Genomic DNA, 72,089 nt, shown 5'->3' on the forward strand with positions numbered 1-72,089 from the left:
TTTTCAGTTTTTAGTTTGGTGATACTCGGGAAAAGATTTTCGCGCTTCATCCTCCATACCCGTTTAAAAAACGGTCTCTACTTATAAAGTTGAATTTTGAAAATTGGTTGTATAACGTTCGAGTTTTAACAATTTATTTTTCCGGTCCTAGTCATGCTTCTAGCTACGTTTAGCGTTATTTAAAGTATTGAAACATTAAAATTTAAATGTTGGTACCTGTTGCGGATGATAATTAGAGAGGAAATACTTGAAGAATATCAATCAATTTTGATAACTAGGGAGGAAATACTTGAAGAATATCAGTCATTTTTTAAGGCATTAGGGTTTAGAAATAAACACCAAAACAAGCCTTTATTGAAATATTTTTGTGGAAACATCCCAAAAATATATTAAATATATTTTCTAATTTTTGGTTTTTTAAAAAATGATTTTGAGTCCCAAAATTAAAAAAAATAATTTTGGATTTTGAAGGAGTGGAAGCAAACAGGCCTTAGGACCGGAGTCCTAAGGATGGGATTCGTTTTTATCGGTCGAGGTCAAAAGACTCTTGGTTTGGGTCAAGTAGTTGTTCGGTCGATGCTCGAGATCCTCGGTTGGGAAGCCGGGATTTCTCAGTCGAGGTGCTAAGGACTCTCAGTCATTGGGTGATCTTACTAGTCTAGGTGTAAAAACCTATCGGTCTTGGGCTAGCCTAAGACTAGGTTTCTCGGTCGAGGTGTATAAACCTCTCGGTCCGGAGCTAGCTCTAGGCTAAGTCCCTCGGTCTTGGGCTTGGAACTCTCGATCCTAGGGTTAGGAAGTCTTTATCCCGAGGTTAGGACTCTCGGTACTAGGGTTAGAGAGTCTCGATCCCCACTAGTAAAAAAATGATTTTTAAGGAGAGCACAAACCCTCGGAGAAAGAGCAAATGTTCTCCTAGATACACTTCACCGAGGGCGATAAATGCTCTCGTAACGTCTTGGTGATAAGACTGTCGGTGAAAGAAAAATAAATATATGCGAGAGCATTTGTAACTCTCGGAGATAAGTTATCAACGAGAGCAATGAAAGGCTCTAGGAGAAATGATAAATAATTTCTGTGAGCTTTAGAAAGGCTCTCGGTGAAATTTATTATATATTTAACCTCAAAACAGTATTATCACTCTCTCTACTTTCTTTATTTATATTTATCAAAACATTATCAAATATCTTATTTCTCTCTCTCTATACTTTCTTTATTCCTATTTATCAAGATGGAAGGTAAAATAGAAGAGGAAAGAAAAAATGTACTCTGTAAAATCTAGATGTGTGCACTACACCAAATTTCAGGAATTGAATAATTTCTTTGATCTTAATCAACATAAGAATGTGATATGCTTATGCTGCCGGTTTGTTTTTGCACAAGTATCAAATGAACACAAACTCCATACAAGGTTTTACAATTTGAAATATAAAAAATTCAAATTCAAATTCTAAATATGAATTAGAAGATGATTGGAACCATACCAAGGATTAAAGAATACTCATTGGACCTTAGAGAAGCAGCTGGGATGCTTAGATTCAAGCTTTAAGGTCTCAAACGGATTAGAAGATGATTGGAAGATGATTGGAACCATACCAAGGATTAAAGAATACTCATTGGACCTTAGAGAAGCAGTTGGGATGCTTAGATTCAAGCTTTAAGGTCTCAAACGGATTTTCGAAAAATCAATAAGCTTTGAGCTTCAATGGAGATTTTCTGAAATCTTCCAATTTGAAGGTGGAGATTGGATTCTCTACCTTCAGAATTACTTAGGGAAATTATTTATAACATTCCTAAGTCGGTTGAAGCCTCAAGTGGGTTGAATAAACCAAAAACCATTAATGGTGTTTTGGTTGTTCTTTAGTCAACTAGCCGGAGTATGCAATGAAGAGGCTTACCTTCGTAGGGGGAATGATCACCATCATAGGGTGATCAATTTGGGCTTTGAATCGACCAAAATGGTGGACTAACGGAGGAGTTCCATGTTGACTTGAAGATCGAAGGCGGTCGTTCATATCCTTCTGGTGTCGCGTTGGAGAAGATGATCACAGAAGGAAATGACGTCGTTTCGAGGCTAGGGTGCGTTCCGTCTTGACTCTATGTGTTAGGATCGGTGTTGAAAACAGAGACTAGGGTATGTCTATTATGAACAACTTATACACTTCAATTCGATTTTAACTCTGTTAGATGTTAAGATCTGTTTGTATTCTTCACAAACTCTTGAACAAGTTCAAGTGCGAAACCGTTTGTTGGATTTAAAACTTCAGATGAATAAATGTCAATAGCAGAAATTAGAGAACACAGGGAGTTTTATGGATATTCGAAGATAAAACTCAAACGTCACCCCTTCTTCCTCAACAGGAAGGATATTCACTTGAAGACGTTGATTTGTATAAAACACACTACACAAACCAGTCAGAAAGCACACATGATTTAACAACTACTTGCTTCTGAACTTCTAACTAACTCTCTGTTCAACTTACAACATTGAGATTTCACACAGAAAGAACAATATATTAATTGTAATCCCATAGTGTGTAATTTTGTGCTTGAGTTTGAGAGATTGGATAATTAAAGAGAGGGAGCTTAAGCAGTAGTATATGTGAAACAAAGCTTGTGGGTTAAGCAAGGACTCATTCAGTTAACCATTTTTTTTTTGTCCTTGAGCTTCTATTTATACTTGAAGAGCACCAACGGTCGAAACTTCTTTGACGACACGTGACCTCCCTTTGTTGGATGACCGCCAATAGTACAAAGGTACATTAGACCGAGCATTGAGATCGTGGCCGTACTAGACAGGTAGTGCACCGAATATACTCTAATATTGTCTTGTACTAGAGAGATATAACGCGGGCAATTTGAATATAGGAGTACGTGGTAGTTGTTCATTCGTTGTTGGAGCTGAGTGTCATACTGTTAAAAATGGTAACTGCAGATGAGCTGAGTTACGTAGTTAGATGCTCCTTCGGACGTCTAAAGGAGTTAGACCGCGTCTAACTGCGTTTTTCTTTATACCGCGTCTAACTGCGCTTCCTTTCAGTCCGTGTCTAAAGGAGTTAGACCGCGTCTAACTGCGCTTCCTTTCAGACCGTGTCTAAAGGAGTTAGACCGCATCTAACTGCGCTTCCCTTTAGACCGCGTCTAACTGCGCTTTCCTTTAGACCGCGTCTAAAGGAGTTATATCACGTCTAACTGCGTTTTCCTTTAGACCACGTCTAAAGGAGTTAGACCACGTCTAACTGTGCTTCTCCTTTTAGACCACATCTAAAAGAGTTAGACTACGTCTGTATAGGCAGTCTTCATTAGATCCGTACCTGCACAATGGAAAATAACCTAACTTAGTTTTGTTCAAATCATATAATCAAAATTATGTTATGCATATTCTTTTACGTTAATTAATTATTTTCTTTCTTAATTAATTTTCTTTTTTTTTTTGTTTAATTTAACTCAACACTATGGCGTTTGAGCGGTTCGTTAGCGTTCCAGCTAATGTTTGTTTAATGATCTGCTACAACCCGGACGCTCGTCTCCTCGACTACAATGGGCTACGTGGAGCATTCCTAGGCGCTAGATGAAAATCCAGCGCTGATCTGATGGTCCTGGCATGCGATGTAACCAATTTTTCTGGTTTCGGCCACACAGGATTACTAATATATATTTTTATTAAATCCTTAAGGGTTTATTTGAAATTGATTTTTCTTTCGCCCTTTTGTTTTTAATTTTGATCTTTTCAAATACAAAAATATTAAAATAAATATGGAAAATATTTTACCAATTTATTTTTTATTTTTATATTTGTAGAGTTTAAATAAATAATTTTTTCTAGATGAATGGATACAATAATTCATTCAAAATTATTTATTTTTTCCCTTAATTTTTCAAAAATTATTTTTAGATAGATGAGTACAACATTTATCTCAAATAATTTTATTTTTATTATTTTGACCATTTACTTTAATTAATTATGCTATAATTATTACACTAATTAACCTAATTAATTGTTTTAATTGGTTTTTGGCCATGAGGTTAATTATTTTGACTTTATTTATTCAAAAATAAGTTAAAATAATAATTTTAATATTATAACTGGGATGTAGATTTTTAGTGCTTACAAAACTCATCCCAAATTGTTTTTCAAGTCCACCCCAACTCGAATTCCTTGATCCGTCTCTACCCAAACCCCTATATATATATATATATATATGTATATATATATATAATATAATATAATATAATATACGACATGCAAGTGCAGGGCTGGGCTTAAGCCCACTATAGCCCTTGAGTGGATTCGTCTACACATGTATAGAATACAAAGAGTTTGAAGAAGATTTACGACATTTTAAGTATAAAGACTTTGTTGTAATGGGAATACGGGAGACGACGTAAGCAATAAAGAAGACACATATTTTAACGTGGTTCACCAAGATAAAATTTGGCTACATCCACTAGAAAAGAAAATAAGAAGAAAATATTATTAAGGAGAACAAAATAGAGATTACATCATGATAGTATAGAGTTATAATACAAGTTTATCTAATACTTAGTTCCCAAAACCCGAACTGATACAGAACTGGGAATGGAAATGATGTTCTGAAGACAAAAACTTCATATTTCTAAAGTGTCTAACTATTCCTTTAAATAAGCTTTAACTAAGTCAACACTAATATTTTAACAATGAATCTCGAAAATATTATTACAATAATTTCCTAGTTATACTAGCATAACAAAATATTTGATTTTTTTGTGATAATCTTATTTCCTTAAATCAATATTATACATCAAGAAGATATATTTTCCTTTATTCAATATTTTCTTTCCTTAAATCATCAATTCAAGACAATTCAATAAATCTCCACCTTTATTTAAATTCTCCCAAATGCCCCAAATACATTAATCAATGCCCATATATTCTATCTCATTTTTCTGATCTATAGTTTCCCTAAGATAACTTAACATATGCATTCCTTAATGTTGGATGACCCATATGCAATTGTCAATGTCGGATGACCCAGATGCATTTGTCGGTGCCAAAATGACCCAAATGCACTCGTCGGTGTCGGATGACCTAGACGCACTCACTGACGTCGGATGCCCCAAATGCACTTGTCGGTGTCGAATGACCCATATGCACTCGTGAGTGTCGAATGCCTAGATGCACTAGCCAATTCCAGATGGCCTAGATTCACCCGTCGATGTTAGATGACCCAGATGCATTCATCAATGAATGAGGTGGCCCATATGCATTAGTCAATGCTAAAGATGACCTAAACACATTAGTCAATGCTAAAAATGACCCAAATGCATTAGTCAATACCAAAGGTGGCTCAAACGCATTAGTCAATGTTAGAGGTTGCCCAAACGCATTAGTCAATGCCAGATGTGGCCCATATGCATGTTGAGTTATGGAGCCTACACTTATAATAAACTCTACATTGTTAATTAGAGTTTATTGGGTTTTCTTTTTTTTGGTTTTGGGCTTGGGCCTGACCAAAGTTATTTAGGTTTATTACCTGAATGTTTACCCTATAAATATGTGATTATTAAGGTTTACATTGTATAGACAGAATTCTAGAGAGATAAAGTGTAAGGCAAAAACTCTAGATTCCTTCTTCTTCTTCATAGTGAAATCTAGTGGTGGCTGAAGTGGGTGTAGCTCAATTTGAGTGAACCACTATAAATCTGTGTGTTTTTGTGTTCTTCTTTCTTGTGTTTTTTACAAATTGTTTCAAGCTAGTCGAATTTGGGAGATACAAATCCTAACAACTGGTATCAGAGCAGCTGGTCTAGATCTGAGCATTGGAAATAATGGCAAGTGAGAACAGTATAGGACATGGGATTGGAAGATTTGATGGGACAGATTATGCCTTCTGGAGAATGCAGATTGAAGATTATCTCTATGGAAAGAAGCTTCATGTTCCTTTGAGTGAGAAACCAGAGAAGATGGATGAAGCTGAATGGAAACTCCTTGATAGACCGGTTTTTGGAGTTGTCCGATTGACGCTAGCCAAGACAGTTGCTCACAATGTAGCAAAGGAGAAGACCACCATGGGTCTGATGAAAGCTCTTTCTGATATGTATGAGAAACCATCTGCTAACAACAAGGTACACTTAATGAAAAAACTATTTTACTTAAGAATGGTTGATGGTACTTCTGTCACTACTCATTTGATTGAATTCAATACTATTGTGAATCAATTGCTATCTGTTGAGATTGATTTTGGGGATGAAGTTAGTGCCCTGATTTTGTTAGCATCTCTACCAAATAGTTGGGAACCTATGAGGGCAACAATTAGTAATTCAGTTGGAAATGCTAAACTGAAATTTGTTGAAGTTATAGATCGTATTCTTGCTGAAGAGGTTCGTAAAATTGATTCTGGTGAAACATTCAAAGGTTCTGCTCTGAATGTGGAAAACAGGGGTGGAGGTAATGATAGAAATTTCAACCGAGGTAAGAGCAGATCTATGTCAAGGAGCAGGAGGAGTCAGTCCAAGTTTGGGCGGACATTTGAGTGCTGGAATTGTGGTAAACAGGGTCATTTAAAGAGGCACTGCAAAGCACCGAAAAAAATGGTGATGATAAAAATGATGCAGCCAACGTTGTTTCAGAATCTATCTCTGATGCGTTACTTCTGTCTGTTGATAGCCCGATAGATTCATGGGTTTTAGACTCAGGAGCGTCTTTCCACACCACTGCTCATAAAGAATTAATGGAGAATTATGTGGATGGAAACTGTGGGAAAGTATATCTTACAGATGGTGAGCCAATGAATATTGTTGGCATGGGGGACATCAAATTGAAGATGGCAAATGGTTCTGTTTAGAAGATTAATAAGGTGAGACACATTCCAGGTTTAATGCGCAATTTGATCTCTGTTACACAACTTGATGAAGAAGGTCACAATTTCAGTTGTGGAAATGGTGCATGGAAGGTGACTAAAGGAGCAATTGTTGTTGCTCGAGGTCACAAAACTGGAACGTTATACACGACTTCAACTTGCAGAGAAACAGTTGTTGCTGTAGTTGATGACTCGAAGAACAGTGATTGTGGCATTGCAGGTTGGGCCATATGAGCGAAAAAGGGATGAAAATTCTTTTAAAGAATGGACAGATTCCAGAACTGAAGTTTGTTGAACATCAGTTATGTGAAAATTGCATTCTTGGAAAACAAAAACGAGTGAGTTTCTTAAAAACTGGGAAGGAGCTCAAGAAAGAAAGACTAGAGTTGGTACACACTGATGTGTGGGGACCTGCACATGTTTCTTCTATTGGCGGATCATACTACTATGCGACTTTTATAGATGATTCAACAAGAAAAGTATGGGTTTACTTTATGAAGCACAAGTCTGAAATATTTGCTATTTTCAAGAAGTGGAAGGCTTTGGTTGAAAATGAAACAAATCAGAAAATTAAGTGCTTGAGATCCGACAACGGAGGTGAATATATCAATTCAGATTTCAAAGAGTATTGTGCTGAGAATGTGATCAATATGGTGAAGACTGTTCCCCGAACGCCTCAAGAGAATGGAGTAGCTGAAAGAATGAATCGAACGTTGAAAGAGCGTGCTAGAAGCATGAGATTGCATGCAGGGCTGCCTAAAACCTTCTGGGCAGAAGCTATTAATACTGCTGCCTATTTGATAAACAGGGGACCCTCTGTTCCTCTAAAATTCAGAATTCCTGAAGAAGCTTGGAGCAATAAAAAGGTAAACCTTTCTTATTTGAAAGTGTTTGGTTGTTTATCATATGTTCATATTAATGAATGTGATAGGAGCAAGCTTGATCCAAAGTCTAATAAATGTTTTTTCATTGGTTAATGTGATATCGAGTTTGGTTATCGTTTCTGGGATAATCAAAATCGGAAGATCATTCGTAGCAGAAATGTTATCTTCAATGAACAGGTTCTCTACAAAGATTGTGTTGGGAAGACATCAGATGGTGATTCCAAGTTAGAAGAGACTGGTACAGTCGATTTGAGAGAATTTTCAGCTGAATATATACCGGTTGTCGGAGAAGAACAATGTGTTGTTGAAGATGAAATCGTTGAGAACATGGCCTTAGAGGTAAATCAGCAAACACCGGTTATACAGTTGAGAAGATCATCAAGGAATCGAAAATCAGTTGAGTGGTGGTCTCCATCTCTAAACTATATCTTGTTGACAGATAGAGGTGAACCTGAATGCTATGAGGAAGCAATACAATCTGATGAATCGGTTAAGTGGGAGTCTACGATGAAAGATGAGATGGACTCTTTGATGATAAATCAGACTTGGGAGCAATACAATCTGATGAATCACTGAGTTACCAAAGGGAAAGAAAGCACTTCACAACAAATGGATCTTCAGGATTAAAGAAGAACATGATAAAACCATGAGGTACAAGGCAAGGTTGGTTGTGAAAGGATTTCAACAAAAAGAAGGTATCGACTATAATGAAATCTTCTCTCCAGTAGTTAAATTGATGACAATTAGAACTATTTTGAGTTTGGTTATGAAAGAATACCTTCATCTTCAACAAATGGATGTCAAAACTGCTTTTCTTCATGGTGATCTAGATGAATAAATTTATATGCGACAACCAGAAGGATTTGAAATCAAAGGAAAAGATGAGCTTGTGTGTAAGCTTCAGAAGAGTCTGTATGGTTTGAAACAGGCTCCAAGGCAATGGTACAAGAAGTTCGATAACTTCATGAAAAGTAACAATTTTTTGAGGTGTGAAGCTGATCATTGCTGCTATATCAAGAGGTTTGATAAATCGTACATTATTCTTCTTCTCTACGTTGATGACATGTTGATTGCTGGAGCAAGCTTGTATGAGATTAACAAGCTCAAGAAAGAGTTGTCTGAAAAGTTTGCAATGAAGGATTTGGGTGCTGCTAAACAAATCATTGGGATGAGAATTTTCAGGGATGAAAAAGTTCTCAAGCTTTCACAAGAAGAATATGTGAAGAAAGTTCTTAGTAGGTTTAACTTGTATGATGCAAAACCAGTTACTACCCCTTAGCTAGTCACTTCAGACTATCTAAAGATCAGTCGCCTTCAACAGATGAGGAGAAAAATTACATGGCCACTATTTCGTATGCCTCTACCATTGGTTGTATTATGTATGCGATGGTTTGTACAAGACTAGACATAGCACATGCAATGAGAGTTGTTAGCAGATTTATGAGCAACCCGAGTAGACAATATTGGGAAGCAGTAAAGTGGATACTACGATACTTAAGAGGAAGTACGGGTCTCGTTTTGTGTTTTCGAAAGTCTAATATGGGTTTGGAAGGATATGTTGATGCTGACAATGGTGGTGATGTTGATAGTAGGAAGAGCACAACATGGTACATTTATACTCTGGGAGGTACTGCAATCAGTTGAGTTTCAAAATTGCAGAATATTGTTGCTCTTTCTAGTTGTGAGGTAGAGTATGTTGCTGTGACAGAGGCTGCTAAGGAGATGATGTGGTTATAACCCTTTTTGCGAGAATTGGGTCAAGACTACGAGGGAAGTGTGTTGTGATGCGACAGTCAGACTGCCATTCATTTGGAAAAGAATCATGTTTATCATGGAAGGACGAAGCATATACAGGTTCGTTATCATTTCATCCGGCCAGCTTTAGAAGATGGAGTATTAGCTCTTGAGAAGATTCCAGGGAGTGAGAATCCAGCTGATATGTTGACGAAAGCTGTGACAAATGAGAAACTGAAGTTGTGTGCAACTTCAGTTGGTCTTCTTCGTTAAGACACCGAATGGAAAGCCACTACCGATTGAAAGATGATGAAGTGAGTCTCCAAGTGGGAGATTGTTGAGTTATGAAGCCTACACTTATAATAAACTCTACATTGTTAATTAGAGTTTATTGGGTTTTCTTTTTTTGGTTTTGGGCTTGGGCCTGACCAAAGTTATTTAGGTTTATTACCTGAATGTTTACCCTATAAATATGTGATTATTAAGGGTTTACATTGTGTAGACAAAATTTTAGAGAGATAAAGTGTGAGGCAAAAACTCGGTATTCCTTCTTCTTCTTCATAGTAAAATCTGGTGGTGGCTGAAGTGGATGTAGCTCAATTTGAGTGAACCACTATAAATCTTTGTGTTCTTGTGTTCTTCTTTCTTGTGTTTTTTACAGATTGTTTCAAGCTGGTCGGATTTGGGAGATACAAATCCTAACAATGCATTAGTCAATGCCAAAGATGACCTAGAGGCATTACTCAATGCTAGAAGTGACTTAGACACATTAGTCAATGTCAAAGGTGGCTCAGATGCATTAATTAATGCCAAAGATGGTCCAGATACATTCACCAACGTCAGATGTGGCCTAGATGCATTAATCAATGTGAGAGGTGACCTAGATTCATTATTCAATACCAGAGATGGTCTAGATACATTAGTCAATACTAGAGGTGGCCTTGATACATTAATCAATGCCAGATGTTTCCTAGATAGATCTATTGTCTCTTTTATAACTTAACAATTTCTTTGTTAATCCAAATATTCAAGTCTGCTCAAAAGACTTAAAGATCCGAAAGTCCCTCGAGCAAATAATTTCCTAAATCATTCCCATGTTTTTCATATTCTAAATCATCATAGAGATAGAGCAATTAGAAGTTCAAGTTCTTTATAAGAAATTCAAAACAACTTATTTTCCTCCCCAATTAGTACATCAACAACTTATCTTAAAATTTTGCTAAATAAGTAATTCATTATTTTAGTAGCTAATACTCATCTAATGGACATGCAAAAGACTGAAACTCAATCTAGAGATATTGATGTTGTTAGCGACAATTACATCGGGGCGGGTTTGCAGTTATAGTTGTAATCCAATCTTTCCTCTAATTACCGATGATTAAAGTCAGTCTGTGGAGCATCTTGAGGACTGATTGGTTTTCGACGGTGGATTGATCCCTGTAACGCTATCTGTCTACTTGGCTCTTGTTGTAGGCCGACACTTGGGCGTATTTTTTCTCCACGTTTTTTTGGGACTTTATTTAGGACCGTGTTAATAATATTTTGTTCTCTTTATTTGGATCCCTCCAACAAATCTCATTTATCGCGGGATTAGACTGTTCATTAACATCGACTTATCTGTCAGTCACGTCGTGTCAGTCACGTCGGGTCTGCCGCTTAGTTGAAAGCTATGAAACAAATTTAAGGTAGTTAAAACTCGGGGTATGAACTTTTATTTTATTTTATATTATACTAAGTTTTTTTTAAAAGTAATAATTTAATTATTATTTTTGTTTATCATTATTTATTTATTTTTAACATAATAAAATATTTTATGATAAAAATCTAAAATGTTGAATGATATTTCAAACTATTTATTTAATAAACATTTAAAATATCACAATAAAAGATATATATATATATATAATTAATAAAATATAACATAATATATATATATATATTTATTTATAAAATATCAAAACAAAATAAATTAATTTGTTTTAAATCATTTCTAAATATTTTTTATGTCATCTTAATGATTGTTAACCTTGTTGATGATTTTTTTCTTTTTTAAAATATCAAATAATTAGCTTACTTTAACTTTAGCTTGGTGTGCAAGTTAATTTGATACTAGAAATGGTCATATAAAAATCTCATTTAGTTTAAGGGTGAAATTCAAAACCAAATACTATTTATAAATTTAAAACTAATATATGAATTCTTTAAATTTAATGAACTATTTATAAATTTATTTTTGTCTATTTTAAAAAACAAGTAGACCATTGACTTGATAATATACTATAGCTTTCTCTCTTCTTTATCAGTCTTCCCATCAGTCTTCTCCAGTCTTCTCCATTGAAGCTTCACCAAATGGTAATGGAATATTTTCAGATCTAAAGGCCAAATGTCTACTAATCAACACGCCCATGTCATTTGGGACAAAGCAAAGAACGGATTAGAAAACTGGAAGCAACTATACGAGAAATGGGATCTTCGTTTTTTCATCATCATCAGTCTCTTTTTCCAGTTCTTTCTCATCGTCGCCGCCCCTCTACGACGGCGCTCAGCCAACCCTTACCTCGTATTCTTTATTTGGATCTTCTATCTCCTCGCCGACTATGTCGCCAATTACTCCCTCGGTCTTATTGCCAAGAGTCAAGTCCGGCGAGTTGATCCCACCGGACCTTTCCAAAACCCGGATCTCCTCGCGTTCTGGGCACCCTTTCTCCTCGTACACCTCGGAGGCCCCGACACCATTACTGCTTACGCTCTTCAGGATAACGAGCTCTGGCTCCGTCATCTGTTCAGTCTCCTTTTTCAAACAGGAATCGCCGCGTACGTTTTCATCCTCACTCTCGCAGCTAAAAACCGTCTATGGACTCCAACTCTACTAATGTTCCTCGCCGGATTCATAAAATACTCTGAACGCACGCAATCGCTTTACCTCGCTAGCGTCAGGCGTTTTCGTGAATCTTTGTTAACCGAGCCCGACCCTGGTCCGAATTACGCGAAACTCATGGATGAATACCACTCGAAGATGCAAGCTAACCTCCCCACTAAGATTGAGATGATTCCGGAGCCTCGTAAGGAAATTCATGTGAAAGTGGAAAAGGATCAACCTTTAGACGATCTTCAGATCGTCAGAAAGGCTAATGAGTTATTCATGACTTTCAAAGGGCTAATTGCAGATCTAATCTTCAGTTTTCGTGAGCGAAACCAGAGCCAAACCTACTTCCTTAACAGGACAGCCAGAGAAGCATTCACCATTGTTGAGGTAGAACTCAATCTGTTCTTTGATATTCTTTACACTAAAGCTGTCGTGATTCAACGCCCTACAGGGTACATTGTTCGTTTAGTCTCGTTTATTTCGATTGTAGCTTCCCTCTTGTTATTCTACTTCGAGTCCAAATTGAGTTTTCATTCTTTCGATGTTGGAGTGACCTACTTACTCCTAGGAGGTGGCATTTTTCTAGATGTTCTATCGTTCTTCATGCTGATTTTCTCTGATTGGACTGCGGTTGCTGTTACAAAAGCAGACAGACCCAATTGGTTCATGAAATGGATTAGGAAACTTCTCTTTGTCAATAGAAAGAGATGGCCAAACGATCTTGATGATTCACCTAACTGGTTTAATCGCTTTAAGGATGTCATGTTCCATAGAAGATGGTCTCAAACGATCCCTCAATATAACCTAATATACTATTGTTTAAACCAACGTTCAACGATTAAGGCCACATTCATCAGCCTTGTGGGACTAACCAACATTCTCGACGGGATAAAATACGTGAGAACGAAGCGATTCAACGCAAAATTGAGAGACTTCATCTTCCACTCGCTTAAAGAGAAATCCATCATGGCTGACGATCTCGAGACCTCCAAAGAAATATACTCGTCAAGAGGCGATTGGGCGCTCCGACTTAAGGATAAAAGTGAGCTTCTTAGTTTCATCAACAACGTGGACTACGATGAGAGTGTGGTGACGTGGCATATAGCGACGGATCTCTGCTATTATACCGAGAAAGATAAGAACGACGTTGAAAATCGCGAGAGATGTAAGTTGTTGTCGAATTACATGTTGTATCTCCTCATTAGGCAACCTTCGTTACTTTCTGCCTTGGCTGGTATCGGGGAAATAAGGTATAGAGATACGTGTGCGGAGGCGTTGAAATTCTTCGAAGGAAGAAAGTTGGACAAGAAGAAAGAGGAGAAGAAGAGTATAATAATGGTGGCGATTTTGTGGATGGGAAATATGGTTTTAGGTTTAATAAGAAAAATTTATGGTTGTTGTTGTTGTTGGGTAGAGAAGAATGAAGCCGACGACTCTCCTCCAAACCCGTATCATATAAAGGCGTGTGAAAGCATTCTTGCGGTGTATACGGAGGTTAAGCCTGTGACGGTTAAAGGTGATAGGAGTAAATCGGTTTTGTTTGATGCTTGTATATTGGCGAAGAAATTAAAGGAATCAGAAGATGATAAATGGAAAGTAATGAGCCAAGTTTGGGTGGAATTGTTGTCTTATGCTGCTTGTAATTGTAGGGCTTATACACATGCTGCTCAATTGAGTAAAGGTGGACACTTGATCACTTTGGTTTGGCTTTTGATGACTCATTTGGGTTTGGGGGATCAGTTTCAAATAAGTGAAGGTCATGCAAGGGCTAAACTCATTGTGGGTAAGTAAGTAGTAGTTTGAATTCATTTGTTGTCTTACTATGTTTGTTTGTTTGTTTGTCTTATGTACTTTATGTGTTCTAGTAATGTTGTGTTCTTGCATTTAGGTAAGCATGTTATTGATTATTAGTTGTATAATGTACATGACTTTGCTGCTTCTCATTTACTTATTATTCTTCTCATAATGTTTATGCTTCTAAAGAAAATGACAAAAGTTGAAATTGTCAAAATTATTGCCTCTTATTTTATCTAATATATAAAGAGATGTGGTTGAATGATACCAACTTATTCACACTTATTTTATAGTATTGAGGGTGCTTGGTGGGAGGTCTTGGAATGGCAAATGAAATTAGGTAGCTTGGTTTATGAGTGTGATTTCATAAGAATAGTTTGATTACTCCATACTCATTTCTCTATTTTAATTATAATTATATTATATATATATATATATATATATATATATATATATATATATATATTATCCATTCTTTTTATAATTAAAATAATAATAATTTTAATTTATTTATTAAGAAAAATTATTACAATTATTTAATGAAATTAGAGTTTCTTATCTAATCATGTACAAATGTTACATTTGTAGGACTTTGAAATTAGAGGTATTGAAATTCTTCAAAAGAAAGAAAGTTGGTGTATGAAAGACAAAAGAAGAAAAGTAAAATTAAAGTAGCAATTTTGTGGATTATTAAATAATTTCATATTTAGAACTTAAATTTAGGCTACTTTGGCAGATTGGAATGACTTTCAAATACCGTGTCAAATTACTAAATAACACAACTTTCAAGTTCAATTCAAATCTTAGTTCAAGTAATGGATATTCTGAAAACATTGCATGTTTTTATCTATACATTTCAAGCTATCGCACCGTCATTTATTTTCTTAGTTTGTACTTTGTTTCTAATATCCAACTTCATTTGATGCTGTTTTATTAAAATAAAGAAAAAGGAAAAAAATCATTTGGGTTCTGGAATAAAATTTTCATACATTAGCAAGGTATTTGCTGACCTAACCATGTTTGATTACTATGTCATACATTATTGAAAATCAATATAGGAAGAATATTGTTGTTGTGTTCTCTTGTTTTTAGGTTAAGCAAAACAAAAATTTGGTGTTCTAATTTATTTATTTATGTGTATCTCCAAGGTCATAAATTGGTAATATAAAATCGAATAGTATACTCAATCTCTGATGGAAATTTATTTTTTAATAACAAAATGTTATTTCTCCATCTTTATTTTTCATCTTCAGTACTCTTTGATTTCTTCAACATTCTATCTAATTTATAGTCGAATATGTTATGTTTTTTTATCTTCGGGTAATGGAGTACCATCGAAGATTGAGTATCCAACGAATCAAGAATGAAGATAAAAATATAGATACCTATCGGGGTCGGATAGTAAATTGACGAGTTCAAATATGAGTAATTCACTACCCGACATGTAGTAGGATATCCATTGACATTCCGGAAGAATGTAATTTACAATTCATGTTTCTTATACAAATAACTTAACTTAACATCCACCAGTTCCCTTGAATCATGGGGGAGAAATAACTAGTAAAAAAAATAGTACTTTTAACTAAGGATTTACTGTCACTAAATCATACTATTTATCGTCGGTAAAAGGACAACCCCTCGTTTGATCCTTGCCTCCACAAGAAACTCTGGTCTTCCTTTATACTGCAATAGTCACAACAACAAAAAGGGCTCATTAGTCTTTTTTTCCTTTTGAAAGGTAAATAACCTTTCTTGTTAGACCTAAATCATTCAAAACATATATCATCTAAAAAAGTATAATACATACTATTTACTCGAATTGTTATAATTAATCAAAAAGAAAAGAAAACACGAGCAAACAAGTAGGAAAGAACCTTGAACCTGAATTAAAAAATAGAAACAATCTAACCATTAAGCAACACTCTTAGTGAGAATTCCACAAGTATGTGCCGACCTAAAACCCTCATAATTTTTTACCACTATAAAAGGTTTTGTCTTTATATGCGAAAATCATTTTCTCAATTGGGTGATGATACGTTTATGCCTGCCTCTTTAACCGATAAAGAGAAGATAATGAATTAAGATCATTTCAATGAGGGTGTCATATATGATAAAAGCACTCCCTTGATGAACTCTCAATTTGTTATAGTATATCAGGGGCGTAGTTTTTCTTGACTCGCCAATATATACGGGTCTTGACTTTGGGTTTTCAAAATTCGGTTTACATTTATACTTACGAAGCCATATTTATCCACTTTCACTCTAGTTCCCCCGAGTGTGTATCAAACCACTTACACTTGAATAAAACAACTCGTTTGTGAGAAAAGTATTGTAATTCGATTATATCTGTTAAAACTCTGTAATATGACATAGTTTCAGACCCGTTGTACCCTTCAACAACCACCCCACTATTTTGAGTGGTCAAACCTTCGTCGTGTTTTTCTGTACAAAATTTGTATACGTTTACTTTACACCAAACATACATAGACGAGTACATACTTGGACCTTCTCCTAAGATCTTGAGGTCTCTTGATATGTCGTTAAATTCTGCAAATTGAGCGACCTATATATATACCCGAAATGTAGTCGTTAAAATAAATTTAAAGAGTCAGGATATATATGGTTTATAATTTACTCACTCTATGCTTGAAATATGCGGCAAACGTTTCTCCACGTGACTCGTTGTTATTGCAATATTGCATATAATCTCTACAAATAGATTGAATATTAAATATCATACTCTTTATTGCTAATTAATAACAACAACATAGAATCTTACATGTAAAAGGTTCTGCTTCGGGGCATTTTTTCAAAATGTATGAATGAGCTGTCACTCGATCGATATAATCCAAGTTGTATATTTTTTCGTTAGATAGGTCTTCCAACGATGAAAATATTGAAATGCCCGAGATTTCAGTTTGTGCATTTTCTTGCTCTTCTTCCTCCATATACCTGACACATAAACTAATACTCTCATTTACAAGATAGCTCTCGCTTATAGAGGCTTCGGGGTGGTTATTATTCCGCAAATATCTTTTCATTGTACCCATGTAATGTTCAAACGGATACATCCATCGATACTGAACAGGTCCCCCAAGAAAAACCTCAAATGACAAGTGAACCGGTAGATGCATCATGATGTCGAAGATTGACGGCGGAAAAATCATTTCAAATTTGCAAAGTGTCAATGTAATATCCATGTACAATTGTTCGAGGTCCGCTTAAATCAACTCTTTGAAGCACAACAACCGAAATAACCGAGACAAATTTACTAACGCATCATACACATTACCTGAAAGTAATCCACGGGTTGCTAAAGGAATAAGATATTCCAACAAAATGGACAATCATGACTCTTTAATCCTGAAATCTTTTTCTCTTCCAAATTTACACAACCGCCGATATTTGAGCAAAAATCATCAGGTAACTTGAGATCTTTCAAGAATTTACAAAGACGTTTTTTATTATCGGATGTCAAAGTGAAAGGCGCTTCTGGATAATGAACCACTCCTTCATCATTTATAAGATGTAACCATAATTTTATGCCTAAGAGTTGTAAGTTTTTACGGGCTTTAGGACCATCCTTAGTCTTCTCTTCACATTCATTATTATTCCCAACACGCTATCACAAATTTTTTTCTCAATATGCATCACATCTAAATTATGTCTCAATAATAGTGATTTCCAATAAGGCAAACGGAAGAAAATGCTCAATTTGTTCCAATTGTCTCCCCGCGTTTCATGATATATCTTGGTTTTCTTGCTTAGATTCGTACTAAGAATTATGTCTTTTAGGTCTCGTGCTTGCTCGTAACTTTCTTGCTCCGTTAACAATTGAGGGGGCTCTCTATAATCTGTTCGACCATTAAACGACTCTTTATCCCTTCTGTATTTGTGCTTTGGTGGAAGGAAGCGTCTATGACCCATGTAACATTGTTTGGAACCATGAACCAATCGAAGAGATACAGTGTCGTTGTTACAACAGGGACAAACGAATTTACCTTTCGTACTCCAACTTGATAAATTCGCGTAGGCGGGAAAGTCGGTAATTTTTTACTTTCGTAGTAAGAGTTTGGCAATTGAGCGTCAATCGGTAATATGTAGTCTTTAAGCAGACGCAGCAACATATCGAACGAAGAATTTGTCCATTGACATACATTCTTTATGTGAAGTAGTTTCAGTAGTGCTGATGATTTCGTTATTCGAACACCTTCATACAATGGCCGTTTGCAATCATCAAGCAATTTATAAAATTTATGCATATCTTCGATTGTTTCATGGTTGTTCGGGACATCATTAACGTTGGAGAACATATCATTTATAAAATCATGCATATAACGTTCTTCATTGACCTCTTCATTAACTGTATTATTCATCTCCGGTCTCTCATCGTTGAATTCCGGTACGGCATCCTCCGACTGATCATCGTCATCATCATCATCATCGAAGTCATCGACATCTTCATCAATATCGTCGTTAACCACTTGAGTAGTACGTCTCTTTTCTCCATGACAATACTAGTACTCATAATGAACATTTATTCCATAAATGATGAGGTGAGTCTTCACTTTGTCTATTTCTAGAAACGGTGTGTTCAAGCATTTCACGCAAGGACATTTCACTGTTTGTCGGTTTGTACTCCTAACAGCAAACTCGAGGAATTTTTCAACACCTTCCTCGTAATCTGGATGATCTCGACGTAAGGTCATCCAACTTTTATCGGATACTTCCATATTTCTAATAAAATGGAAAACAACCCGTATTATTATTTACATAAATTAGGCTTCCATTTATACATACATCTAACCAAATATCCATTAATCTAACCAATTTTATACACTAATCAAACTTAATCAAACATAAATCAATTTATCAAACCATAAATCTAACCTAAAATCAAATCTAATCCAACACTATTTCAATCATACATAATTCAAACAATTCAATTCATACCCAACATCCAATCTAATCCAAACAATTCAATTCTAACCTAAAAAACAATTTATTCAAACATAAACCAAATCTAACATAAAATCAAATCCAATCCAACACTATTTCAATCATACACAATTCAAACAATTCAATTCATACCTAAAATCCAATCTAATCAAAACAATTCAATTCTAACCTAAAATATAATTCATTCATACATAAATAAAATCTAACCTAATCAAATCTAATTCAACATAATTCAATTCATAACTAAAATCCAATATAATCCTAACAACATAATAATAATAAAAACCTTAAAAACTGGCCTTATTTAGCAGTTGTGGCGGCGACGGTGGAGAGGCGCGGCGACGGTGGAGGAGGCGGCTGAAGGTTGAGGAAGCTCGGTGATCTTGAATAGACGGAGGGTTGGTGCCGATCTGGGTCTTCAGGCGACGGTGGATGAAGGTCCTAATCCAAACTTAATAACAATAAATATAATCAAACTCAATATAACCAAATATGGATCATTTATGGAATATCCAACCTAATCCAACATCTTTCAAACCAGAATATACCTTAATGTAACCAAATATTCATTAATCATATCAAAACAACCTAATATATATAACATATAACTTAATTTAACCAACACTTCAGTTATACCAAAACCAAACCATATTCATCAAATCTAACCTAAATCAAACCTAACCTAAATCAAACCTCAATCATATTCATCAAATCTAACCTAAAATTAAATCAAAACCCTAAATTAAACAAAATCTAACATAAATCAAACCAAATCAAACCAAATTATCTAACTTAAATTTAACATAAATCCAACAAAGTTCAAACCAAATTATCTTAAATCAAACCTAAATCAAACAAAAATCAAACCAAATCAAACAAAAATCATATACCAAACAAAATATAATCTAATTCAAAACTAAACTAACCTAAATCAAACTTAAATCAAACCAAATTATCTAACCTAAATCATATACCAAACAAAATATAATCTAACTCAAACCTAATCTACCCTAAATCAATCCAAAAAACCAAATTAAACCCTAAATCTAATCAACAAAAACCTAAACAAACCAAAATCAAACCCTAAATCTAATCGACAAAACCTTAATCTAAACATATAAAATTTTATAAACAATATATATTCTAACATGGAAGGAGGCGGCGGAAGCAGGGCTGGAGCGGCGGCAGAGCAAGTCGATGGCGGCGTTGTCTGATCAGAAGAGGAACCGTCGTCGTCGTCGTCTGATCGAGGGAGGAAGGCGGCGGAGGCGTCGTCGTCTGATCGAGGGAGGAAGGCGGCGGCTTTGTCGTCGTCTGATCGAGGGAGGAAGTCGGTTTTGATGATTATTTCCGAAAGTTTTGAATAAACCTCTCGGTCCTGACCTTAAACAGGATGTTTTTTAACAAATGTCAAAATCGAAGGTTTATTTGAAAACCTTCGGTGTTGACCCTTCCCAAGACTTAGAATTTTTTATGCATTTTTTAAACAAGGGTTAAAACCGAAGGCTTATTTGAAAACCTTCGGTTTTGACAATTCCCAACACTTAGAATTTTTTATGCTTTTTTTAAACAAGGGTCAAAACCGAAGGCTTATTTGAAAACCTTCGGTTTTGACCATTCCCAACACTTAGAATTTTTTATGCTTTTTTTAAACAAAGGTCAAAACCGAAGGTATATTTGAAAACCTTCGGTTTTGACCCTTCCCAACACTTAGAAAATATTATGCTTTTTTTAAACAAGGGTCAAAACCGAAGGTTCTCAAATAAACCTTCGGTTTTGACCCTTCCCAACACATAGAATTTTTTCTTCTTTTTTTAAACAAGGGTCAAAACCGAAGGCTTATTTAAAAACCTTCGGTTTTTATCCTTCCCAACACTTCGAATTTTTTTATGCTTTTTTAAACAAGGGTCAAAACCGAAGTTTGAACCTTTGGTTTTGACCCTTCCCAACACTTGGAATTTTTTCTGCTTTTTTAAACAAGGGTCAAAACCAAAGGCTTATTTAAAAACCTTCAGTTTTGACCCTTCCCAACATTTAGAATTTTTTCTACCTTTTTTTAAACAAAGGTCAAAACCAAAGGTTTATTTGAAAACCTTCGGTTTTGACCCTTCCCAACACTTAGAATTTTTTCTGCATTTTTTTAAACAAAGGTCAAAACCGAAGCTTTATTTGAAAACCTTCGTTTTGATCCTTCGGATTTTTTTAAACAAAGGTCAAAACCGAAGGTTTTCAAATAAACCTTCGGTTTTGAACCTACCCAACACTTAGAATTTAGGTCAAAAAATGAAGGTTTCCAATAAACCAATTACCCTATTTTTTGGCAATCTAATAAATAAAGGAAAATAATTCATAAACAAAATTAATAAACCAAAATCAACGGATAATAATAATAATTCATAATTATGATAAGCAAAACACACCAAAATGTCATCATTCGTACGGAAAAGATAATACATAATTAATCAAACAAATATAATCTAGAAATTAGTATATGTGGGGCGAGGAGGGGGTGGTTGATTTTGCCTCTTCAACAATTTAATTTGCTGTTCGAGATTCTCCAATTTTTGCGCCATTTAAGCCCTATCCGCTTAAATTTCAGTAAACATTTGGCCTCTTTTTGCATCCCTCAATCGGATTTGCTCCATTTCCAGCGTCATTTTTATCACCTCTTCCTCACGTGCCGCAATTTTTGATTGTGCTAGCAAATTCTGGTATGACCGGGACAGTTTCTCTGGTGTACGCCGAATACTCATCCATAACTCACCCATCCTAAATGCATTTCATATATATATATATATCAAACACAATAACCAAAATATATCATTCATTTAACAAAATCTAACAAAATCATATATATTTAACAAACTAACCTAAATCTAATCTAAACAATAACAAATATAAATCAAACTACCAAACAAATAATCTAGCATAAATCTAGATAATATAAACTAAATGATAACAAATCTAAATCTAATAATTAACAAAAACAAAAAACACAAATAAATCACGGCAAAGAAGAACAAAAACAAAAAATAAATAAAAAACTAACCTGGAACGGAGAAGAGGAAGAGGAGCGTCGGAGGTGGCTACGACGCGGGAGAGAGAGAAAGTAGAGAGGCGAATGAAAAAGAGAAGGGTTATGGTTTGTATTTATAAAGGTATTTACCGAAGGTTTTTCAATAAACCTTCTATTTTGATTAATCTAAAAACCGAAGGTTTATTAAAAAACCTTCGATAATAAGAATCACGGGATTTAATTTTTTTTGTCTTTTTTTGGATGAGTCAAAACCGAAGGTTTATAGGATAAACCTTCGCAATTAACAATTTCAAAGAAAGGTAAAACCGAAAGTTCTTTAATGGAAAACCTTCGTATTTAAACATTTCAGGAAAGGTAAAACCGAAAGTTTTTGGAATAACCTTCGTAATTAACCAACTCCCAACACTTAGATTTTTTTTTGATTTTTTGGGAATGTCAAAACCGAGAGTTATTTGCATAACTTTCGGTACTAATAATCAAAACCGAAAGTTTACACACCTCTCGGAATCTATTTTCAATAACGAAAGATTTGTTCCTCTCGGGATCAATTAGGAGAGTTTTATAAAAGCTTCGGTAATTTTTATCGATAAAGGTCATTTTTTTACCAGTGTACATCGTTTCCATACTAGTCGTGATTCCAGAGTGGTGACTACTCTTACATTGTTGAAGACTCATCTTTTCGGGTATTAATATTATCTTGTTATCTAGATGTTTGTTGTTTAAATTAGTTTATAAACTTAGATTTGATGATTTTTTAGTTACCAAGGACATGTCTCTACTGCTTTGGTTCTTGGTGGAGTTGAGATTACTGGTCCACATTTACACACTATGAGTTATATAGTTATATTTAATGAAAAATAATCAACTATATAAGAAAATGGTATTTTTATGCAATAATTAGTTTGCAGATTTATCCTCATGGATCAACTGATACTCTTCCATTTGCCACGATGGGTTCTGGTTCACTTGCTGATATGGAAATATTTGAATCGAAATATCGTGAAGGTCTTATTGTAAGTAGGATTCTGTTATCTCTTATTAAAAAAATAGTCTTTTGAATTATTTTTCCTGATTATGGCCTTCAGTCCTTAGAAGGAGGTAGGGGTTAAGTTGGTAACTGAGGCTATTTGCTCTGGTATATTCAATGACTTGGGAAGTGGAAGAAATGTTGATGTTTGTGTGATCACAAAGGTTAGTTGAGTTTCTCACTTTGTTTTAAGAGACAGACAAAGATGACCATTTTTACCATTTTGAAGAAACACTTTCTTAATGTCAGTTATTTTAGGTTTTATATTAGACATCTAGAGCTTGTTTGATGTTATATGAAGGATAATTATTTGGTAGTTTAGTTGATAATTAAATGAATTATGATGGGTCCTAATGTTTGATTGTGTAAGATCTTTGCAGGGACAAACAAAGTATTTAAGAAATCATCTAGCGCTTAATCCTTGTACTTATGTTAGCGATAAAGTCTATACCTTCTCCAAGAAGACTGGTTAGTAAACATCGTATATTCTGATTTATTTTCATTCTACATGCCTACATCATGTGTCCTAGTAGAAAATGTGTTTCTTCATGTTTGCAGTGCATGTCTTAGTCATACTCCTTTTTCTTTCTTTGAAAATAAATGATTTTGTTATTTGTGATAAAATAGGAAAGTAGAACAAAACCTGACATTAACTATGACTATTTTCTTGTTTCTAATTGTCTGGATTTTCTTTTGCTTTCTAATATAATGTTCTATATTTAATTAGGGTGAGAAATAGAGGTTTTGCTTCTTGAAGTGACAATGCCAGACTGTAGAGCCCTTTGATGGTTCAGGAGTTAGAAACCTGTCGTTATCTTAGCATTAATGATACTGAGTTTTTTGTCTAATATGTTTTCACAAGTTCATTAATAGAAGTTCAGAAGCAAGTTGAGGGAATTGTGGATTTATTAATAGAAACTGAAGCAACTAAGGACTCAAATCGCAAGGATCTCAAATCGCCAAAGGATCCTTAATGAAAGTGTGTGTGACAGAAAGTCGTAAAGTTAATTTCATCTCAAGGGAACTATTTATTTAAAATTTAATGCATTTTATTTAAATAAATAGAACATTAAATGTAAGTTAATTAATTAATGTTCTTTTTATTTGATTATTAAAGTTTTTTTTATTATCTTTAAAAATTGAAATGTTGTTTTTCTTTAATTATTTAATTTATAAAAAAATTACATAAAAATATCTTAAAAAATGTATAAAATATAAATATAAATAAATAAAAATGTAAAAGAATTGTTAAAATAATAGGTGAAAAACAAATAGACTTTTGGCGACGTTTTATTTAATGTTACCAACGCTTAAATAAGTGTCGTTAAACATTCCTCCCTTCCGTCAACGCTTAACTTTTTAATACCAACGCTTAAATAAGAGTTGTTAGAACTTGTCCACCCTGCTTTCGGCGATGCAAGAATAAGTGTCGGTAATATTTTTGATGACGCTTTTAAGGGTTGGCAGAGATCTTTGTAAGCGTCGTCGTTAGTGTTTTTTGTTGTAGTGTTAGATCTATGGTTAGTTGTTTAGATAGAATAAATATATTATATAATATATTAGTGAACATGGTGAGGGCTTCGGGCTATAATGTAAAAATTAATAAATTAGATAGTTATATAATTATATTTTATATATAATATAATAGTATCCATTACATAAATCCTTCCGGGCTCCCGGTTGTAGATATGAGGGGCGCCGCCTCATTGTCATCGCATAAAACACATTTTGAATCCGGGATGTTCATGAAACGTTTAAGTCTATCACGAGTAGAAAGGTTTTCCCGAAAAGCCAACCACAAAATGAATTGGTGCATCAAAATGATCTTAGGAAACCAAACAATATGAGACCATCAAACACTGTCTCCTTTGTTTCGAATAGTATCCCAAGACAAACTTGCAACGAATTTTCCATCATGTTCAACCGTCCAAGAATTAGAATCTCTACAATAAATAAATTGTGAAGTTTGAATAGATTCAAGAATTCTCATACCTTCTAGAATTCGTTTTATGGTATTTCATTCTCCATCTTTTATTTCACGTACCGCCTTATTTAAGTGTTTTAAACTCCTCTTAAGAATAATTGTTTTATGCTCAAACTGATGATCTTGCCAAAATAAAGTTCTTGGAATTAATTAAAATAATTCCATAATAATCTTAAATCATAAACTATAATACCCTAAATCTTCATTCTTGTTCCTAAGATATGAAAGACAAAATCGTAATATATATACCTGGATCCTTAGACATGATTAGATGAGATGGTCTTCCAAAAGGGCAGAAATCCTTTAGCCTTATTTCTCCGATGATGGGGATTCAGAGAGAGAGCGTGTGATAAAATTAAGTTCGTTCTTATTTTTTATCAACCAACCTCCCTTTTATATATTTATTCTGCCTTTTGGGGACCATAACCGTCATAACTGCTTCATTACGCTAATTTCTAATTTGGCCCCTCATCAAATTAGAAATATCGTAGGGTATCCACAATTTAACATTCATAACAATAACGTTCTTAAGTCAAATCCCAAACATCCTTAGATCACATAATATTGACTTATTATAATCAATGACCATATATATTCATTTAAATATATAAATGTCCCTTTAAATTCTAACAATCTCCCACTAGACATATATAATTAAAATGAATAATATATCCTTATTATGCACAAAATTATCATCGATTTCGAGAACATTAACAATCTCGTCCATTAATCATATTAACAAGGATCAAGGCGGTCTTCGTTGTATCAATCACAACTAAACCTTCAATGGTCAAAAATATCAATATGACTAAATGACATAGATTAATCATGAATTTGTGGCATAAAAAATTACATGCAAGGTGATCTATTCATGTCAATTTTCAACTGGTCCTACCTTAACTTTAGTGAGATCAAACTTTAACTTTATTGTACAAAATGCAATAAACCGTACAAAACTTTATCTGATCAGAAATTGAATTACATAAATATTCATAAAACAAATTGAAAGACAACTGAATTTACAAACTCCCACTTAACCTAGAGATCATCCATCTCTAAAACACCCATGTTAGTAGTGTGTTCATGAAAGACATTAGACGGCAGACCCTTTGTCAAGGGATCAGCTATCATGGAGTTTGTACCCAAGTGTTCTATAGAAATTTGACCACTTTTTACCCTTTCCTTCACAACTAGGAACTTTATATCGATATGTTTTGACTTAGTCGAGCTCCTAATGTTATTCGAATATAACACAACTGAATTATTGTCACAAAATAATCTAAGGGGTCTTTCAATCCCTTTCAAAATACGCAGCTCAGTGACAAAATTCTTTAGCCATATTGCTTGATTTGATGCCTCATAACATGCTACAAACTCTGCTGCCATGGTGGAGGAAGCTGTAAGTCCTTGTTTGGAACTCTTCGAAGTGATCGCTCCACCAGCCAACAAGAATACATAGACGAAGTGGATCTTAAACTATCTTGGCATCCCACAAAATCAGAGTCAGAATACCCAATGATCTCAAGATTATCCGACCTCCGATATGTGAGCATGTAACTTCTAGTTCTCTTTAGATATCTCATAACTCTTTTAGCTGCCTTCTAGTGATCCAAACCTGGGTTGCTCAAATATCTTCCTAATACGCCAACTATGTACACAATATCTGGACGCGTACAAATTTGAGCATACATTAGACTTCCAACTGCCGAAACATATAAAATATTTTGCATTTCTTGAATTTCTAAATTTCCTTTAGGGCATTGTTGAAGACTAAATTTGTCTCCCTTAACGATCGGGGTATTTCCTAATTTACAATCTTCCATGCCATATCTTTTAAGTACTTTATCGATATAGCTCATCTGTGATAATCCAAGAATTCCTCGAGAACGATCTCGATGTATTTGGATCCCTAATACAAATAAGGCCTCACCAAGATCTTTCATCTCGAAATTTCTCGACTGAAAAGTCTTAGTTTGGTGCAATAAGCCTATATCATTTGAGGCAAGAAAAATGCCATCAACATATAAAATTAGATATATATATGTTTACTCCCACTGAATTTGTGATACACACAATCATCAATTAAATTCCCTCCAAAACCAAATGAGAGAATTACCTCATGAAATTTATGGTACCACTGACGAGACGCTTGTTTGAGCCCATATATGGATTTCTTTAATTTGCAAACCATATTCCTTGAATCTCCTAACACAAAGTTTTCTGGTTGCACCATATAAATTGTTTCATCAATTTCTCTATTGAGAAATGTTGTCTTTACATCCATCTGATGTAGCTCCATATCAAAATGTGCAACGAGTGCCATGATTGTTCTAAAAGAGTCTTTGGTTGAAACCGGAGAAAAAGTCTCTTTATAATCAATCCCGTATTTTTGAGTAAAACCTTTAGCCATAAGACGTGCTTTATACTTTTCCACATTACCTTTAGAATCCCATTTGGTTTTAAAAATTCATTTACAACCAACAGTCTTAACCCCTTCTGGTAATGGGACGAGTTCCCAAACTTTATTGTCTTGCATAGATTTATACTCTTCATTCATTGCATCAATCCACTTTGCTGAATTAGAACTATTTATGGCTTGATGAAATTTTATTGGATAATCTTCCATAATACCAAGATTATCCTCATGTTCTAGAAGAAATACATATTCATCCGACATAGTACTTCTCCTTACTCTTGTGGATCGCCGTAATGACACTTGTTCCTCAATAATACTTTCTTCTTGAGGTTGTTGAGTTTGTACCTCTAGGAGATCAATGTCGTCTTGATTTTCTAGAATTATTCCAATATTATCAATGATCAGATGAGAATCTTGATCATTGTCCATACAAATCGGAATAGGAGTCAACTCATTGTTAACCAAATTAGAAGTTGACTCTTCCTCAAAGATAAAATCTTGATCATTGTCCATAAAAATCGGAATAGGAGTCAACTCCTTGTTAACCAAATTAGAATTTTGACTCTTTCTCAAAGACAAAATCTTTTTATTTGATTCTTCACCCCAAACTCAACATCCTCAAAGAATACAGTTGTTCCTGTCTCGAAAATTGACTTTAAGTTGGGATCATAAAATTTATAGCCCCTTGATCGTTCAGAATAGCCAATAAAGTAACTACTAATTGTTTTGGGGTCCAGTTTATCCATATGAGGCTTAGACTAGACTTTGCCTCTACTAGACATCCCCAATCATTAAAATGTTTTAGACTAGGCTTTCGCCCTGACCAAAGCTCATAAGGGGTTTTAGTCGTTGTTTTTGTTGGCACTCTATTCAAAATGTATGCTGCAGTCTTTAGTGCTTCACCCTAGAGTGACTTTGGTAAGGATGAATGGCTAACCATACTCCTCACCATATCCTGTAAAGTACGGTTTCGTCTTTCTGCTACACCATTCATGCTTGGAGAGCCCGACATGGTGTACTGAGGAACGATACCACACTCCTCTAGGTATTTAGCGAAAGGCCCTGGACGTTGTTCACCTGAACCGTCATACCGACCATAGTATTCACCACCACGATTGGATTTAACTTTCTTTATCTTTCTATTGAGTTGATTTTCAACTTCAACCTTAAATGACTTGAACACATCCAATGTTTTAGCCTTTTCTTGAATAAAAAAAATGTATGCATATCTAGAGAAATCGTCTATGAATGATACGAAATATCGCTGACCATTCCAAGACGGAGTCGGAAACGGCCCACAAACATCCGTATGTATCGACTCAAGTATTTATGTAGCTCTATATGCATTCAATTTTCTATCTTTGGTTTGTTTTCCTTTAATACATTCAATACAGACATTAAAGTTCGTAAAATCAATGGAATTTAGAATCTTATCTGACACAATACGTTCAACTCTATTTCTAGAGATGTGACCTAAGCGTTTGTGCCATAATGTACCCGAATTATTATTATTTAGCTTTCGTTTAGTACCTCTTGATTCCACATTCAGGGTTTTATTATATAAAGCAATTGTATCAAGTAAATAATGATTATCATAATGCATTAATGAACCGGTTCCAACATCCGAAGTACCAATCGATAACTTAAATTGACCATTTCCAACAAACTAGAATAACAATGTTTGTCCAAATAACGAATAGAAATCAAATTTTGTTTAAACAAAGGTACAATAAAAGTATCCTTTAAGTCCAAATAGAAACCAGAACTAAGCAACAATCTAAAGTGTCCAATTGCTTTAACTTCTACCGATTTTCTATGGCCCACAAAGATACGTCTTTCAGCATCACTTGGCTTTCGGTAGCTCAGGAAACCCTGTATTGAAATACTGATGTTAGTAGTAGCACCGGAGTCTAACCACCAAGTGTTTCCAGGTACTGATACTAATTTAACTTCAGAACAAACCAGATTAAGAAATGTACCTTTCTTTTCGCGCCATGTACGATATTTAGTACAATCATTCTTTAGATGTCCAGCCTTATTGCAAAAGAAACAGTCATTGTTAACCTTTTTCTTTGTATTTGGACCCTCAGAAGCATCAACATTCTTCCTTTTTTTGCCCTTATCCCTAGAGGTGCTTGCCAGATGAGCACATTCTGTCCTTTCTTGCTTTAATCTATCTTCCTCTTGAACACAATGAGAAATTAGTTCATTCAAGTTCCACGTTTCTTTCTGACAGTTAAAACTGACCTTAAAGTGGTTGAATTGAACCGGAAGAGAAATCAGAATGAGATGCACAAGTAAATCCTCATGCAAATCAAGCTTTAGTGCCTTAAGTTTTGATGCAAGATTAGACATCTCTATGATGTACCCCCTTATATTACCATTGCCTTTATACTTCATTGAAATCAAGCTCTTAAGAATAGTGCTTGTTTCAGCCTTATCGCTTTTAATAAAGCGCTTTTCAATTTCTGCAAGGTAATCTTTAGCATTTGTGGTGTCTTCAGACACAGCACCCTGAACACCTCCGGAATTGCACGCTTTATGATCATAAGACTCATGCAGTTAGAGCGTTCTCATTTATCAAATTTATCCTTCTCTTCAGGAGAGCTAATAACCGTAGGAGTAGTGGGTTGCTCTGTCAGTATATCGCAAGGTTCATGTCCATGCAATCGAGAACTATCTAAATGTTCTCCTTCCAATCCTTAAAGTTAGAGCCATTAAGGACTGGGACTGAACTTAAGTTGGCATTAATATTTGCAACATTAGTTGAAAATATAATTTAAACTGTAACTAACTAACATGCTCAATTCTTTAATTTTCAATCAAATTTAAAATAATTAGCAAATCCCATCCAAAATATCTAGTGAACCATTAAATTCAAGTTTTTGGAAAATGAAATTTAACTGCTAGTGATATTCTGTTGCAATAATCAAACACTAACAATAATGCATGACAAATAACAAACTTTTCTTTGAAATAATTTGATATTCTCTATGTAAAAAATCTTTATAATTGTTACGTGCTTATTATCACAGGTAATTGTTGTGAACTTCTGTCAACTAGTAACCTTCCTTTGGGCCGATTATTTAGTCACATTAAAATTCACCATTACAAACATTCAAAATTCGAATTTAAACAAATTAAATTAGAGAGGTCACTTTGGTGAAGTCATAACTTAACTTATTTAATTTAAATAAAGAACAATCCGCTGAATTATTTAATAAGATTAAAACCTAAATAAAATTAAAAGAGTTCGACTCTTTCTTATATTAATTTAAGTAAATAAATAATAATATTATTTAGAAACTTAACTATGTTAAAACAAAATCAAAATTTTTCTTAAAATTTTATTTTCTTATAAAATAATTAAATAATATTATTTCTTAAAAAATCTTAAATTGAATAATATTATTTTATCCAAATATTATTTCTTAAAAAAAAAAATTCTTAAATAAAAAAAATTATTTTTCAATAAAAAAATTATATTATATTATTTCCTCAATAATAATATTATTTTCCCAAAAATAAAATATTTTACCGAATTTTCTTTTAATAAAAGATAATGAAATAAAATTATTTCCTTTAAAATAGAAATTGAAATAATATTATTTCCCAAAAAAAAATATTTTACCAAATTTTTTTAGGAATTAAAATAATATTATTTCTCTCAAAAAAAATATTCATCATACATTTGAACTTAAGGTTTTTCACGTTATTAAACCGTTATCTTTCAACTTATGATTGCAGAACTTCAATTTAGCAATTTAGGATTTACCTTTTCTCTATACAACAAACTTCAAAATTATGAAAACGATTATTTATTTTACCCTAAATTCATGACAATTAATTAAAATGATTTCATAATAATCTTAAACCATAAACTATAATATCATAAATCTTCATTCTTGTTCTCATAAACTATAATATCATAGATCTTCATTCTTGTTCCTGAGATATGAAAGACAAAAGCGGAATATATACTTGGATCCTTAGACATGATTAGATGAGATAGTCTTCTAAAAAGGCAGAAATCTTTTAGCCTTATTTCTCCGATGATGGGGATTCAGGTGTGATAAAATTAAGTTTGTTCTTATTTTTTATCAACCAACCTCCTTTTTATATATTTTTTCCGCCTTTTGGGGACTATAACCGTTATAACTGTCTCATTACGCTAATTTCTAATTTGGCAAGATATTCACAATTTAACATTCATAACAATAACGTCCTTAAGTCAAATTTCAAACATCCTTAGATCACATAATAATGACTTATTATAATTAATGACCATATATATATTTAAGTCCTTTTAAATTCTAACAAAAGTAACACCAACATTTCCCATATGTATTTTAATATCATTCTAGCACACTCACCTTTACCTTTAGAATTTTTTCTTGTATTTTAATATCATCCTAGCGCACTCACCTTTACCTTTAGAATTTTTTTTTGTATTTTAATATCATCCTAGCGCACTCATCTTTACCTTTAGAATTTTTTCTTGTATTTTAATATCATCCTAGCGCACTCACCTTTACCTTTAGAATTTTTTCTTAGAATGACAAGTTAAATTTCCTAACACTTTCCACGACCATTGACTTAATTATACAGTGATCGTTTACTCTCTTCTTTATTAGTCTTCTCCATTGAAGCTTCACCAAATGGTAATTGACAAATTTGCAGATCAAAGGCTAAATGTCTTCTAATCAAGACGCCGACGTCATTTGGCGCAGAGTGAAGAACGGATTAGAAATATGGAGGGTACTATACAAGAAATGGGATCTTCGTTTTTTCATCATCATCAGTCTCTTTCTCCAGTTCTTCCTCATCGTCGCCGCCCCTCTACGACGGCGCTCAACCAACCCTTACCTTGTTATCCTTATTTGGATCTTCTATGTCCTCGCCGACTATGTCGCCAATTACTCCCTCGTTCTTATTGCCAGGAGTCAAGTCTTGCGAATTGACCCCACCGGACAGTTCCAAAACCCAAATCTCCTCGCTTTCTGGGCACCCTTTCTCCTCGTACACCTCGGAGGCCCCGACACCATAACTGCTTACGATCTTGAGGATAACGAGCACTGGCTCCGGAATCTCTTTAGCCTCCTTTTCCAAACCGGAATCGCCGCCTACGTTTTAGTTCTCACTCTCGCAGCTAAAAACCGTTTACTACTTCCAACTCTTCTAATGTTAGTCACCGGAATCATAAAATACTCTGAACGCACGCAATCGCTTTACCACGCTAGCGTCAGGCATTTTCGTAAATCTCTGTTAGCCGAGCCCGACCCTGGTCCGAATTACGCGATGCTCATGCATGAATACCACGCGGAGCTCATGGATGAATACCCCGCGGAGCTCATGGATGAATACCCCGCGGAGCTCATGGATGAATACCCCGCGGAGCTCATGGATGAATACCACTCGAAGATAGAAGCTAAGCTCCACACTAAGATTGAAATGTTTCCGGAGCCGAAGATGAAGAAATTTAGTGTGAAATTGGTGACAGACAAAGAGCCACCTTTGGACGATCTTGAGATCGTCAGAAAGGCGAATGAGTTATTCATGACTTTCAAAGTGCTAATTGCAGATCTTGTCATCAGTTTTCATGAGCAAAACCAGAGCCGAAACTACTTCCTTAACAGGACAGCCAGAGAAGCATTCACCATTGTTGAGGTAGAACTCAATCTGTTCTTTGAAATTCTTTACACTAAAGCTGTTGTGATTCAACGCCCTTTAGGATACATTGCTCGTTTAGTCTCGTTTGTTTCGATTGTAGCTGCCCTCTTGTTATTCTACTTCGAGTCCAAATTGAGTTTTCCTTCTTTCGACGTTGGAATGACCTACTTACTCCTAGGAGGTGGCATTTTTCTCGACGTTTTATCTTTCTTCATGCTAATTTTCTCTAATTGGACTGCGGTTGCAGTTACAAAATCATACAGACCCAATTGGTTTATGAGATTTATTAGGAAACTTCTCTTTGTCAATAGAAAGAGATGGCCTAACGATCTTCAAGATTCACCTAATTGGTTTTATCGCATTAAGGATGTCTTGTTCTATCGAAGGTGGTCAGAAACGATCCCTCAATATAACCTAATATACTATTGTTTAAACCAACGTTCAAAGATTAAGACCAAATTCATCAGCCTTGTGGGACTAACCGACATTCTCGACGGGATAAAATACGTGAGAACGAAGCGATTCAACGCAAATTTGAGAGACTTCATCTTCTGCTCGCTTAAAGAGAAATCCCTCATGGCTGATGGTCGCAAGACCTCCAAAGAGATATACTCGTCTAGAGATGATTGGGCGCTCCGATTTTCGGGTATAAGTGATCTTCTTGGTTTCATCAACGACGCGGACTACGATGAGAGAGTGGTGATGTGGCATATAGCGACGGATCTCTGCTATTACACCGATAAATATGAGAACTACGTTGAAAATCGCGAGAGATGTAAGATGTTGTCGAATTACATGTTGTATCTCCTCATTAGGCAACCGTCGTTACTTTCTGCCTTGGCTGGTATCGGGGAAATAAGGTATAGAGATACGTGTGCGGAGGCGTTGAAATTCTTCGAAGGAAGAGAGTTGGACAAGAAGAAAGAGGAGAAGAAGGGTATAATAAAGGAGGCAATTTTGTGGATGGGAAATATGGTTTTAGGTTTAATAAGAAAAATTTATGGTTGTTGTTGTTGTTTTTGTGGGGAAGAGAAGAATGAAGTCGACGACTCTCCTCCAAACCCGTATCATATAAAGGCGTGTGAAAGCATTCTTGCAGTTTATACGGAGGTTAAGCCAGAGACGGTTAAAGGTGATAGGAGTAAATCGGTTTTGTTTGATGCTTGTATATTGGCGAAGAAATTAAAGGAATCGGAAGATGATAAATGGAAAGTAATGAGCCAAGTTTGGGTGGAATTGTTGTCTTATGCTGCTTGTAATTGTAGGGCTTATACACATGCTGCTCAATTGAGTAAAGGTGGACACTTGATCACTTTGGTTTGGCTTTTGATGACTCATTTGGGTTTGGGGGATCAGTTCAAATAAGTGAAGGTCATGCAAGGGCTAAACTCATTGTGGGTAAGTAAGTAGTAGTTTGAATTCATCTGTTGTCTTACTATGTTTGTTTGTTTGTCTTATGTACTTTTATGTGCTCTAGTAATGTTGTGTTCTTGCATTTAGGTAAGCATGTTATTGATTATTAGTTGTATAATGTACATGACTTTGCTGCTTCTCATTTACTTATTATTCTCATAATGTTTATGCTTCTAAAGAAAATGACAAAAGTTGAAATTGTCAAAATTATTGCCTCTTATTTTATCTAATATATAACTTATTCACATTTATTTTATAGTATTGAGGGTGCTTGGTGTGAGGTCTTGGAATGGCAAATGAAATTAGGTAGCTGGTTCATGAGTGTGATTTCATAAGTATAGTTTGATTACTCCATACTCATTTCTCTCTTTTTAATTATAATTATTATATATATATATATATATATATATATATATATATATATATATATATATATATATATATATTCTATTCTTTTATAATTAAAATCATTTTAATTTCTTTATTAAGAGAAATTATAACAACTAGGAAAATTTAAGGATAAAAATAAAATAAATTAAAAAAATTATAATAATATTTATTCAATGTTTAAAATTATTAAAATAAAAAATATAACGTTCTCATTCCACATTTTATTCACTTCGATAAAACAATTTATTTTCTCACATGTTTTCTCACATATTTTTTTCGAATGAATTTCTCATTTCGTGACTCTACACTTTCACTTTGTCAATCAAATATTTGATTCATATTTTTTAATAATTAGCATTGTGACCTCACACTTTGGTCAATTAAATATTTGATTCATATTTCTTTAACCACTTTCAAATGATACCGGTCTATTATACCTCGACAAACCACATCTCAATCACATTTGGTTAAAGGTTGTACTTGTTTTGTTATGTTGCAAGTTCGAAACCTACAAATAACATTTTTAAATTTATTTTTAACCGTTTTAAGTTTATGGGCGGGTCAACCCACAATCCGACCCAAGTATCCATTTACTCTCACATAAATATCCAAATTAACCACAGCTCTCGACCCGACAATCCGCACACTTTAAAAATTAAGTATCATTATATATATATATAGAATAATTAGTTAAAAATTTGAACTTTTATTGTTAAAATGTCTCGCGTTCATCAAATTTGGTGTTGAATTTTAAATATAAAGTGTTGTTAGCTTAGTTGGTTAAAATGTTGTACTTGTTTTATTATGTTGCAAGTTCGAAACCTACAAATAACATTTTTTAATTTTTTTTAACCGTTTTAAGTTTATGGGTGGATCAACCCACAATCCAACCCAAGTATTCATTAACTCTCACATAAATATCCAATTTAACCACAACTCTCGACCTGGCAATCCGGACACTTTAAAAATTAAGCATCATTATATATATATATATATATATATTATTTAATGAAATTAGAGTTTCTTATCTAATCATGTACAAATGTTACATTTTTAGGACTTTGAAATTAGAGATATTGAAATTTTTCAAAAGGAAGAAAGTTGGTGTATGAAAGACAAAAGAAGAAAAGTAAAATTAAAGTAGCAATTTTGAGGATTATTAAATAATTTCATATTTAGAACTTAAATTTAGGCTACTTTGGCAGATTGGAATGACTTTCAAATACCATGTCAAATTCCTAAATAACACAACTTTCAAGTTCAAATCATAGTTCAAGTAATGGATATTCTGGACACAATGCATGTTTTTATCTGAAAAATCAATTTTCAGATATTTTCCTCTATACATTTCTGTTACACAATAAACTCAAATAACGGTCAGCCATATTTTAAATAATAAATTGAATGCTTTTTATGTTTAGTCTTTAATGGTAGAGATCTCAAACGTTTTAGCAGTTTTAGTAACCAGGGGTCAGCCTTAAATGTTGCTGTTACAGTTTTTGTCTTTAATTGTTGTTTTCATTTCTTGTACGTTTTGTGCTGAATATGATGAGACAAAGAGAAAAGAATAAAAAAATATTTGTTTCAGTCTTATAGAAGAAATCCTTAAGAGTCTTCTTATCTCCTCTTCCTTCAAAAGTTTATTTTTCTCAAATTGGTATCAGAGCGTCATGGAAAACAAAGCGCTAGGGAAGATACCACTACCGCGACTCACCAAAACCAACTTTGATAATTGGAGTATTCAGATGGGAGCTTTACTCGGTGCACAAGACGTATGGGAAGTAGTCAAAGATGGTTATGAAGAACCGACTGAAACGAGAAATCTTTCGGCGACTCAGTTGAGGGCGTTGAAAGAAACACGAATGAAAGATAAGACCGCTATCTACCTCCTGTTTCAAGCGGTGGACGAGTCGGGTTTCGAGAAAATTGTAGGTGTAGAAAACTTAAAGGCAGCGTGGGACATTTTAGAAAAGGTTTTCAAGGGTACCGACCGAGTTAAACAAGTGCGACTTCAAACTCTTTGAGGCGTATTGGAGGCCATGAAGATGAAGGAGTCAGAAGGAATTTCCACCTAAATCACACGTGTGCAAACATTGGTGAATCAACTTAAATGCAATGGAGAAGCCCTCTCCGATGCAAGAGTTGTGGAGAAGATTCTACGGTCATTGAACGAGAATTTTGAAAATGTCGTTTGTGCAATCGAGGAATCAAAGAGTCTGGAAAAGATGACCATTGATGATCTTGCTGGTTCTCTTGAAGCACATGAGTAGCGGAAGAATAAGAAAAAACAAGAGTTGCTCGAAGAAGCCTTACAAGACAAGGCAACCATCAAGGAGGACAGAGTAATGTACGCGCAACACAATCGAGGAAGGGGACGCGGTCGTGGATGTCGTGGTCATGGCCGCAGTGGAGGCCGAGGACGTGGAAACAATTATGAAGAAAAGAATTAGTCAAGCCAACAAAATTGGCGTGGGCGAGGACGTGGTCGTGGGAGAGGCGGCCAGTCAAATCATCCAACTGTTGAATGCTACAACTGCGGAAAGCATGGGCACTACGCAAAAGAGTGCAAATCAAACGTCGAATGTTACAACTGCGGAAAATATGGGCACTGTGCAAAAGAGTGCTATTCTGAAAAAAGGATAGAAGAGAACGCGGATCTGGTCGCGGAAGAGGAGACAAGAGAAGTCGGTGTTCTCATGATGACCTATAAAGACACCACTTCCGACAAGGAGACGTTGTGGTATCTCGATACTGGAGCCAACAATCATATGTGCGGGAACAAGAATTTTTTCGTGGAGATACAAGAGATAAAGAATGGGTACGTGCCATTTGGGGATGAATCAAAGGTTCAAGTAAAGGGCCGAGGTAGAATATGTTTCTCACAAGACGATGGCAAAAAGGGTCAATTGAAAATGTATACTTTGTCCCTGACTTGAAGAGTAACATTATTAGCTTGGGGCAATTATTGGAGAAGGGATACTCAGTACTCATGAAAGACCGAATGTTGCATTTAAAGAACGAAAAAGGAAGGTTGCTTACACAAGTTGAGATGGCCAATAATCGAACGTTCAAACTTAACTTGAGAAACGTTCGAGAACAATGTCTACAAGTCAAAATGGTGGATAAAGCCTCGCTATGGCACTTACGATTCAGACACCTGCACTACGTAGGCCTACATGAGTTAGCAAAGAAGGATATGGTTCACGGGCTACCAAACATGGATTACACCAAGAAATTTTGCGAGGGATGTGTACTCGGCAGACAAGCAAGAAACTCATTCCCCAAGAAGGCGAAATATAGTGCAAGGAACTCTCTCGAAATGATTCACACTGATATATGCGGTCCAATCACACCTAAGTCATACAGTGAGAAGAGGTACTTTATTACATTTTGTTATGACTTGTTTCGTAAGGTGTGTTTTGGGTTCAAGAATCAAGTTCTTGATCTCTAAGACCGGTGAAAATTCTACAATCAAAGGGGAGCAGAAGGTTTTGATAGAGAATTTGGGGGGAGAGGATAGAAGAACCAAGGGTGCGAAGAGAAATACTGTTGGTCTACACCAAACAGTCCATAGTAAATAATAATAGACGAACGAGGTCGAAGTTCATATCTTCATTATTTCATTCATGGGTTCTTGGGGAAGAAAGACCAACCTTATATAGGTGATGTCTTGCCCCAGAATATTCGGTTACAACAAATACTAGAAAATAACAGAATTCGGTTTGTAAAATAGAAAAGGAAAGCAAAAAAATATTAATACAACAAAACAGAAATCTGGCCCATGTGCACACTAGGACCGAGACCGGGTGCCGAGGAAGGTTGCTGGAATTTATTCTAGGACCGAGGCCTTGATTTTAGACCGTAACAATATCTCCCCCTTCAAAATTCATCGCCCTCGACGAAAAAGACCGTGGTCTGCCGAGCCTCCCGAGCCTCTAATGCGCATGCTCAATATTTCAAAGAATTCGGTCGGACTTCAGCAAGTTCAGCAAGTGTCGGAGTTTAGGACCGCATTTTTTAGAAGCCCTCGGTCTTCATGCTCCACAACCAGTCCTTCCTTTGGCCCAACACGCCCGGTGTAGCAAAAGGGCCATTTTTCTTCCGGGCATACTCTAGAATGACTTCAAACAACCAAGCTCAGTCCTTTATCCAGACCAACAATACATGTGCAACAACATCGCCAAGTCTTCTAACTACCTTCCTAGTTGGTGGTCGGTTGTTGGGTTGCTGGTTGAGCCTTTGGATTATGTGCTGGAAATTTTCTAGAGTGTCTTCCAAAACAAGTGAAACACTTTGGCATTCATTTTTTCTCTTTATTTGTACCATGGCAGCAACATTATAATTATCCAAGGCCTTTTCTAGCTTGTTGCCTTGTATTATGTTGACACACGACCGAGGGGTACCCTGCTGGACCGTGAAAGTGTGCAAAATAATGACATGTTCGTCCCTTGTCTCAAGAAGCAAAAGTGGGTCATAAAAAACTAATTCTTGGATGGGTTCTTGAATGAGTTCTTGGACTTCTTGCTGATTAGCCGGGGCCATGAACAATCTAGATTTGCACCTATGATTGGGCTCCCATTTTTCATTGCAAGTATAACGCCGGTCTTACTTGGGATCGGTGTCCGGTTTGTGCTCGGCCAGACCGTGTTAACAATGCATGGTTTGGGCAGCAGCGACGGCTTGGCGCTGTACAAGGGCCTGCGACCGAATTGCAGCAAGAGATCTTTCTTGAACACGTCCCAGGACAATGCCTCTTTTTGGTTGCGATTCTGCAAATATGATTCATGCCACGTTCTTTCCTCTTTTGAGACGTGAGTGCGGACAATGTCTAGCTTTGTGGCATAATTCGTCTTGCTCTCCCTAAAGACTTGCTCGACAAATAAGAGCCAGCCCTCCAAATCAGTCCCATTAAATTCAGGAATATTAACATTTGTGAGCCGGGTTGGAGGAAGGTAGCAAGAAGCAATATCATAGGGTCGGGTTCGGAGATATTGGCCATTATTAAACGCACCTCTTTCAATGGCTGTCAAGCTTTTTCCAGCAGCATACCTTTTGTCCATATTTTGCTGAAAGACATTGTGCAAGGCAGCCTGTTCGACCATGTGTTGCTGCAGGGCAGTATTCATGGAGGCCCATTGTTGGGTCAGCCCTTCGAGTAGGGTCTTAATATCATCCATCTTTGTTTGCTATCGAGATTCTTTCATTTGAGGATCGTCTTACTCTGATACTAAGAATGTTACGACTTGTTTCGTAAGGTGTGTTTTGGGTTCAAGAATCAAGTTCTTGATCTCTAAGAGCGGTAGAAATTCTACAATCAAAGGGCATCAGAAGGTTTTGATAGAGAATTTGGGGGAGGGGATAGAAGAACCAAGGATGCGAAGAGAAATACTGTTGGTCTACACTAAACAGTCCATAGTAAATAATAATAGACGAATGAGGTCGAAGTTCATATCTTCATTATTCCATTCATGGGTCCTTGGGGAAGAAAGACCAGCCTTATATAGGTGATGTCTTGCCCCAGAATATTCGGTTACAACAAATACTAGAAAATAACATAACTCAGTTTGTAAAATAGAAAAAGAAAGCAAAACAAAATATTAATACAACAAAACACAAATCTGGCCCATGCGCACACTAGGACCAAGACCAGGTGCTGAGGAAGGTTGCTGGAATTTATTCTAGGACCGATGCCTTGATTTTAGACCGTAACACATTCATTGATGACTACACAAGGAAGACTTGGGTTTATTTTTTGAAAGAAAAATCAGAAGCATTCGAGGCATTCAAGAAATTCAAGGTATTAGTGGAGAAGACGACTGATTTTTTCATCAAGGCCATACGGTCAGATAGAGGAGGAGAGTACATGTCAACCGCTTTCATAGTCTATTGCGAGGAACAAGGGATCAAGATATTCTTAACGACGCCCTACTCACCTCAGCAAAATGGCGTGGCCAAGAGGAAAAATCGGACTATCCTCGACATGGTTTGGTCTATGATGAAGAGCAAAAACATGGCGAAAGAGTTTTGGGCAGAAGCGGTGCAATGTGCCGTGTATGTCCAAAATCGATGCCCGCACACAAAATTGGCAGATCTAACACCACAAGAAGCTTGGAGCGGACAAAAACCGACCGTATCACATTTAAAGGTATTTGGTAGTATGGCCTACGCGCATATACCAGATCAAAGAAGAACCAAACTAGATGATAAGAGCAAAAAATACATCTTCATCGGATATGACGAGAAAACGAAGGCCTTCAAGTTATTCGACCGAATTGAAAAGAAGGTGGTCGTAAGCCGAGATGTGCAGGTGAATGAAGAAAGTTCATGGGATTGGAACAACCAAAAATAGGAATCTCAACAGGAAGAAAAAGGAGAGCCATCAACCACTAAACCGATATTAGCACCAACAACCTCTCAAACATCTGATGATGAAGAAGAGCCCAGAAAACCGAATATGCGAAGTTTGCAAGACTTATACGAGTCAAAAAGTGAAGCACATTTGGTGTGTCTTTTGGCAGATGCAGAGAACATCATTTTTGAAGAAGTAGTGAGAGATAAGAAATGGAAAGATGCGATGGATGAAGAGATATGGGCAATCGAAAGAAATGAAACTTGGGAGTTGGCGGAGTTGCCGGATGGATGTCGAGCTATTAGAGTGAAATGAGTGTACAAGAAAAAGATGAATGCCCTAGGTGAGGTAGAAAGGTACAAGGCACGCCTTGTTACAAAAGGGTATAGACAAAAAGCTGGGATCGACTACGATGAAGTCTTTGTCCCGGTGGCAAGAATGGAGACAATCCGGCTTCTTTTATCCTAAGCGGCACATTTCAAATGGTCGATCTATTAGATGGATGTGAGATCAACATTTTTAAATGGTGTGCTTGAAGAGGAAGTATTTGTGGAGCAACCACCCGAGTACACGAAAGTCGGGAAGTAGAGTAAAGTGTTGAAGCTAAAAAAGGCGCTATATGGGCTAAAGCAAGCGCCTCGAGCATGGAACACCCGAATCGACACTTACTCAAGAAGAACCGATTCATACAATCTCCCTACGAACATGCATTATACACAAAGAAAGACGAAGGTAACATATTGTTTGTATCTCTCTATGTTGATGATCTTATATTCATGGGGAACAATGAGAAGATGATATAAGACATTAAAATCGCTGACTCGGGTGTTCGAAATGACAGATTTTGGGCTAATGAAATATTTTCTTGGTCTTGAGGTTAGACAGGGAAAATCTGGAATATTTGTGTCCCAAGAGGCATATGCAAAAGACATTCTGAAAAAGAATAAGATGGAAGAATGCAACCCAGTAGCAACACCAATGGAACTCGGAACAAAACTCTTTAGATTTAAGGGAGGAGATTGTACGGATGCCATCAAATATCGAAGTTTAGTCGGAAGTCTACGATATCTCACATGCACAAGGCCTGACATTGCGTATAGTGTCGGCATAGTAAGCCGATTCATGGAGGAACCGAACTACACGCATTTGAAGGCTATTAAAAGAATTCTTCGATACATCCGAGGAACGTCGTCACTCGGGTTACTATACTCCGAGACAAAGGAATACAAGCTGATCGGTTATTCCGATAGTGATTGGTGTGGAGATATAGATGATCGAAAAAGTACATCGGGATATGTGTTTTATATGGGAGACACAACTTTTACATGGATCTCAAAGAAGCAACCAATAGTGACATTGTCAACATGTGAGGCAGAGTATGTGGCAGCATCCTGGTGTGTGTGTGTCACGCAATATTGCTAAAAAGTCTACTGAACGAACTACAAATCCAGCAACACGAAGCAACTGAAATACGAGTCGACAACAAATCAGCAATTGAGTTGGCAAGAAATCCGGTGCACCATGAGAGGAGCAAGCATATCGATGTTCGTTTCCATTTTATACGGGAACATGTGAAGGAAGATAATGTGAGATTAAGTCATGTTAGGATCGGGGACGCCCTTGGAGGACCGGGGTGTTTCCGGTTTCAGGAAGGGTGGCCGCTTACAACACACAACACTCTTTGGTGATAGTCCGGTTAGAGACTATAACCGTTCTCAGCACTACACAAACTGTCATAGACTCTTGAACCGGGTTCAAGGGCGGAAATGTCTGTTTCAGTCTGAAGCAACGTATGCGACTTAGAGATATGAGTGGACCGGTTTACGGAGTATGATTAATTTGGTTTGAGGTTAGGTTAATGGAGTAAGTAATGAAACGAAAGAAGTGACACGAGACAAGATTTTTTATGGATGTTCGGAGCAAACCCTCCTACGTCACCCCTTCTTCTCAGGTTATGAGAAGGATCTCCACTAACTTTTAAAGTTACAACAACAATACTGCCGGTCGAGCCCAACTCGCTACTCGCCGGTTACACCAACTCACTCTTGATGTAATACAATAACACAACACAACAAGACACAGAAAGCTTCCGGTTTTATGACACACCAGTTTTTGGATCGTAAAAGTTTATCTCTCTAAGATTTTTGTAACTTATCGCTTTTCTCAGAAGGATGTAATTCGTATTAAATGAGGACGCTTCATCTTCCTTTTATAGTAGATGAGATCCCAACGGTCATTTTCTTCTCTCTCCGTGGGATTGGTTGATCATTATCACGCCGGTGTAGGGAGGTTACTTGCACGTTTCACCTTCCTCAACACTTGGCAAGCATACAAGGATTCCTCAGGAAAATGTGACGTTGCCGGTTTACAGATTCGAACACGTGTCAGGCATGCACCTCCGGTTGTCAACATCGGATCAGTAAATCATCATTGCTTTCCTCGCATGCTTCCGATCGGATCTGATCTTCTTTTATTCCTTCGAGATACGTCTATTTCGTCATACTACGTCACTTCTGTAAGTTGTAGTTTCCGGTTTTTCCTCTTACATAATATGATCCGGTTGGAATGTGAACTTTTGTCTTTGCTAGCCGGTCTCTTGAGAGAGTTAAAAACCGGTTCCTCTGATCTTGACTTGATCACTTGGAACTGATTTTTCATTGAGATATTTCAACATCCGGTTGATGAAGCTCCTAGCCGGTTCATACGATTTGATCTGTTCATGCACATAGAGGTTAACAACTGTTTAGTTTTTCTAGCCGGTTCAAAAATTAACTTTACTTAATTTTTCTTATCAATTTCTCCCTTTTTGATTATTTAGAATAAATATTCAAAACTTGTAATGTATGGCCGGTTTTAAAATTAACTTTACTTAATTTTTCTTATCAATTTCTCCCTTTTTGATTATTTAGAATAAATATTCAAAACTTGTAATGTATGGCCGGTTTGAAAAGTTTTGTTTTAGTGATATCTCCCTTTATGTGTATTTTTCTGTTTTTGTAAGAGAATTAAAAAAAACATGTTGTTATGAGGTTTTTCAAAAAAAATGTATAAATACTGATAAATCCAAAACATAAAGCAACTGAGTTTTGAAACCAAATAAGACATAAATTGTTCTTAGGGAAAGAAAGGTAGACTAAGGCTTGGATGGTCCCCCCTTTTCAAGTTCTTTTTCCAGTCGCCTTCTTTCTTCTTCTTCCCTTGCCTTCCACTCCCTGTCGCGTCTTTCAGCGTCAATTTGTAATCTGGCCCACATACTTGAGATGCCGGGAGTCCTTTTTCTGAATCCAAAACCGGTACAAACTGGTTTTGGTTGACGAGGCGGTTGAGCAACAGTTGGTCTGGAGCTTGGAGTTGCGGTTGACCTTTCAAGTGTCCTCTTCTTGCGCCGGTTGAGTTCTTCGATATCTTCTTCTTCTTCTTCTTCCTCTTCATCATCAACAGGTTGCACGTTCAGCCCGACAAGTACTATTACTCTTTGGCTGCTTTGTTCTGCCCGCTTCATTACTTCTGCAATCGCCTTCCTTTTGTTCTTGTTTCTTGTCTTCATAGCGTGTGACGGTTGAGCCGGTATGGGTTCCTGGATAGCTGCTTGTTCTTCCTCGTTGCATTTCTGGGCAAACTCAATATCTCTCTCCTCAAGTTCCTTCTACAACTGTTCCCTTTCCCTTTCTTCGTCTTGTAATCTCTTTGCGGTTTCGGCGTCAGACTCGATTTGCTCTTGAGTCTTGCTTACTTGGAGTTTGGACAACTCCCCAATTTGAATAGCCATGGCCTGTAATATATCTACTAGAGGAGCGGTTGCGGTTTGAATGGATTCTGCGATCAAGGATTTGACGGAGGTTTTCACAGCCTCATCTATCATGGATTTGATAGATGTTTGAACGGTGTTGGCTATTTCGATTTGAACAGATCCCCGGATGGTGTTCGACAGATTCGCTTCAGCTGCTGCAATCCTCTCATCGGTTGCAGTGTTGTAGTTTCCAAGACACGACTCAAGGGTGTCGATCACCGCCTGCTTTATCTGATCAAGTTCGGGAGCCTTAACATTTTGAGGAGGATCTCGTTCCCGGTTTTCTGCTGTCCTGGATGTCTCCCCGGCAGCAAAGAAGGGCTTACTCTGATATAGGTCGGCATTGCTTAGTTGGTGTCGGCATCCGTTTCTCCATTGTGCATCAAGATGGTCAAGATTTTTCAGGAGCTTTTCCTGCACCGGATGAAACCGTTCAGTCATTCTCATTTCAATCGGAGTTAGCGTTGCTCCTTCCACTTCCTTTAATGCATCCTCTACTGCTTGTAATCGAGCGTATTCGCGAATTACCGCGGTTTTGCTGAAGGCGGGTTGGGTAAGGTTGGTGTGTGCCAGCTTGAGGGCCATTTCTTCTAATTTAATGAGTTTCTCCCAGTGTTTGTTGCCGCTCATCCCTGGAATCATATCTGACAGCTTTGTTTCACAACGAAGCTGTACCCATAGGAGGTATGGTGATATCACATCACTGGCACTTCTGTTCATGTCCCTAATGAGCCCCTCGAACATTTCCTCCTCTTGTTCTGCTGAAAGAGTGACCTTGTCCCCGATTAAGATCTCTGGTTGGGAGCCGGTTTGTAGAGTACCTTTTCCCGTCACCGTCAAATCTTCAACTATAACCTCTTTTCCTTTGTTAACCTGAACTGACCCTTCAGGTATGAATGTTGAATCGGTTAGCCCATCTTGAGCCGATTGGTTTGTTGTAGCATTTGGAACGGACTTGTTCCCTGCGGAAGCGGATGGTTCCTGTTCTTCAGAGTTACTCTCCTGAGCCGGAGGAGTAATGTTTGCGGTTTTGGCCGTTTCTTCGACCGGATGAATTTCACTTTGATCGGGTATCCCAACCTGATCAACTGACTTAAGACGACTTGACACATCGTCTTCGGTTTCCCTTGCAATATTTTGGACTATGTCCACGATAATTTCTGAGGTATTTAAGCCTACGTCGGCCATTACCTCGTCGATCTTTTTGCTTGAAGACTTGGAGTTTTCAGAGTTGATACTAACCTCTGCTTCTTCCTTTGATGCTGACTCGGTTTTGTGGCTCCCCGAGGGTTCGGTTTTCCTTGGTGATTGAGAGTCAACAGGGGTGGGATGAACGGTGTTGATGGGGATGGGTTGGAAGACGTCTCCGGTTCTCTTCGGTGGATTATCCGAGGAAAGGGTTTTCTCGGAGTCAGCCGGCTTGCTGGAAATCTTCTTTGCAGAAGACTTCTTTCTCCCCTTCTTTTCTTGTGCGGCTTCGACTTCAACCGCCTTTCTATTAGGTTTCTCTTGTTTTGAATTTTCTTCAGCCGGAGCGGAAGAACTGGTCCCTTTTGAAGACTTTGTTCTAGAAGACTTCGGCTTGACCGCTTTGTCGGGCTTCTCAATCATCGACTCGGAGTTGAGAATGTTGTTAGGTGGGAGCGGTTCACCTTCACCAAGTTCTAACTTGAGAAACTTGAGAATCTTGACAATCTGCATTGCGAAGGCCTGAACCCGGCCATCCTTCTGAATCACCATTTCACAGAATTCTTCGAAGATGACGGCTCCCCAATCTACCTTGTCACCGCGGACAATGGCCATCAACATTTTGAGCTTAAGTTTCGTCAGGTTATCGAAGTTACCTCCTTTTCCCTGAATAGATCGAGCTATGATGTTCAGCAGTCACCTGAACTCCGGTTTCAGCTTGTTCTTCCGGCTTGAGTGAATCACCAGTTCCTGATCTTTAGCCGATATCACCAACCGGACCGCATTGGACTCTGCATTGGTTAGGTCGGTTTTGAGATCCAAACCGGTGTTGGGCAAACCGAGGGCTTCAGAAAATAGCTCCTCAGTGATCAGAATTTCATTGCCGTTGACGGTGGCGGAGACCTTCCTCTTTGTTAGCGTCGCCGTCGCCAGAAACTCCATAACCGCCGTCGGATATACGATGAATGGACCAGATAAGAACTCCTCCAACCCCGAATCTCTTAGAGATTGAAGAACAGCCTTGTTTTTATCTTCAGCGTGTTCATCAATGTCTGCGAAATCGACCTGCAACATCCATTGGAAGGGTGCTTTGCCTAGAGCCATGGTAGATTTGAGAAGAAAAGATGAAGAACAGTGATGATCGGAAGTTAGAATGCCTTTGAAGATCTGAAAGTTTTAGAGAGAGAAAGCGTATGTGACGAATGGGCTGATTTGAACTTATATAGAAGGCGGTTCCTAACGGTTGGAAGACGAAGCGTCACTTGATAGTGTTTTGGGCGCCAATTTTCCCTCCAAAAGTTACTGCAGTAACTTTCGGCGGTAAATGCGGAAAACCAATGGGCGGTAAGTTTTTGTGAGGTAAAACCGTGGGCGGTAAGTTTTCAAACTTTTCATTTTGCTTGAGATTCCGGTTTTACTTGAAGTGTTGTTAACTGGAAGTTTCGTTTAACATTAAGTCTTATGTCTATTAAACTTTAAAGGCCGGAAAGAAAGATATGAAAAGAAAACCGGAGACTTTAAAATTAGAAACTTTTATAAATGATAGAGTTAACATCAAGCGGTTTTGGTCGTACAGCAAAATGACCAAAAACCGGAAAGAAAGACAGATAACTCAGTTTTCCTTAAACCAATCCCCTTCCACCATTGTGTCGAACCACTTGTTCACGGTGTTGTCGGGTGTCCGTTCCTCAATCCTCGATATCCATCTGTCTAGCATGGATATGGTGATGGTGTTGGCCTGTCCGATAGGAACACCGGGTTCAAGGTAGCGGCGCTGAGCCATCAGAAATCGAGTGATTTGAGGAGCAAAGCTGGTCCTTCCCCTTGAAGCAGTTATGAGCAGCTTCAGGTTGTTGAAGAGGTAGGTTGCCCAGTTGATTGACGAGTTGCGGATGATGGATATCATGATGTCGAAAGCCTCTCGGTTTAATTCTGGTTTGGCATTCGGCCCATGATAGACCTTTGAACTAAGTCGTGCAAGACTTGGTAGTGAGGGGCAAGTTTTTCTTTCTTCCCGAAGTCCTTGACCGGTACGATGGAAGAAGAGAAGATCTGGAAGAAGTCTTCCTGAGCCGGAAGGAATGGCATTGGGAAGTCAGAGAAGCCTTCGGTTGGAAGGTGAAAGAAGTTAGCAAATTGATCTTCGGTAATCCTAATAAATTGACCGTCAATGATGGTGCGAATGCTACCATCGTCTAGGATGTGACCATTATTGAAAAACTCGCACACTTCCTCTACGAGGATAGTGTCTGAGCCTTTAAGGAATCCCTGAAGCCCCGATTCTATGATCGGTTGGAAAATGCAGTCATGATATCGACTGTCTTTTACGTCTTCGAAATCGACGATGAGAGTGTTCCTAAGTTCAGCAGACATTGTGAGGAAGAGTCAGAAAAGTTGAAGGGATTTTCTGATCTTTCAAGCTTTAGAGAGAATGGTGAAGAAAACGTGTTTTGAAGATGGAAGATTGAGTCCCCTTTTATAGCTTGAACGGTTGGATGCATTTAATGAGGATATTTGAAAAATCTGACCGTTTATGTCTGGTCATTAATGGCTTGTAAGTTTTCAAGAGAATGAAGGCATGTCTAGTCAAGTCGGATCAGGCATGCTTCTTGAAAATGAAGATATCTGTTTCCAAGAGTGATTTGATTTGATTTGGTACGACGTATTAAATGCTTGAACATTTATGATTTTAGACTTAGATGGAAGGAAATGATCTTCATTAATTCGGGGTACCAAATCGGTAGTACAACAAAATTACCGGTTTTAGAAAAGAAAAGAAATGAGACAGAAGGATAGACAGTCTAAACATTAGATGATTCGGCCGCTTGATCTCTTTTTGCATTAGCTGCTTCCCACCGGTCGACCAGCTCTTGTACTCTCTCTTTAGTGAGCACATGCTTTGGATGGAGGGTTACAAAGGGTCCGGAGTGAATGTCCAGACTGGCACAAAAACCGCTCAGCTGAGGAGCGTAACCGGTTTTGTTTGAAAGGAGCATCTTCTTCATGTTGCTGAAGATGATCCAGGACCAATTGACCGGTGTCCCAACCGTTACAACGATCATCATCTCGAAAAGACTTTGGGTGTAATAATAGCTTTTCTCTCTGCCCAAGATGGACTTTCCCAGAATCTCACAAAGAAGTTGGTACTTGTGAGAGAGTTGGCTTTTAGCACCCCAGGGTCTAACCGAGATGTCAGAGTTGGAGAACCGACGACACATTTCTTCCATGGTCACCGGAGAGTAGGTTAAGTCGGTTACCCCTTCAGTGGGCAAACCGCAGTATTCAGCGAAATCCGTCTCGCTGAATAGAAATTTCTGACCGTAAACTTGTGCAACGATTATGTCTCGATGCACTTCCTTTGCGGTCTGGAAGAATTCTTCGACTACTAGGTAGTCGAGAATGAATCTGTTTTCGAGGAATCTTCTTAGCCCGCTTCTTTCAATGGCTAAGAACATTTCTTTAACCTCATGGTCTTCATATTGGTAGATTGAGTTGAAATCAGCCAATAGGATCTTCTTTGCTAGAGATTTGGAGTTCATGTTCTTGAGAGAGTTGTAAGCTCAAGACTGTTTTTGTGAATAGTGATTTTGTGAAGATTTGTGAAGGTTTAAGGGTTGTTTATATAGCCAGGGGTTTGGCTAGATTAGTAGGTTAAGCATGCTTGATGATGTCATCAGTTATTTAATAGGCTTTAACTTGTTGAAGTGTATAATGTTTATTTCCAAGGCAAAAGCTAATTATTACCACGATATTCATGATGACAAAAATCTGTTGACAAGATGTGAGTCTCCCTCTCTTGATGATGGACACATGTCGTCATCTCGATTGTGGTAGACTGTTTTTATTTATTACAGGCTTCATTTTTCAAAATATGCATGAAAACTCAGTTAGTTATCCCAAGTTAACCGGAGAAGTTGATCCCATCAGAACCAGAATGCATTTGTACTAAGCGGTTTTCCATGACCGGTTTTAGTTGGATATTTTGTTCCGATTGTGAAGAAATGTTGAATCATGTCAACATTTGTTCATCTTTGGATTGAGTATATCCACTTCAACCTGGTTATTTCAACCGTATAGTGAGTATACATGTGATTTGACGTTATGAAGTAATCGGGCATAACCGGAGACTTCCTCCCGGTTAGCATTCTTGAATTGTCAATGGCCTATTTGAATATGGTTTGAGAAGCGAGAGCTTCTCCCTGAACACATATCCAGGTTTCTCATTGTTACTTAGGTAAGTAGTATGCATGCATAATCATGATATGAGTTTCTTAACATCAGTAATTCCCAAAATATTTTGAAAGTGAGAAAACTTAGCTTCTTGTAGCGGTTTTGTGAAGATGTCCGCTACTTGTTGCTCGGTCGAGACGTATTCCAGCCGGATGTGTTTCTCCTAAACGTGCTCCCGGTTGAAATGATGTCTTATATCAATATGCTTTGTTCTTGAGTGCAACACCGGATTGTAAGTAATCGCTATAGCACTGGTGTTGTCACAGAAAATTGGAGATTCCTTGACTTCTATCCCGAATTCCCTTAGTTGTTGTTGGATCCAGAGGAGTTGTGCACAACAGCTTCCGGCTGCTATGTACTCTGCCTCTGCGGTTGATGTTGCAACAGATGTTTGTTTCTTGCTTCTCCAGGTGACTAACCGGTCACCTAAGAACTGGCAGGTTCCACTTGTGCTCTTTCTATCAATTTTACATCCTGCGTAATCAGCATCTGAGTAGCTTATATGGTTGAAGCTTGAGTCTTTTGGATACCAAAGTCCCACTTCTTGAGTTCCTTTCAGGTATTTTAAGATTCTTTTGGCCGTAGTATAATGTGATTGCTTTGGATTTGCTTGGAATCTTCCGCATACCCCAACCGCAAACAAAATGTCCGGTCGGCTGGCTGTTAGATATAGCAATGATCCGATCATTCCTCGATATGCTGTGATGTCAACGGCTTGACCATCCTCATCTTTGTCCAGTTTTACGGAAGGACTCATTGGCGTAGCCGCTTCAGCGCATGTATCCATTCTAAATTTCTTCAACAGTTCTGCTGTATACTTCGGTTGGCTTATGAAGGTTCCGGCTTCAATCTTCTTAACCTGAAGTCCTAGGAAGAAACTCAATTCTCCCATCATACTCATTTGAAATTTGTCAGTCATCATCTTTGAAAACTTATCACATAACTTTGGATCGGTTGATCCGAATATAATATCATCGACATAAATCTGAACAAGTAATATTTGTTCCTTTCTTTCAAATTTGAAGAGTGTTTTGTCTACCGAGCCTATTGTGAATTTGTGATCAAATAAAAATTGTGTCAATGTATCATACCAAGCTCTTGGAGCTTGGTTCAAACTGTAAAGGGCCTTGTTCAGCCGGTAAACATGATTTTCGTGTTCTGGATTTTTGAAACTGGAGGTTGATTAACATATACTTCTTCATTCACTTTACCGTTTAGAAAAGCACTTTTAACATCCATTTGAAAAACTTTGAAATTTTTAAAAGCTGCATATGCTAAAAATATTCTAATGGCCTCAAGTCTAGCTACAGGGGCAAATGATTCTTTAAAATCAACGCCTTCTTCCTGTTTATAGCCTTGAGCCACTAACCGAGCTTTGTTCCTCGTAACTAAACCGTCTTCATTGAGTTTATTTCTGAATACCCATCGTGTTCCTATAACCGGTTTGTTTTTCGGTCTAGGAACTAGGTACCAGACTTTATTCCTCTCAAACTCGTTTAATTCCTCTTGCATTGCTAGGATCCAATCGGGATCTGACAATGCTTCATCCACCTTTTTCGGCTCAATTTGTGATATGAAAGTTGAGTTTTCATAGTGATCCAAATTTTGTTGCCTGGTTCGGACGGGTGAGGATATGTTACCTATTACTAGTTCAAGAGGATGATTTTTTTTCCTTTTAAGGTTTATCCGAGACGTGTCTATCAAGCTTTCGGTTGGCTGATCAAGGTTAGACTGATCGGTAGGTTGAACAGAGTCAGACCGACCGATTTCTTCAGTAGAAACTGAAGAGTCAACTTTCTGCGGTAAAGCAGGTTGATCAGGCTGAGTTTCAGTATCAGCCGCTTGGTCCTTGACAAATCGTCTAAAAACCGGAACCTCGTCTTCATCATCAGAATAGATATTGAAGTTTTCCATTCTGTTGTGAAGATTGAAGGGTAATGCAGTGTTTCGTTCAACCGATTCATCGAAAACAACGTGAGCGGTTTCTTCAACTGTTAAGGTCCTAGTATTGTATATTCTGTAGGCTTTACTCACAGCTGAATATCCCAACATTATTCCCTCATCAGATTTAGCATCAAAAGCGGTCAAGTAATTCTTGCCGTTATTGTGAACAATACATTTGCTACCAAAAATTCGAAAATACCGTACGCTTGGAATTTGATCATAGTAAATTTCAAAAGGAGTTTTAGAAAAGCGTTTAGTTACTAAAGATCGGTTTTGTGTGTAGCATGCGGTGTTGATAGCTTCAGCCCAAAACTTTTGAGCAATACCCGAATCAGCTATCATTGACCTTGCGGCTTCCTTGAGAGTTCGGTTTCTTCTCTCAGCCAGGCCGTTTTGTTGAGGAGTTCTGGCACTAGACAACTCGTGTCTAATACCGGAATCATCAAGAAAAGTTGTTAAATTGTTGTTTATAAATTCAGTTTTTATTTTGTTTACTCGAATAGATTTTTCATTTTGTATTCTCAAGATCAGTTTGATCAGGTTTGGAGTTGCTTGGTTTTTAGAAGCTAGAAAAGTCACCCAAGTAAGTTTGATCGATAACTACCATAGTGTAATGCATGCCTCCTAAACTGGTTACTTTAACCGGACCAAACAAATCCATATGCAAAAGTTCTAAGCATCGTTTAGATTGATAGTTTCCTTTACTTTTGAAAGATGACTTTACTTGTTTGCCCATTTGACATGCAGCACATACTTTATCTTTTGAAAACTTAACGTTTGGAAAACCATGAACTAGTTCCTTGGAACATATGAAGTTAATTGTTTTGAAATTCAAATGATTTAGCCGTTTATGCCAAAGCCAGTTTGAATCATTTCCGGCTATCATACACACAGGTTTTTCAAAATCAGTTTTCCAATTAACTTTGTAAATATTTCCCATTCGGTTACCGGTTAAAAGAACATCATTATCATGATTCTTAACTAAACATGCGTTTTTATGAAATTCAACCTTGTAACCCACATCACACATTTGACTTATACTTAACAAGTTAAACTGCAGTTCTTCTACCAACAATACATTTCTTATGGATAGATTACCATGGACAATCTTACCCTTGCCCATGATTTTACCTTTCGAGTTGTCACTGAAGGTTATGATTGCTCCGGTTTCATACTTGATGTCGGTTAGTAGCTCTTCGTTTCCAGTCATATGTCTTGAGCATCCACTGTCCAGATACCATTCTGAATTCTTTAGCCGGTTGCTCCTCCTGACCTGCAATAGAAAATTATTTACACCCTTTTGGTACCCACATTAAGTTGGGTCCATGGTTGATTAGTCCCTTTGGGATCCAGACTTGAATAAGTCGGATCACTTTTCCGGTATTTGTTCTTATAATATTTGGCTTAACTTCTTGACCGTTGCTCAAGAATGTCTTATGTTGTGATGAGTTTCTTTGAGATCGAGTTTTGTTTGGTTTGTTTGGTTTCCGGTTGGCTTTCCTTCTCTCAAGATGAAGCCATTTTTCCGATTCGGTAGGGCTTACATACTTAAGTTCTTCTTCCGGTTTTAAGTCATTTTCGGTTGTTGAACTCCTGTCAAATCTTATAAATGGAAGATTGTTTTTTGTGAGTTTCATCCCGTTAGTTTGTTTTGATTCATTTTGTTTATTTGGTTCGTAACCGATACCAAACCTACATTTAGGGTGTCTTTTATAATTACACATTTGTTTCACAGCTTGACGAGATCTCTCCCACACAGCCGTGACATGCAGTGCTCGTTCATCGGTTTCAGTTACCGGTTGAACTGTCTTCTCATTGTCGGAGAATAGTTCATCCGGTTCATACATTTCGGTTTCACATGTTTTAACAGAGACATTATTTGACTTTACGGTTTTAGATTCTACCGGAGTCGGCATGTACGCAGATATGTTTCTGAACTCAGCGACCATTTCGTTGAGTGCAGAAATCAAATCTTCTTTGGTAAACTCGTCAGAAGAGAAATCAAATACCTCTTCGTCGTTTGCCATGAAACAGGTCACTCTGTCTTCACTGTCTTCATTATCGGAGTACGCCCACTCGCTTCCACCGTCGGATGCAATGAGTGCTTTCTGAATCTCCTTTCCTTCGTCTGTATGTTGATCATCGTTTCTCCGGTAGTCGTTTCGTTGGCTATCATTTCTCCGGTAGTTATTTCCTTGGTAGTTGTTTCCCTGATACCGATTGCCTTGATAGTTGTTTCCTTGATAGTTTCCTTCCAGTTTTCTATCGTCTCTCCTTGGTTTTCTGCATTCTGACCTAAAATGTCCAAAACCGTCACAGTTATAGCATCTTTTATTTGATTTATCTACATAATTATAATTAAAATCGTTGTTAGATGGTGGATGGCTCTTCTTCATGAATCTCCCAAATTTTTGAGCTAGCATCGCCATGACATCTTCACTGATTTGATCAGCGCTTTTGACTGGAGCCGGAACGGTTGATACTTGGACCGCCGGTTCCACCGATGTAACCAAAGCTCTGGTTGCGGTTGATGTGGATGCTTCATCTTCGATCCGAGACTTAATCTCGAACTCGTAGGCTTTTAGATCCTCGAACACATCATGCAACTTCATCTGCCCGAGGGTGCTTGATTCCATCATCACCATGGTCTTGATATCCCAAGTGCTCGGTAGTGATCTTAAGGCTTTGATGATTACTTCTCGGTTGTCATACTTCTTTCCGAGTGTTTGAAGCTCGTTGACCACACTGGTGAACCGGTTGCTGAATTCCTTCATGTTTTCCCCCGGTCTCATCCTGATGTTTTCCTATTTCTGTGTAGCCACCAAGATTTTATTCTCCTTTGTTCTTTCGTTTCCTTCATGGATCTGAATGATCGTTTCCCAGGCTTCCTTTGCACTATCACAGTCTGATATTTTGTTCAAGGTGTTATCATTTATAGCCTTGTAGATGTGCCTCATGCAATGGTTGTCCAGGTTACTCCGTCTTCGATCTTCATTTGACCATTGGTCTGCCTCCTTGTTGATCTTGATCGGTCCCTCCTTCAGTACTCGGCTCATCTCATCATCTAATGTAATCAGATGTAAATACATCTGTTTCTTCCAACTACTAAACGCTTCGCTGTTTAGCATTGGTGGCTTGTCGCTGTGGGTCATGCTTCCCATCTTCTTCGGTTGCTTGTGTGCTAAGAACCTCGTTCTGATACCACTTGTTAGGATCGGAGACGCCCTTGGAGGACCGGGGTGTTTCCGTTTTCAGGAATGGTGGCCGCTTACAACACACAACACTCTTTGGTGATAGTCCGGTTAGAGACTATAACCGTTCTCAGCACTACACAAACTGTCACAGACTCTTGAACCGGGTTCAAGGGCGGAAATGTCTGTTTCAGTCTGAAGCAACGTATGCGACTTAGATGATGTTTAGAAGGAGTCGGTTTTAGAGATATGAGTGGACCGGTTTACGGAGTATGATTAATTTGGTTTGAGGTTAGGTTAATTGAGTAAGTAATGAAACGAAAGAAGTGACACGAGACAAGATTTTTTATGGATGTTCGGAGCAAACCCTCCTACGTCACCCCTTCTTCTCAGGTTATGAGAAGGATCTCCACTAACTTTTAAAGTTACAACAACAATACTGTCGGTCGAGCCCAACTCGCTACTCGCCGGTAACACCAACTCACTCTTGATGTAATACAATAACACAACACAACAAGACACAGAAAGCTTCCGGTTTTATGACACATCGGTTTTTGGATCGTAAAAGTTTATCTCTCTAAGATTTTTGTAACTTATCGCTTTTCTCAGAAGGATGTAATTCGTATTAAATGAGGACGCTTCATCTTCCTTTTATAGTAGATGAGATCCCAACGGTCATTTTCTTCTCTCTCCGTGGGATTGGTTGATCATTATCACGTCGGTGCAGGGAGGTTACTTGCACGTTTCACCTTCCTCAACACTTGGCAAGCATACAAGGATTCCTCAGGAAAATGTGACGTTGCCGGTTTGCAGATTCGAACACGTGTCAGGCATGCACCTCTGGTTGTCAACATCGGATCAGTAAATCATCATTGCTTTCCTCACATGCTTCCGATCGGACCTGATCTTCTTTTATTCCTTCGAGACACGTCTATTTCGTCATACTACGTCACTTCTGTAAGTTGTAGTTTCCGGTTTTGCCTCTTACATAATATGATCCGGCTGGAATGTGAACTTTTGTCTTTGTAGCCGGTCTCTTGAGAGAGTTAAAAACGGGTTCCTCTGATCTTGACTTGATCACTTGGAACTGATTTTTCTTTGAGGTATTTCAACATCCGGTTGATGAAGCTCCTAGTCGGTTCATACGATTTGATCTGTTCCTGCACATAGAGGTTAACAACTATTTAGTTTTTCTAGCCGGTTCCAAAAATTAACTTTACTTAATTTTTCTTATCAAGTCATGTTGTGAGTCGTGATCAAGTGGCGGATATTTTTACAAAGGCGCTACCAACTGTGCTGTTCGAAAATTTCAAGAGGATTATTGGAATGAAAGATGGAAAAGATTTGAGTTTAAGGGAGGAATTTATTACACAATAAACTCAAATAACGGCCAACCATAATTTAAATAATAAATTGAATGCTTTTTAAGTTTAGTCTTTAATGGTGAAGATCTCAAACATTTTAGCAGTTTTAGTAACTAGGGGTCAGCCTTAAATGTTGATGTTACAGTTTTTGTCTTTAATTGTTGTTTTCATTTATTGTACGTTTTGTTTTCTGTTAAGAGACTATAAATAAAGGTGTGTGTGCTGAATATGATGAGACAAAGAGAAAAGAATAAAAAAAATATTTGTTTCAGTTTTATAGAAAGAAGAAATCCTCAAGAGTCTTCTTATCTCATCTTTCTCCAAAAGTTTATTTTTCTCAATTTCATGCTATCGCATCCGTCATTTATTTCCTTAGTTTATACTTTGTTTCTAATATCTAACTTCAATTAATGTTGTTTTATTAAAATAAAGAAAAAGGGAAAAATCATTTGGATTTGGGAATAAATTTTTCTTACATTAGCGAAGTATTTATTGACCTAACCATGTTTGATTATGTCATACATTATTGAAAATCAACATAGGAAGAATATTGTTGGTGTGTTCTCTTGCTTTTAGGTTAAGCAAACCAAAAATGTTGTGTTCTTATTTATTTATTTATGGGTATCTCCAAGTTCATAAATTTTGATAATGTAAAATCGATTAGTATACTTAATCTCTTATAGGTATTTTTTTAATAACATAATATTATTTCTCCATATTTATTTTTCATCTTCACTATTTGACTTTCTTCAACATTCAATCTAATTTATAGTGGAATATGTTATGTTTTTTTTATCTCCATCGACATCTTCAAAATTATATTTTTCTTGATAGGTATTAATCAGGTAGTGGAATACCCATCAAAGATTGAGTATCCGACGAATCGAGAATGGAAATAGAAATATAGATACACATTAGGGTCGGACAATTTCAAATATGAGTAATTCACTACCCATATACCATTGACATCCTCTAAGAATGTAATTTACAATTCATAATATACCCATTGACATCCTCGAAGAATGTAATTTACCATTCATGTTTCTTATACAAATAACTTAACTTAGCATCCACTAGCTTCCCTTGAATCATGGGGAGAAATAACTAGTAAAAAAATGGTACTTTTAACTTTGGATTTACTGTCACTAAATCATATCATTTATCGTCAATAAAAGAACCACCCCTCTTTAATCCTTGCCGCCACAAGAAATTATACTGCAATAGTCACAACAACAAAAAGGGCTCATTAGTCTTTTTTTTCCTTTTGAAAGGTAGGTAACCTTTCTTGTTAGACCTAGATCATTCAAAATATATATCATCTAAAAAAGTTTAATACATACTATTTAATCGAATTGTTATAATTAATAAAAAGAAAAGAAAACACGAGCAAACAAGTAGGAACGAACCTTCAACCTGCATTCAAAAATAAAAGCGATCTAACCATTAAGCAACACTCTTAGTGAGAATTCCACAAGTATGTGCCGACCTAAAACCCTCATAATTTATACCACTATAAAAGGGGTGTGTCTTTATATGCGAAAATCATTTTCTCAATTGGGTGATGATGCGTTTATGCCAGCCTCCTTAACCGATAAAGCGAAGATAATGAATTAAGATCATGAAATGAGGGTGTCATATATGATAAAAGCACTCCCTTGATGAACTCTCAATTTGTTATAGTATACTTTTTATTTGTACTCAATTCATAATTAGTATGAGTTAGAGTTCAATTTAAATCCAATATATATTTTTAAATGCACTTAACCATAGTTTTATTTCATCCATAATGTTTGTGTTAGTTATAAGTCACCAAAAAAAGAATTAATTTATTACTACAATTTCTTTCCTACAGAGGATTATTTAATAGAGTTCTTATTTAAGTCTAAGGAATAATATATTGTATTAAAAATAACTTTTTATATAAGTAGATTAGGGAATGTATATCTGTAAACCTCTATAAAAAAAAAAAGACAATTAATATTCCATAAAAAAATATTTATATACTAATTAATCAAAATAAGGAGTATTAAGATTCTAAGTACCTCTCAAGGCTTTAGGGTGATAACAAGGCTTCTTCCTAAGAACTTAGCACCAGCGACCTTCCTAAGATAATGCGTCTTTGATCCCCTGCATCCACAAGCAACTATGATCTTCCTCTATACTGATATCAATATTATGTGCTCTTAGTAGTCTTTATTTGCGAAAATCCTTATCCTTTTTAATTCAAATCAACTAAAATACCTCTTTTCTAACATTTTAAAAAAAACATTGATATTTTTAGTTGTTTAATCATAAATAATACACCTTGAATCGAACAAGATTCCTTTTTCCAAAAAAATAAAAAAATAAAGGCCCTACATCAAACAAGCTCCTAGAGCTCTCACAAATTTAGAAGTTAGATTAGTCAACATAATTTGTGTGTTCTAATATTAACGAGATGCAGAAAAAAGTAAAAACTTACTTGGTAAAACTATTGAAAATTTTGAAACGAATAATACTTTTATACTGTAATCAATTGACGTGAGATGGGTAAATGCACAAATTATTCAAATCTAAAATAGAAGATCAAGCACACAATAAAACTATACTAAATTTACGCGGAAAATCCTCTCAACCTAGAGCGTAAAACCACGGGATCAACTGGAAAATTTCACTATAAACAAGAAACAAATACAATGTTCTTTTCAACTTTAAACCCAAAGTTGAGAAATACAAACATAGAAAAACCAATTTCATATAGACTCAAGCTAGTCTAGATATAAGACAACAAGAAATTGGAACTTGAAAGTAATAATGTAAGGAGATTGTTACTGCCTCCTTCTCTTTATCTTCCTCTGTTTCTTCTTCTCTATTTCTTCTATTCTTAACAAAATGTTATCTCTCTCTAGCACTAATATAATGACCACCATTCTTAGGGTTTGTAATGATTGTTTAATTAAATACCTAATTGGGATGGACCCAAAAGCCCAACAATCTCTCCCTCCAGTCCAAAGAGAGAGGCACACTAATCTTCAAGTCATCACTTGGAATTCATGTTGACAAGCCGACACAAAGCTCAAGCTTGTCTTTTGGAACAATATTCGTAAACATGTCTGACGAGTTCTTATCCGTGTGGATTTTCTTCAGTTTCATCTGTTGGTTTCTATTACATCTCTTAACGAATGAAATCTCACAACAATATGTTTAGTTCTGAAATAATATGTAGCATTCTTGCTCAAATCTATGGCATTCCGACTATCACAGAAAACAATTGCATCTTTAGTTGCATACCAAGTTCTAAGAGAAATCTAATCACCCACAATAACTCTTTACCAACTTCAGCTTTTGCAATGTATTCTTCTTCTGTTGTTGACAAAGCCACACATTTCTGCAACTTGGATTACCATGACAAAACTCCCCCTGCAAAAGTAAACACATAACCCGAAATGAATTTTTTTATGATCCAGATCTCTAGCCATATCAGCATCTGTGTAACTTTCTACCACAGTTTCACCATTTCCAAAACTCAAACAAAAATTAAAAGTGCCTCTTAGATATCTAAGAATTCACTTCACTACTTCCCAATGTGGTTTTCCTAGATTATAGATGAATCTACTTACCACACAGACTGCATGCGCTATATCTGGCCTAGTGCAAACCATTGCATACATCAAACTCTCTACAATTGAGGAATATGACACACTTGACATTTCATCATTTTCTTTCTCTATTGATGGACGCATCTTCTTGTTCAATTTCAAATGGTTACGAAGTGGACAACTTACTTCATTTGCTCCTTGAATGTTGAATCTCTCAAGCACCCTTTTAATGTACTTTTCTTGTATACAGTACAAACAGCATTGCACAACCGTGGAAACCCTAGGAGATAATTACATCAGAATCACGATCGTCAGTACATCTGGAACGTCTGGCACGTTCGGCACAATTGGCACGATCAGCACGGTCGGCATGTTTGACACGTTCAGCACAATCAGAATGGTTGAAATTCGGTTGTTTGATTTGTTCGTAGGTTACGAGAAATGTGGTCGGAGTCACAATTGTCGGCACATTCGACACGATCGATATAATAGGCACGTCCGGTACGTTCTTCTAGAAATTGTTCACTTGTGTCACAAATATTAGGTAGGGAAATTATAAATATAGTCGCTAGGTTGTTTGAGAACAAGTCTAGGGTTGTGATTGCTCTAGGTAATCGATTGCTTTCACTTCTTAGGTCGTTGGATTATGAATCAGGGTCACTAGTTCGCTAGTCTACGGTCATTCATGGTCATAGATTTTTTTCGGTTGTAAGTAAATTGGGTTTTGTTGAGTTTTTTGCATTCTTAATTTCCTACATTCCAGTTCTTCTTCTAAGATGGCTAGAAAGAATAAGAATAAGGCAAAAAAAAGTGTATGACTTCGTGGATATTGATTTAAGCAAGAAAACGATAGATGAAACAGGGAAAAAAATTTCTAAGAAACTAGAAATGAAGAAACAGAGCTCTCAGAAGATTGAGGAACAAATGCAGAATGAAACTGAAAGTTTGAAGTCTGAAATAAAAAATGATGAAATATGGAAGGGTGGATACAACGAAAGACAAATATCTACGGACTCAATAATCAAATTACGACATTGTTATTCCAAATAAAGAAATGAGAGATTCTATTTATTAAGAAAAAAACACAGCAAACCACTATCCAACTCAATATTCACTATCTTCAAGATGGAACTTACTAAAACAAGAGAAATACAAGAAGATAATTAGCTGGTCTATGTAAACAATGGGGGAGCTTATGAAGTGCCCCAAAACCAAGACCTATACTATAATAAATAATTCCAGTTGGAAAGTGAATGAAGTCTAGAAGAAAAATTCAAGAAAGAAATATGAAATGGGGAGAAATATAAAGACAAAACTTACTTGAGAAATATTTAACCAAAAGTTGAGATTCTTAAATCCCCATTTGAGTTTAAATTACTTGTTGAAGTGGAGAAAAATGCATTAAAGAATAGAAAAATGTAGTTGGGAACTACATAGGTATGAATCGTGTATTTTTCTCATTCATTATGGATGTTTTGCTAAAATAATGGGAGCATATGGGAATGAAAAAAGCATCAGCAAATATCCCTGATCTCTATTTCTTGAAATTCAAGAAAGGAACAAATTTTGAAAATATTCTGAAGTTGGGACACACATATGTTGGGTCAAACTATATGAAGCTGAAAAAATAGTCTGAAGGTATGAACCTACTTAGCAAACCGAAAGAAACATCTCAAATTTGGTTCAAACTAAGGAACATTCCAACCCATATGTATAACATAGAAGCACTTAGCCATTTCGCTAGTCTCTTAGGAAAACCATTATATATGAACTCAATAACGGAGGAAAGAGAACACATAACATATGTTAGGATAAACATTGAAGTGCATCATAGAAGCACTTTATCTGCAAATATGACAATAGTTGATAGAAGAGGAAAACCCACAAACATGAATATTATGTATGAATGGAGGCCAAACAAATGTACGTTCTGCAATACTTTTGAACATCCTAGTAATAAATATGAAAAAGAAAATGAAGAACAGAAGGAAAAGCTAAAAGTTCAGGAGCAAAATGAGGAAGATGAAACTGGAGAATCAGACAATCAGAATTAGGAAGCTAAAGATGGAAATACAGATGATGGGAATGATGAAGAATCAAAGAAAATGAATGATGAAAAATTAGAGAAAGAAGAAGATGAAGAGTCAGAGGAAGGAAAAGAGGAAGAATTAAAGAAAGGAAGTGATAAGAAGGAAGTTGATGATACTGAAGAGGAAACTTTGAAAGTAGACCGAAACAAGTCAAACAAAAATGAAGAAAATGAATGTGAAGGTAAATGTGAAATTCCTAAAATACTGAAACATAATTCCTTTTATCAGATTAGTGTTGGCTCCTCTAAAGCAAAATTGATCCAAGGGAATGAAGTCAATGCTCACAAACAATCATCATCAAATGCAACAGTTCAATCACCAATAAAAAAGTATAGAGCCAAACAAGTGATTAGAAAAAGTAGGTGGGCTGCGAGAGCAGCAAATTAGGATCCGAAAGTAGCGAAAATGATATTGGCTGCATTGAACAAGAATGTTAATTAGTATGATTGGTATGCTAGTTGTTTGTAATCTCTGTTTTTTTGTTTATTTTTAATTAGATACTTTAAGGTCGTTTGATTTTTTTAATCAAAGCTAGAGTTTGTTTAACTTTGATAATTGAATCTTTCTCCCACTTTTGGGTTCTTAATGAAATGGCGTTAAACTATTCCCAAAAAAATATAATTCTCTTGTGACAACCAAAGTCTCTTAGTCTTTCTATCACGAGTAATCTGCATTCCCAATATCTGACGTGTTTGGCCCATGTCCATCATGTCAAATGTATTAGACATCTCCTTCTTCAATATGGCTATTATCTGAGCATCATGTCCTACAATCAACATATCATTAACATAAAGTAAAAGGATTAGAAACTTTCCATTAGAAAATCTTTTGAAGTAAACACAAGGATCTGCCTTGGTTCTCTAGTACCCATGACTCATCATAAAAGAATCAAATTTCTTGTAACACTGCTTTAAAGCCTGTTTCAAACCGTATAGACTCTTCTTCAATTTACAAACCATGTTCTCTTTTTCTTTCACTTCAAATCCCTTTAGTTGCACCATGTAGATCTCTTCTTCCAAGTTACCATGAATAAATGCAGTTGCTACATCAAGTTTCTTAAGCTCAAGGTCTAAGCTAGCTACTAGACCTAACATTGTACGAATATAAGTCATCTTTACCACATGTGAGAATATATCCTCAAAGTCGATGCCATATTTCTATTCAAAACCCTTTACAACCAGACGGGATTTGTACTTCATAATTTCTCCATTTTCATCTATCTTTAGCTTGAACACCCATTTGTTTCTCAATGGCTTTCGACCCTTAAGAAGTCAACCAGTTCATATGTTCCCATTTCTTGCAATTCCTTCATCTAGTCTTTTTTCCACGTAGCTTTGTCTTTATGAATTTGTGCCTCCTGAAAACTTGTTGGCTCTCCTTCTTTTGTCAATAGAATATACTCTAAAGAAGTGTATCTTTTAGAAGGTCTGTGCTCTCTTTCCGACATTCTTACTGGGAGCTCTTTTAGCTCCTTTTGATGATGCTGCTCCCCCTTCTCAGAAACATAATAAACAATCTCATCATCATTATTAGCATTCATGTTAGAGGTTTTCTCAGTGCCTTCTTCATTATGTTCATCTTCATTTATTGTTGACTTCTCATTTCCAGATTTATCCCATTCTGACCTTTAAAGAACACAACATCTCTGCATCTGACAATTCTTTTCTTTTCTGGGTCCCATACTCTGTACCCAAATTCCTTATTTCCATATCCAAGAAAAATACATGGAATTGCTTTATCATCCAACTTAGATCTTTGTTCCTTTGAAATATGCGCATATGCTGCATCTAAACACCCTTAGATGCGAGTATGAAATATTCTTCTTAGACCATATTCTTTCTGGTATTTCAAACTTCAAAGGAACAGAGAGTGACCTATTTATGAGATAGAAAGTTGTGCAAACTGCTTCTGCCCAAAACTATTTTGGCAACTTTGTCATCTTCAGTATGCATCTCACCTTTTCTACAATGGTGCGATTCATTCTCTCAGACACACCATTGTATTATGGAGTTCCAGACACTATTTTCTCATGTCGAATTCGATATTTTACACAATATACTTAAACTCTTTGGATGTATACTCTCTCCCGTTATCAAAGCGAAGACATTTTAGCTTATTGTTTGTCTCTCTTTCTACCATGACATGGAACTCTTAAAAGTAATTAAATACCTAGTCTTTCGTTTTCATAAAATAAACCCACACCTTTCTGGATGCATCATCAATAAATGTTAGAAAGTATCGATTGTCACCCCCAATGACTCCTCCTCAAAAGGACCACACACATCAGAATAAATCAAGTCCAACACATTATGTTTCCTTTCTGATATTTGACTAAAAGAGACTCTGTGTTACTTACCAAATGGGTAGTAGTCACATAAATCCAAAACCTCGTTTTTGGTTGAGGGGATGTGAAGCTTCCTCATTAGAATTCGCAGCCCTTTCTCACTCATGTGGCCAAGACGTTGATGCCTCATATTTTGAGAGCTTTCAGCTTGTACTGCATCAACCCATTCTTGAGTATCTTCACATGGGTTTGGTATAAGGAGTGTCATGACTTCCCTTTTGCTACAATCATTGATCCCTTATTGAACTTCCATTCTCCACTACCAAAGTAATGCTTGAATCTATCTTTGTCCAATGTATCACATGATATCAAGTTTATACACAAACTAGGAATATTTCGCACATCTTTGAGTGTTAACTAATGTCTCAACTCTGTCTACAAACAAATATCACCAATACCCACAATGCTCTAGTGACTAGTATTACCCATCTTCACTGTACCAAGATCTTCAACCTTGTAAGTCTTGAAGAACTCTCTATTCGGTATAGCATGATAGCAATCACATGTATCAACTATCCACTCAACTTCTTGGTGACCTCCTACATGTAGATATTGTTCTTTTTCACAAGAAAAAATCATTACATTATCTGCAATTACTGTGGCTGTGGTATTTCTGTTCTCATCATCTTTCTTTTGATTTTTGTCTTCATTCTGTAGTCTTTTCTAGGCTTTACAATTTTTCTTCATGTGACCTTCTTTACCATAGTGATAACATTGTCTTCCCTTAGATTTTAATCTGCCTCTAGACTTGCTATGGCCTCTTGATTGTTGTTGGTATTCAGCTATTTCCCTATTCTCTGTGACTATGGCATGTGCACTATTTGTATTAATTGACTTCCGTCTTGTCTCCTCATTGAACAAGCTGCTAGTAATTATACTCATAGTAAGAATGCCATTTGGAGCTGCATTACTGACTGTCACAACCAAAGTCTCCCAATTGTCGGGCAATGATCCCAAGAGCAATAAGGCTTGTATCTCATCTTCTAAGGTTATTTCCATCACTAAAAATTGATTAATCAAGCTTTGGAACTCATTAAAATGCTCAACAACACCTGTACCTTCTCTGAATTTCCGATTTACTAACTTTTGAATTAGAAACGCTTTGTTAACTGTTGTTTTCTATTTATACAATGACTCTAGATTCTTCAACAACTCATGTGTGTACTATTCTCACTTGCTACATGGCGGTACACGCTATCATCAAGCCACTATTTGATTGTGCCGACTACTTTTCGGTTCAATTTTGTCCACCATCAGACATATCTTTGTCTTAGCACTATCTCCTTCAACTGACTCATACAAGTCTTTACAGTAAAGGATATCCTCCATTTTGGATTTCCAAATCTACTAGTTATTATTTGTCAACATGATGATTGTGTTGTCTTCCATCTCAACCTACAAAAGCACTAATCACAAAATAAACCTAACAGCTCTGATACCACTTGTTGAGAATTTTGAAATGAATAATATTTTTATATTGTAATCAATAAATGAGAGATGGGTAATGCACATGTTATCCAACTCTAAAATAGGAGATTAATCACACAATTAAACAACGCCGGATTTACGTGGAAAGCCCGCTCAACTTGGAGGGTAAAAACCATGGGGTCAACTGACAAATTTCACTATAAAATTGAAACGAATACAAATGTTCTTCTTAACTTTAACCCAAAGTTGATTTATACAAACAGATTAAAACCAATTTCACTCAGATCCAAGGTAGTCTAGATATAAGATAACAAGAAATTGGAACCTAAAGGTAATAAATGTAAGGAGATCGCTACTGACTCCTTCTCTTCTTCTTCCTCTGTTTCTTCTTCTTTGTTTCTTATCTTCTTAACAGAATGTTATCTATCTCTAGCTGATAGAATTACCAACATTCTTAGGGTTTCTTGTTTAATTAAATACCTAATTGGGCTAGACCCAAAGGCCCAACAAAATCATGATATCTGATTTCTCAAAGCCCGGAATAAAGAGTATAACATATTTCATAACGAAATCAAATTTGACAGATGGTGTAATTACACTTTCACGGCTTTGATCGAAAGAAATGAGTTCTCTAGTATCGATACTTCCCTTATTGGCTATTACATTTTCCCAATTTGGAGCAGAGTTCATTGATACATGTTGAATGAAAGAATAAGGAAGATGTGAGAAGTCATTCATTACCATCTTCATTGATACCATGGAAGAATTTGGAGATGAGACATCGATTGCACCAGAAACATGAGCATCTGCTTGAATGGAACAATCCCAATATCGCATTGCAGAAGTTACGGAAATAGGATTTTTTTGGGTCCATCACAAGTTAGCAACCAATATATTTGGTTCAACAAAGACAGATATTGTGAGTTTTAGAGAGAGAATTTGGCGATGGATTAAAGACCTCAATTTTGTTGTTATTCATAATTAATGAAATACATTAATATTTATAGAAAATAAATAAAGTTAGGTAACCAACCACTAATTTAGTTGATCCCATTAAGTAACACCGACTAAAACACAACACCCATGATATAACTTATAACTCCTAGTTTAAATATTTCCACACTCCCCCTCAAACTACTAATTCTAGATTAAATTAGAGAAGACATATAAGTTCTCGATACAACCAAAAATCAATTGCTTTGAGGATCATCCCCGAACAAGAGGTCGATGTAAAGATTCTCACAAAGAGGCGTCGTGAAAAATATGTTGAGTGACCCACTTGTTTAACATAGTGCGTGAAATATTATAGATGGACGACGCTTGAGTTTTGCGGTTGTAATGCCAAAATGGTTTTTATCATCGCCGTAAAAGAGGTAGATGTCGATATTCTCATAAAGTGACATCGTAAAAAATTTATTGAGTGACATCCTACTTGTTTAACATAGTGGGTGAAATATTGCAGATGGACGACGCTTGATTTTTTGCGATTGTGATGTCAAAATAATTATTTTTTGTTGTTGTTTGATACATCTAGATTGATGATATTAACCTTTTGAATGACTAAGCAAAGTGAAAGAGGGACAAGTGAAGAATTGAGAGAATTAGTTAAATATATTTAAATTTTGGATGTACGATGGATTAAATAGAGATAAAAGGGTATTTAAAAAAATATGAGATGATATAATCATTTGAGTTTTTAGAGAGAGAATTTTGTGAGGGATTAAAGACCCTAATTTTGTTGTTATTCATAATTAATGAAATACATGAATATATAGAAAATAAATAAAGATAGGTAATCAACCACTACTTTAGTTGATCCCATTAAGTACCACTAACTAAAACACAACACCCATGATATAATTTATAACTCATAGTTTGAATATTTCCATAGATACTCTCTGCAATTTAAACAATATCCACTTTAAACTTATATTATTAGCATTGATATGGTTGTTTAGAAATGGGTAAATTGTAACTTCCTTTTTGAAGAAACTATCACATTTAATTTGTTCCAGTTTTACCCATCCATAAAAACTAAATTAATATTAGGTAAGTATGTATAGATCACATTTGAAAACACTTATAATTTTTGTCTTCAAATTCGGATTGCGATGAGAAACTATCATTAAATTTCTGAATCAGTCTCTCTAACTAATGCATTAGTCCATCGTCGATCACCTTAACTCAAATAATTCAAACATACTAAAATACATTTACTTATTTTTGTAAGAAAAACTGACCTCCAGTATCTTTTCCAGATTGTCCCATATCTTAGAACTAGTTCTTCCATTAAGAGCAGAATTATTTCCTTTCAAATTCAGAACTTCATCTACAAGTCTTAATAGAGAGGGACTATCTAGCCAAACAAGTTCAGTTTTCTGAGCCAAAGTCTTCATTTGCTTCAAGTACAACCTGACCATTATTAATTTATTGTAAGAATCTGATAATGCATAGCAAAATACTCCCAAATGACAAAGATAGAGTTTATAAACCTTACTTTGCTAGCGGACTCAATCATTCTCAAAGTCTCTTCTGTACTTATACCATCATAAACAACAAAATTAAATTTCTCTTGTTGAAGGTTTTTTTCCAATATTATTACCAATAAAACCTATATAAGCTTTTCAAGCATTAAAGCTGCGAAAATGGAATCCATTCCCCATTCCCGGAAGCACCCCAAGTTCTTCTCCTACAACCTACATATTGTATGACTAGTTTTGAGGTTAAAAACTTTTCTGAATACAATAAAATAAATCCATCTTTAAGACAACCGACCATCACTTACCCACCCATCAAGAGCCCCTTGAAATATATTAAGTTGAATGGTTGAAATTAATGTTTATAACTAATTATGGTATTTATTTGGATAATATGGAAGGTTATAAGTTAAGTTATTTAATTCTAAAATAGGGAAATTTTTTATCTTGATTATATATTCACATAGTAATGGTATAAAAAAATTATCTTGATTATATATTTACATAGTAATGGTATGATTGAATAATAGAAAATAATAATATTTCATTTCTTTTTGTAATCTCCCTTCCTTATTTTTCTCTTCAAATCGACATACTGGTATCATAGCTTCGAGATCAATTCATGGCGATGCTAGGAGATTCTTGGCCAATATGAGGAGCCCAATTTGTTTTCGATGGAGAAGATTATGATTATTGGAGTGTTATGATGAAGACACACCTACTCTCACAAGATTTATAGGATTTGGTGGAGAACGGACACACTAAAGATCATGATGTCGCAGGATCATCAGATCGGTCATCCGATAAAAAGTTAATGAAGAACAAAAATCAAGATGTGAAGGCCTTGTGTATTATTCAACATAGTATCTCTCATAAGTTGTTTCCTAGAATAATAAGGGTTAATACATCGAAGGAAGCGTGGGATATATTGCAAAAGAAATTTGAAGGAAGCGAAAAAATGAAGATAGTGAAGCTCTTGACCCTCAAACGTGAGTTTCAAAATTTGAGGATGAAGGAGAACAAAGCTCTATAAGAGTATTTCTCAAGGGTAATCGAAGTTGTAAACCAAATCAAGTGTCTTGGCGACGACTTGACCGACATAACGGTTTGCAAAAAGATTTTGATAAGTCTTTTTTCCGAAGTATGACAATATGATGGCCATTATTGAATAAATGAAAAACCTATCGTCACTTAGTATTCACTATTTGATGGGTTATCTGGAGATGTATGAGCAACTGATAAAGCGACATAATAAAGTTTCCCTCAAAAGTTTTTTTCAATCGAAAGTGAGTGTAAAAGAAGATTCTATTGAAATCTCGAGTACACATCAATATTCTCGTGGCGGTGGAAGTTATAGAATAGGGCGTGGCCAAGGGGGATGTAGAAACTTCCATGATAACAAATTTTTCCATCATTGTAAAAGATCGGGTCACGTTAAAGAAAATTGTTATCACAAAGATAAACTATATTGTTTTAATTGCAAGAGGTTTGGTCATATGCAAAAACATTGTTGAGATCAAAATAGAGAGAAGGCCAATTATATCGAGGAGAAAAGGAATTGTGAAAGTGATGGAAGCACATTTTTTGCATGTCAAGCGACTATTGTAAAAAATGATAATGAGGTATTTTGATAGTGGGTGAATCAATCGCATGACTGGAGATAGTCAATATTTTGCAAACTTGATAAGAGCGACACAACTCGGATCACAATGGGTAATGGTGTTGTGGTGAAATAAAATGGAAGAGGTACGATTGTCGTAGATTCAAATAAAGGTAAATTGCTAATCCATGATGTGTTGTTTGTTCCGAATTTAGCTTAAAATTTGCTGAGTGTTGGGAAACTTATGTTAAATAATCATGCATTGTACTTCGATGATGATTATTGTAAAATTTTTGACAAGGAAAAAATAATAGAGAGTTGATTGCGGTTGTCAAGATGGAGAGGTATCAAAATTTTCCTCATAATCTTAAACCTGCAAGTTGTGCATCGATGAAGGTCGATATTGAAGATATGTCATGGTTGTGGCATAAACGGCTTGAGAATGAGAACTTGAAATTGTTAAGCATAAAAAATATGGTGTATGGGTTGCCAAATATTGATGACAAGTATGATGTTTGCGAGGTATGTGCTCTTAGTAAAATCCATCGAGAGATGTTTCCAAAAGATAAATCTTGGAGAGCAAAATTATTGTTGGAGCTCGTTCACACCGATATTTGTGGTCTGATGTCCAAAAATTCTCACGGAGATAACATATACTTTATCACTTTTATCGATGATTTTTCAAAAATGTGTTGGATCTTTTTGTTAGACAAAATCGGAAGAACTTTCCGTTTTCAAGAAGTCTCAAAGAATTGTCGAGAGACAGAGTGGTAAGGTGATTAAAAAGTTAAGAAGTGATAGAAGAGGAGAATACAATTCAATTCGTAGGAGTTTGAGAAATATTGTGAAGATATTGATCTTCAAAGACAATTGACGAATAGTTTTACGTCAAAAAAAAATGAAATTGCTGAGAGGAAGAATCGAACAATTGTCGAGATGGCGAGAACCATGATGAATGCAAAGGGGTTACCACTGACTTTTTGGGTTGAAGCAACTTATACAGTAGTTTATTTGTTGAATCGATGTCCGACAAAGGCGGTTGAAAACAAGACGCCATTCGAGGCATGGTCCGGGGGTAGAAAACCGCCAATCAATCACTTGAAAGTTTTCGGATTCATTTTCTATGCTCATGTCACGAAAGAAATGAGAAAAAAACTTGAAGATAAAGTTGAAAATGTATATTCATTGGATATAGTAACAAGTCAAAGGGATATCAGCTTTTTAGCTTGAAGAAAAACAAGGTGATTGAAAGTCGGGATGAGATTTTCAATGAAAAAGAAAAATGGGATTGGAAAGAGAAATGTGTTGAGGATGTATAGATGCCGGTTTTAGAAGAAGATTAGAGGGAGAAATCGAGACGAGTCAATGAAAGTAGATATGAAGAAAGTGAGCATAAAAAATTTCCAACAACACAACCCAAAACAAGTTCATCCATTTAGAGCCCTACTCCAGTAAAAATGAGAAATTTAAACTACATGTATGCTCGATGTAATTTCTATGTTG

General features: G+C 36.2%; 3 protein-coding genes and 1 pseudogene across 3 annotated transcripts; all 4 read left to right on the forward strand.

Moving 5' to 3' along the window:
- The first annotated feature begins 11,743 nt into the window (after positions 1-11,743).
- On the forward strand, positions 11,744-14,287 carry LOC124918225. The gene has a single exon (XM_047458428.1). It carries the CDS (start codon positions 11,841-11,843, stop codon positions 14,112-14,114), a length of 2,274 nt encoding a protein of 757 aa, XP_047314384.1. The 5' UTR covers positions 11,744-11,840; the 3' UTR covers positions 14,115-14,287.
- Positions 14,288-20,224: 5,937 nt separating this feature from the next.
- On the forward strand, positions 20,225-23,926 carry LOC124918221 (proteasome subunit beta type-7-B-like). The gene is made up of 7 exons (XM_047458423.1): positions 20,225-20,265; positions 22,722-22,796; positions 22,872-22,953; positions 23,022-23,126; positions 23,206-23,304; positions 23,521-23,608; positions 23,880-23,926. The coding sequence occupies exons 1-7, from the start codon at positions 20,225-20,227 to the stop codon at positions 23,924-23,926; spliced, it is 537 nt and encodes a 178-aa protein (XP_047314379.1).
- Positions 23,927-32,160: 8,234 nt separating this feature from the next.
- LOC124918218 lies at positions 32,161-34,789 on the forward strand (annotated as a pseudogene).
- A 7,407-nt stretch (positions 34,790-42,196) lies between these two features.
- Positions 42,197-42,937, forward strand: LOC124918220 (secreted RxLR effector protein 161-like). Its single transcript, XM_047458422.1, has 2 exons — positions 42,197-42,756; positions 42,814-42,937. Exons 1-2 carry the CDS (start codon positions 42,197-42,199, stop codon positions 42,935-42,937), a joined length of 684 nt encoding a protein of 227 aa, XP_047314378.1.
- Positions 42,938-72,089: the final 29,152 nt, after the last annotated feature.

The sequence above is a fragment of the Impatiens glandulifera genome, unplaced genomic scaffold, assembly GCF_907164915.1.
Source record: "Impatiens glandulifera unplaced genomic scaffold, dImpGla2.1, whole genome shotgun sequence".
NCBI classification, from domain to species: domain Eukaryota; kingdom Viridiplantae; phylum Streptophyta; class Magnoliopsida; order Ericales; family Balsaminaceae; genus Impatiens; species Impatiens glandulifera.

Excerpts from the sequence above, each read along its gene's own strand:
- LOC124918225 (XM_047458428.1), top strand. The coding sequence starts at position 11,841 with ATGTCTACTAATCAACACGCCCATGTCATTTGGGACAAAGCAAAGAAC.
- LOC124918221 (XM_047458423.1), top strand. The coding sequence starts at position 20,225 with ATGGAAGGAGGCGGCGGAAGCAGGGCTGGAGCGGCGGCAGA. Across the intron at positions 20,266-22,721 it reads AGGGCTGGAGCGGCGGCAGA|TGTACATCGTTTCCATACTA; the intron begins GCAAGTCGATGG and ends TTTTTTTACCAG. Across the intron at positions 23,609-23,879 it reads TACCTTCTCCAAGAAGACTG|AGGTTTTGCTTCTTGAAGTG; the intron begins GTTAGTAAACAT and ends GGTGAGAAATAG.
- LOC124918220 (XM_047458422.1), top strand. The coding sequence starts at position 42,197 with ATGACAGATTTTGGGCTAATGAAATATTTTCTTGGTCTTGAGGTTAGA. Across the intron at positions 42,757-42,813 it reads GAGTATGTGGCAGCATCCTG|CAACACGAAGCAACTGAAAT; the intron begins GTGTGTGTGTGT and ends CTACAAATCCAG.